Source organism: Magnolia sinica, chromosome 10, assembly GCF_029962835.1.
Source record: "Magnolia sinica isolate HGM2019 chromosome 10, MsV1, whole genome shotgun sequence".
Taxonomy (NCBI): domain Eukaryota; kingdom Viridiplantae; phylum Streptophyta; class Magnoliopsida; order Magnoliales; family Magnoliaceae; genus Magnolia; species Magnolia sinica.
In genome coordinates, this window is record NC_080582.1 from 42,973,383 (window position 1) to 43,045,471 (window position 72,089).

Here is a 72,089-nt window from a genome sequence, read left to right on the forward strand (position 1 = left end):
ATAGGACCTTTTGAGATCACCTGGCGGTTGACGTCGTGGCCTATCAGCTTGCCTTGCCATCTCAGTTGTCTGGCGTCTACAACATTTTTCATGTCTCTATGTTGAGGAATTATGGGTCAGACATCATTCCTGTTATTGATTAGCAGCTGTTGGAGGTTCGTGAAGACGCTTTTTACATTGAGCAACCAGTTCGTATCCTTGATCGGAAGGAGCAAGTCTTCCGGACCAAGGTCATTCCCTTGGTGAAGGTGCAGTGGGGCCATCATAGTGTGGATGAGGCATCTTGGGAGTGCGAGGCATAGATTTAAGAGCGTTATCCCCATCTTTTCAATGTTTGATTGTATGTTGTATTATGTTTTGATTATATATGATGTTATATTTTCTATTCCCTTATGAGTTTTGTTAGCTACAATGATAGTATAAATTTTGAGGATGAAATTTTTATTAGGTGAGGAGAGCTGTAAGGCCCGCATCCTAATCCGTACCATTTCATAGACTTCCGCGATCCTTCCCAATGAATTTCAACAACCTGCGACCTATAATCGACGTTTATGCGCGACCCTAAGTCATATCTCATAGATCTGAGTCGGCTTAATCCGAGACTTGTACTATTGCGACTATACCATTGTCATGGTTCGAACATCGCATCTTGCACACCGATTCGATACCTTGGCCAGGAGTTGTGGGCCCGCGTTTATTTTGAAGAAACGCCGTAGATTTGTGAACCTAAGAGAATCTCTACAACCCATCCCATCAATCAATCAATCAATCAAAGTACACAACCCATGCTTTCTTTCTCCCCAAGACAAGCAACCTACCCTAAGTCAACTCTCAAGTCAAGTACACCTATCACTCACACCCATCACCTCTCTCTTACAACCACCCTTTCTCTCTCTCTTTCTCTTCACAAATTCCAAGCAACAAAGAAGTGCATGTCTAAGCTCTTCCAAGGAGAGAAAAGTGTGTGTGTGTGGCCCACTTCCCATCCTAAGATCCATCATCCTAGCCCTTCAATTCTCATCACCTTCCATCAAAGTGAGACACAAGAAGATTGGCGTTCCATCAGACCAAGAAGATCAAACGGTGGGTGCTTTATAGGCCTAGATTTAATGCTTTGATGATGGGCCAAGTGAGGCCTATCGATTGGTGGTATGGATCTCACTTTGGACCCTAGATGTGGTTGATGGCCCACCTTGATTCTCATGATCATTCTTTGATGGGCCATTCTCCATGGACCCCATCATGATGTTTATTTTCCTTACATGGATAGGGTCATCTAGACCTTGCATTTTGGTGGAGAAAGGATCTCCATCATTGATTTTGATCGGTGGGCCCACATGTAATGTGACCCAGTTGATGTATGTTGTGATGTATGGAAGGGAGGGCCCATAGTGCCAGGGTCCCTCCATCACTCGGTCTCTCTCTCGCTCTCTCTCTTTCCTTGTTGATAGCCCATGATGTATGCAATTTATCCATGTCTTCCACCTTCGTGGAACCCACTTGACGGACGTGTTGGATCTACACCATCCAGGCCATGTGGTCCCTATCTTAATGGTGATGGAAAACACGAATATTAGATTGATCCAAATCAAGTGTGTCGTCCATGTGGGACCCACCTTGATGAAATAACGCTGGACATGCTTCAGTGAAGAATGAACTGACAGTGGGATGTACTACTAGCGTTTGCACGTGAAAAATAAAATAAAAATATCAGCTTGATTTAAGCTCTTTTAGTGGACCGCTCATGCAGGCCCCACCTTGATGTATGAGTCTAATCCACGCCATCCATCCCATTCTCCAGTTCATTTTAGGCATTGAGCCGAAATATGAGGTCAATCCGATTATCTGGCGAGCCATATCATAGAAAACAGTGGTTTTTACCGTTAAAATCTATTAGGGCCCACTCTGATATTTCTAATACACCAAAAAACATCGAATATTTGGCTTATTTAGACTGTCTTGAGCCATAGGATCCAATGGGTGGAGTGGATTGTCTTGATGCGAGCCCCACCTAGGAAAAATCATAGGAAAATAATAAAAATATATATACATGCAACAGGCGCTGCTACTGCTGATGTCCAGAGGACGCGCAACAACGTCCTGCTGCACTGTGGTGTGAATGGGCAGGGACCGTGGGTCCCAGCCGCTAGCCCCACCATGCAGTATATGTTTTATCTGTGCCTGCCCCCCTGCACATGTGCTGCGTCCATGCAGTGTGGGACTCACATGATGTATTTGTTTTATCTACACCATCCACTGTTTGGATGGTGGGGTCCATCTTGATGGATACCATCCAACCATTTTGAGATATCGTTTTATGGTATGAGGTAAAGAATGAGTCAGATCTAAAGTTCAAGTGGACCTCACCATTGAAATAGTGAACAGTGACATCCACCGTTCAAACTTCTAAGGGCCATAGTAGTTTTCAATTAAGCTGATATTTGTCTTCACTTCATCTATCACTATGTTAACTTATGAATAGGTTGGATCTCAAATACATCACGACGGGCCACTCTGTGATGTGTCTAGCCATTGATCAGGTGGACCACACTATAGAGAATAGTGGAGGATTGAACGTCTATCATTGAAACCCATTAGGGTCACAGAAGTTCTGGATCAATAGGGAATTTGTTTTCCCTCTTAATCCAGGTCTTTAAGACCTTATGATTAGATTGGGTGGAAAATAAACTTTATGGTGGGCCCTGTGATTTGTTTAACAGTGAGAATTATTATCTCCACTACTATTTGTGGTATGGTCCAAATGATCATTTGATCCTTCAATATGATTCCTTTTTTTTGGATGTATGAGGCCATCCTTAATATATATATAAGGCCCATGTGATGAGGCCCATGGGTCGAGGCCTAATGGGATGTACATAAGGTCCATTTAATGTGTAATTCCTCCATAGTTTATGTAATGATGTTTATGGCGGGCTATGCCTTGGGAGCAATGATGGTTTGACGTCCACATTATAAGAATAATGTTGGTTAAATGTCTGCATTGTAACTTTCCCTAAGGCCCATTGATAGGCTCATACTTGTTGTGTGTAGGCTGTCTAGGCCCATCTTCGTTGTGAGGATAGTTCATCACTTTATAAGATGCTTAGTATAATTCCATGACTTAAGCCATACGCATCATGTTTATGCTTGATATGAATAGTGACTAATCATAGCATATACCATTGGGTAGATTATTTATCGGGACTCACTGATAGGAGTTACCCACATGAGCACGTTGTACGCGTAGGATTGCTGCATCACTGGATAACGTGATTCATGTATCTCGCATTTGTGTGTCGTGATCATTGTATGCCCTAGCAACATTAGGGCCGTGGCCATCACAGGCACATTGTGGATGGCCGTATCGGATACCGAAAATACTCGGTTCTAGCACTATGGGTGTAAGTACTATGGTTGAAAGCCCCTTTATGTTGTCAAATTTGTGGTGCCAAAAACACTACTTATACTTTGTGAAATTATATAAATACAAATGTTTGAGACACAGTATGGATGAAGCATGTATGGATGAAGCGAGTCTCAGTGTATGGATATTGACTACATTAGTGAAGCACAATGCTCAACTCAAGATATGTCAAGCCACAACATTATCTCACAAGATTGACTTCGAAGGACAAGACATGTTTACAAGTCAAGACTCGAGAATGTTCAACTGAATTTATAAGTTACAAGTCAAGATTCAAGATTGCGTAATTGAAGCTTTTAAGGAAAAGCTACATCAAGATTTCAAGCTTCACTTTCTTTAAAGGTTACATATCTTAAGGGTTCAATGTCCTTACTTCACTATTAAGGTATGTTTGACCTTAGGTTGACCTTTAGAGTAGGTCATTTCGGATACATACTGCAAATATTTTATATTTGGGAATCGGGTCTACTCTAAGACTAGTACTGGATCTTTCTCGACTAGTCCTAGCATTGCTTCGACCTGTCTAAGATTTTCCTGGACCAGTCGTAAGTTTGTTACAAAAATTCAGAATTTTTTTGTTAAGCTTCGACTAGTCCTGGGGTCTGTTCGACCATTCGTATGAATAGTGTCGACTGTTCCATCGACCAGTCGTGAACCTACGACTCAAACTACAGCGATATATTTTGCTTGGCTTCGACTAGTCTTGATCAATCTAAGACTAGTCGAAGGTGTCCTTCAACCAGTCGTAGACTACTTACGACCAGTCGTGAAACTGCCTTATTTTATCGCGCTCAAATTTTCAAATATCCGTTGGTTCTAAGACCAGTCGTAGCGACTTCTAGACCAGTCGAAGATGCAATTTGCTTACATATAAATAGAGCACGAATCTCATAATATTGATAACTACTAGAGCAATTTTAATCCGGCCTTTTGAGAGATAAGTCTGTGCTCCATTTTAAGCTAAGTGTGCATATTTAATATTCTCTTTCTATAGCTTTTTAAATTGATTTTGTTTCTTGTATTCCAATTTGATCTGAAAAGAGGAAGTGTTATTTTCCTTTTTTTGAAATCAAAATGAATTAAAGCTACCTTATTTTGGTTTAATTTAAAATCTATTAGAACCTAGAACCATTATAAAGTGAGTATTGGACATTGAACTTTGACATTCGAATCTCTACTCTGACTTGGTTCTTCCGGGCTGCTACAAAGGCGAAATCCAGGTATTTTACATTATTGTAATTTACATTCTATTTTTGGTTTCTTTTGAGATTAAGCCAGAAAAATCTCATTTTGTTTAGTTATCTGAGGAGAGCCAGAAAACTCAGAAAGTGTGGGTTTTTGGATTGTGTAAGCTCAAGTTAAAAAGACACAATTGTGAAGGTTTTAAGTGAACCTATGAAACCTATTTTGATAGTGAACGCTAATATCCCCTGTGTGAGGATATTAGGGTGGAGTAGCATTCTGTGTGGCTGTTGTTTAACAGTTGGTGAACACACAGGTGAACCACTATAACTCCTTGTGTATTGCGGTTTGAATGTTTGCTTAATTTCCTATCTTTTATCATTCAAGTTGTGGAATGTATGTGTGGATGTGAATGTTGTAATTTTTACATTTCAAGCACAATGGGGAATGTTGTAATAACTTAGATTTAAATTCCAGCAATTTATTTTGATTCCTTGCTATTTATTTATTCCTCTTTAGTTTGAGTTTTTAATACAAAGAATGTTCGAGAAATAAGATTGTCCTGCCATAAACTCTTGGTTTTTATGGTGTAAGGTTGTCCTTAGAACTGCATTTGTTTCAATTTTTCAATACTTGATAATTGAGGTTGCTTTTCTTTTTAAGCATTGTTAATTGATTTATTTTATTTGGTTATCATTTTTCCGTTGTTAAAGTTTTATTTGGCATAGTCCTATTCCCCCCTCCCCGCCAGGACATATAGCTTGCCCTTTTTAAGTGGTATCAAAGCCAAATAGCTCATTTTTAATTCTTTTTTCTTAGATTCATTTCCTGAGCTAATGATCTAAGCTATATATAAGATGTCAAATTTTGATACCCTTTCAGTCACTAGGCCTCCACCATTTGAGGGCTCCAACTATGCTTATTGGAAAGCCATGATGAGGATTTTTCTCAAATCAATGGATGAGAGTGTGTGGCAAGCCACAGTAACTGAATGGAACCCATCTAGCACTGAAGTGACTGGGATCGATGGTTCAAAATCAATGAGAGTAACACCATATTTCTCATGGACTACTCTTCAGAAAAATGAGAGTAGTGCCAATACAAAAGCACTGAATGCAATCACTTGCGCACTATCATCAGATGAGTTCAAAAGAATTATATCCTGTGATACTGCAAAGCAAGCTTGGGATATTTTAGAAATGACACATGAGGGTACTTCAATTGTCAAGAAATTTAAAGTCCAACTCCTCACAACCAAATTTGAAGAAATTCATATGGAGGAAAATGAAATGTTTATGGACTTTTATACAAGATTAAATGACATTGTAAACTCTATGTGGGTCTTGGCGATAAAATCCCAGAAAGTAAAGTGTGTGCAAAGATACTACGCTCACTTCATGAGACCCGTATCCTATTTCATACCGTTCCGTATGCATCTGCGGTCCTCCCGGTCGAATTTTGGTGACCCGAGATCTATTATCGACATTTGCATGTAATCCTGAGTCGTGTCCTGTATATCAGAGTTGACTCGACCTGATACTTGTATCCCTACGACCGCACCGTCGCCACGGTTCCAATGCTATATCTCGCGTGCTGAGCGATACTCGGGCCAGGAGATGTGGGCCCGCGTTTAGTTCGAGGAAAATGCTACTTGTTGTGAATTCCAAGGGAATCTCTATGACACGTCACATCAATCCATCAATCAATCAAGTCAAATAAACCCATACCCTACCCATCCCTCTCTCACCCAAAATCAACAACACCCATACTCATCTCATTCCTTTCTTACCAACAAGTCAACAAGCACCATACCCTCTATTTATTACATCACCTCTCTCTCTCTTTTTCAAACCAATTCTCAAGCAAACCATAAAAGCCAAAAATGTCCAAGCTCCAAGTTCCATGGATAAAGCTTGTATGGCCCATCTTCCTACCTCCCATCTCCACCATCTAAAGTCCATCTTAACCGTTGGAATTGTTCCTTTGGAGCTCTAGCATGCATTGGTGGAAGAAAGAAGAACAGATCTAAGGTGGGTGATTTTATTTGTTGATTTTGATGATTAGAGGGCCCACTTATGGTGGGACCCATCTTGATGTATGATTTTTATAAGGGGCCCATAGTGGTGGGGTCCCTCCGCTACCCCGTTCCTTCTCTCTCTCTCTCTCTTGATGTGTGACCCACCTATGGTGTATGTATTATATCCATACTGTCCACTTTGGGATGTATGGACCCCACTATGATGAATGGATTAGACCCACACTATCCATCGGCGGGCCACGTGTATATGGGGCCACCATGTGGATCCACCTTGATGTATTACCCAAGCCATCTGTCCAGCAGGTGGGGCCCACCTTACTGTTGAATAGATTGTCCAGCGGGCAGGCCCCCCTGCCTGGATCGGCCTGTCATTAACACGGGGAAATTGTAAATATTAGCTTGGTCCCAAAATAGGTGGGCCACACTGACCTGGCACCACACTAATGTATGTGTTTTGCCTCACCATATATCAGGGACGGTGGGACCACCCCCTACAATGAACATGGACATCCAGCTGTCCGTCCAGATCTGCACACTGGACGCTGGTGTACTTCAAAAAAAATAAAGAAGTAATAATAATAATAATAATAATAATATATTATATAGTATATATGGTGGGCCCCACGTAGGACCCACCTGCCATAGAAGCCGATTGGCTGGAGTACATTCACCAGCTATATAGCTGTATTGACATTAGGGATCTGATCTTGCGGTATGAGTTATATCCATACCATCCCTTTTTCTAACGGGTGGGACCCACTCACATGTTTAGCACGTGTGGGGTGGGGTCCACCTTTGATATATGTATTTTATATCCCTGCCGTCCGTCTACATAAGAGATAGATGCGGATTGGCTGGTGCGTCTCGCACCAGCTACTTAGCTGATTGATGTCAGCAAATGCTGTGGGACCCATCTTGATAGTGTGTTTGGTCTAGCCGTCCACCTGGATTGGATGGTGATGGGTGGGGTCCTCTTGATGTATGTATTCTATACACACCATACACCCATCCATCCATCTGATTTTGTGGGGACCACCGTGATGTAATTGTTTCATCCACACCGTCCAGACTATCTGGACAGTGCTGGACTACTTGGATGATACTGTGGACCCCACACATGATCTATGTATTTTATCTATGTTGTTCAGCAGCGCGGGCCCCACATGTGTGTGGACCCCACCATATGATGTGTGTGTTAGTTTTCATGCCGTCCATCAGACAGGCTATGTGGGGTGCATTGTGATACATTTGTAATCCAAATCGTCCAGTCAGTGCTAGACGATGCTGGACAATGTTTGGATGATGTTGATTTACATAGGAAATGTTTGGATGATGCTGATTTACATAGACAATGTTTGGATAGTGTTGAACATCATTAGTGGGCCATGTGTCGCATGAAATGATAGTGTACAATGATACACATGTTATACCTACAACTATTGAAGTGATTTTTGTGGTCTAAGCCCATTTGAGGCCCATTGGTGCGGCCCATCCATGAGGCCCATCATGATGTATTTTTGGCCCATGTGCAAGGCCTACCTATTTGTATTTTTGACTCATGTGATGGGGCCCACCTACCATATATTTAAGGCCCATATGATGGGGCTCACCTGCTTGAATTTAAGGCCGATAGGCAAGGCCCATTGTGATGTATTCATAGCTTATGGGCAAGGCCCATTATGATATGTACTAGGCCCATGACGCGTGGCCTTTTTTTATGTATACGAGGCCCAGATACATGGCCCATTTGATGCATATGAGACCTATATGTAGGGCCCACATGTTTTGTATTTAAGGCCCATGAGCAGAGCCCACATGTTGTGTATATGAGGCCCATTGGTGCGGCCCGCAGATGCGGTCCACTTAATGTATATGATGCCCACTGGTGCGACCCATGTGATGTGGTCGACTCGATATATATGAGGCCAATTGGTGCGGCCCGTGGATGCGATCCTCTTAATGTATTTGATGGTCCATGGGTTAAGGCCCAATGTGATGTATATAAGGGCCACAAGTGAGGCCCAATGAGACATATGTGGGGCATTTATATGGGGCTGAATGTGATGTATATGAGGTTCATTGTGATGTGCGATTACTTTATGATGTATGTAATGATGATTATGCGGGCCGCTTATTGGGAGCAATGTTGGTTGAATGTCCACTTTGATGGGCAATGATGGTTGGATGTCCACATTGTGACCTTCCCTTAGGCCGATTCTAATTGCCTATTACCGATTCCGATTATCGGGATCGAGGCCGATTCCAATTGCCGATTACTGATTTCAATTATCCGGGTCGAGGCCGATTTCGATTATCGATTACCGATTTCAATTATTGGGGTCGAAGCCGATTCCGAATGCCGATTACCGATTCCAATTATCGAGGTCGAGGCCGATTCTGATTGCCGATTACCGATTTCGATTATCGAGGTAGAGGCCGATTTCAATTACTGATTACTGATTTTGATTATCGGGGTTGAGGCTGATTTCGATTAACGATTATCGATTTTAATTATCGGGGTCGAGGCCGATTCCGATTGCCGATTACCGATTTTGATTATCGAGGTCGAGGCCGATTTCAATTATCGATTACCGATTTTGATTATCGGGGTCGAGGCCAATTTCAGTTGCCGATTATCCATTTCGATTATCGAGGTCGAGGCCGATTTCGATTACCGATTATCGGGGTCGAGGCCGATTTTGATTACCGATTGCCGATTTCGATTATCGAGGTCGAGGCCGATTTTGATTACCGATTACCGATTCTGATTATCAGGGTCTAGGCCGATTCCGATTATCGAGGGTCGAGGCTGATTACCGATTTCGATTGTCGGGGTCGAGGCCGTTTCCAATTGTCGATTACTAAGGCCGATTCTGATTGTCGAGGCCGACTCCGATTGTCGAGGCCGATTGCCGAAGCCCATTGTGATGCATGTGCGACCTATAATTGAGGCCCATTCTGATGAATGTTTGGCCTCAGCTTGATGCATTTGAGGCCTATGTAATGTATGTGAGGCCTATGTGATGAGGCCCATTGTGGTGCATTTGAGGGCCAGGCAATAAAGCCCATTGTAATGTATGTTAGGCCCATGTGAAAGGCCCATCATGATGTGTATTAAGTGCTTGAGTGAGGCCAATGGTGTTATATATTTAGCCCTTATTTGAGGCCATGGGTCCACTGTATGTTAGGCTCTATATGGGCCATTCCTTGGGGGCAATGTTGATTAAATGTCCACATTATCGAGGTCGATTGTCGATGATGGTTATTGATACTGATTATGAGTATGTGACAACATAGCATCAAGATACATGCCCATACGCATCATTTACATGTTTGCGCCAGTTGTTATGACTCCCTGATAGGCGGAGATTGTCTCACATGAACGCACGGTATGCGCAGGATTGATGCATGACTGGATTGTATGACTCATGCATCTTGCATTGTGTGTTGTGATTACTATACGCCCTAACAACATCAAGGTCGTAGCCTCCATAGGCATGTCGTGGAAGGCTAGATGGGACACCAAAAATGGTTGGTTTGAGCATCTGGGTAGTTGGGATGTTCGTGAGTGAAACTCCCTAAACCTCCGAGGCCAGGAGACGCCCCAACATCGAGACCGAGTGGATAAATGAGTGCCCGAGTGCCGAATACCAGGAGGCCTCATCTCCCACTGTGTCCTGGTTGGTTGGGAAGGGGTGTGGCCTTACCCACTAGAGAGTAAGGGGCATAGCTAAGCTGAGTTTGACCAGCTCGTAAATGGGTCCGCTATCGACGTGCCGGATAGGTATTGACAGACTATTGGCCAAGCGAATAGTGAGGTTTCTTACGCTCACTTGGACTGTGCTGCTAGGAGAGAGGCAGTGTCATTTGGAGTGTACTAGACCCCGGTGATGATTCAAAAGAGGAATCGTACTGATATGTGGACTTATTGAGCAGGAGTTGCATACTCATTCATTCATTCATTCACTATCCACTCAGGCTGGTGGTGCGTAACTATTTATTACACGTACCTTCGCAATGGCCAGGATTTCGGTTGAAGCGCGTGACTAACCTGAGATCATGAGTTTACCACATTGGGTCTGACTATCCAAATTTAGGTATGGGATTGGTTTGGATAGAAGTCCCTTGTAATGGACCCCATTGCCTGTGATACTACGTACTATCATCCCGACTTCACACTCCAATAGGGTCATTACATTCGCACCACATATCGCATTATATCCGCAGCATATGACATTTTGGGTTGCTATGTTTCTGCATTTATACGGCCTAGATACGACTGACGGTATTTGTAGACTCATCAGGATTTACATATTACATTTGCATCATCGGCATCTGATATTTGGCTTGCTGTCTCTGCATTGCATAGCTGATCTACATTACTTCATCAGTATATGATATTATTTTTATTATACTTCTGCATCGCATAGCCTGGATAAAGCTGATGGTATTTATGGGCCTATCAGTATGTTTTCGCATTACTCTGATATCGTATGATTCATGATCTTGTTAATATTTCTGTTTACTCTGATATTGTATGATTCATGATCTTGTCAGTATTTCTGCTATTTCCGACATTGTATGATTATGGCATTGCATTGAATACTTGACACTTATCTTGTGCACACACTTACACCACCCTCTAAGCTTTCTATAAGCTAATGCATGATAGATGCGTGCAGGTGGCATTAGGTTGCTGTAGTGTCGAGCTTGGAGCATGCAGCGGACCTCTGGAGCTTTGATTTTTGATATATGTATTTCCCTTTTAGCATTGTATTCAAATGATTATATTAGTGGATATGTGATGATGATGTTGCCTTTATGATTTGGGTGTACTTGTGGTTATGCTTATTACGAGATAAATGTACAAAAAAAATCCTCCTTGTAGGATCCCAAGATTGGAATCTAGCGTATGGACGCTAGGAGCCGAGAATGGGGTACTATGAAGGCTGTCGGCACCAGATCGGCGATCGGGATTCCTATGAATCCGATCTCCGGGTTTAAGGTGTGACACACTTCTTGAACGATTCAACTCTAAGGTAACCACGATCCAGGAACTTCGTGATACGGACAATATGAGTGTACAAGAACTAGTTAGTTCTTTACAAACCTATGAGTTAAACTTTCAAGCTCCTAAAAGTAAATCTATTACCCTTAAATCTTCTAAATGTATTTCTCAAGATTCTGATTTAGAAAATTCTGAAGATGATATGACTCTTCTTACTAAAAAGTTTTACAAGATTTTCAAAAGTAAAAAGCGGGTTGATTTTCAAAAATCTAATGATAAGAGATCGAAATCTAAGCCTCGAAAATCATTAAAAGATAGTCAATGTTACAACTGCCAAGAATATGGTTATTTAGTAAACAAGTGTCCTAAAAAAGGCAAACCTAAAAAGAAAGGAATGATGGCTACTTGTGATGAATCTTCTGACTCTAAAGCTACTTCTGAATCAGAAGATTCTGAAACCGAGTCAGGAAATGATAAGGCTCTTATGACTTTAGCCAAGTTCACTTTTTCAGATCATGATGATTCAATTAGTGAAGAAAATCTGATTAGTGATCGTGAAATGAAGAAGATCTTCAAGATGCTTACAATGCCCTATACAAGGAAAGTTATAAAATTGGAGTAAAATTAAAACTTCAGAAAGAAAAGTTCTCGAAGCTTAAGGAAAATTTCAATTATCTTATTTTAGAAAAATCCCTCATTTCAGATAGTTTTGAAAAATTAAAATGCGATTTAGATTTCAAAATTTCCCTGATTGAAAACCTACAAGCTGAAAATGAGAAACTTAAATTTGAAGTCTCTTCACTTTTGATTTGAAGGATACATGGAGGTATGCCCAAGGTGATTCAAAATTAGAAAAGCTTCTATCTGGATCAAGAAAATGTGGTGATTGATCCAGTCTAGGATACGATAGAAATATTCCTCCTAAACAAAAGAATACTCCTCCTAAATTTGTGAAAGGGGAGTCTTCAAACTCAAAAGAAAAGAGTGCAAATCATAATTTTTCTAAAGATTCCAAAACTTTTCAATCTTTTAGAAATAACCATATCAGCTATAAGAATCAGAACCGAAATCCTTTAGCCGAAAAGATAGTTGATTTGCTTAATGAGCTCTTAAAATCTAACTTAGTGGGTCATTACAAAAACAAGAAGACCAACTATACTTCTAAACCCAAATCAGTTATGAAATGGGTTCCTAAGGTTACTTGCTTGGTTGCCCACACCGCTTTCAAAGCTACAAGTCATTCGAAGTGGTACCTTGATAGTGGATGCTTCAGGCATATGACAGGCGACAAGGCTTTATTCACCGATCTTAAAGATATGACTGATGGATTAGTCACATTTGGTAATAGTAGCAACTGCAAGATTATTGGTCAAGGTACGGTTCAACTCTATAACCTCCCCTTATTTAAAAATGTTTTATATGTTGAGGGACTAAAGCACAACCTGTTACGCATATCTCAAATATGTGATAACAATCATAGTGTGAAATTTTCTAATAAAGGTTGTGAAATTTTAAATAAAAAGGGTTCTGTAATATTAATGGTCGTAGGACTTCTGGAAACTACTATATTGTAAGCGATGGTAGCTCATCTAAACAATTGTGTTACATGGTCCATACTGATGAGACTGAATTATGGCATAAACGCCTTGGACATGTACACTACCATAATTTATACAGATTGTGCAAGAGAGAACTAATAAGAGGTCTACCAAAATTACAAAAAGTAGACAAAATATATGGTGAATGCCAGTATGACAAGCAAACAAGGAGCTCTCACAAAAAGGTGAACTCCAATGCCACATCAAGACCACTCTAGCTACTCCATATGGACTTTATAAGACCTACCAGGACGGAGAGTCAAGGAGACAAAAAATACATACTAGTAATTGTGGATGATTTTACCATATTTACTTGGGTAGCCTTCTTAAGGGATTAATCAAAAACCCTTGATGAAGTAAAAAAGATTCTCAAACAGATCCAAACTGAAAAAGGCTCTCAAGTCTGTAAGATCCGTAGTGATTGTGGATCTGAGTTCGAGAATAGCAGTTTTGAGAAATTCTGTAACGATTAGGGAATATCGCATGAATTCTCTGTGCCCAAAACACCATAACAAAATGGAATTGTGGAAAGAAAAAATAGAGTGCTTCAAGAAATGGGAAACGTAATATTGAGTAGTATGAATCTCCCTAGAAATCTTTGGGCTGAAGCCACAAATACTACATGCTATATTATCAACCGAGTGTATACATGTAAGTTTTATAATAAAACTGCTTATGAACTTTGGTTTGATAAGAAGCCTACTGTTAAATACTTTCGAGTTTTTGGCAGCAAGTGTTATATTTTACGTGACCGTGAAAATCTGAAAAAGTTTGATACAAAGAGTGATGAAGGGATCTTCTTAGGATACTCTTTAAACAGTCGGGCATATCATGTTCTGAACAACAGGACTGGTGTGATTCAAGAGTCCATCAATGTAGTCATTTATGATCACTTGAATACACCTGCCCTAAGTTCATATAATGATGAAGTTCTTTTGATTGACAAACCAGATACTTCATCAAATCAAGTTATTCTGAACTAAGGACTGTCAAAGATCATCCAACCAATCAGATACTTGAAAACCCTCTCACTGGTGTGCGCACTCGTAGACAATTAGAAGACATCTGTAACTACATGTGTTTTACATCCCAATTTGAACCGGTAAATGTAAAAGAAGCGCTTTCTGATGAAAACTGGATAATAGCTATGTAGGAAGAACTTAATCAATTTGTTCAAAATGATGTTTGGTATCTTGTTCCTAAACCTAAAGATAAACATATTATTAGAACAAAGTGGATTTTCAAAAATAAGTCTGACGAACTTGGTAATATTATTCGAAATAAGGCAAGACTGGTAGTTCAAGGGTACACTCAAATAGAAGGCATTGATTACGATGAAACCTTTGCCCCAGTTGCTCGTCTTGAATCAATCAAACTTTTCATATCCATTGCATGCTTTAAAAAATTTAAAATTTATCAAATGGATGTAAAGAGTGCCTTTTTGAATGACGATTTACATGGAAAAGTATATGTTGAACAACCTACAGGGTTTGAAGACCCTAAGCTTACTAATCATGTATATCATCTTAAAAAGGCTCTATATGGTCTAAAACAAGCTCCCAGGGCATGGTACGAAAAATTGATCAAGTTTTTACTAAGTCATAATTTTCAAATGGGTAGTGTCGATAAGACACTCTTTATTAAGAAACATAATGATGATATCTTAATGATTCAAATCTATGTTGATGATTTATTTATAGATCAACATGTACTAACATGACTGGTGAGTTTGCAGATTTAATGAAATCAAAATTTAAAATGAGCATGGTTGGGGAATTAAATTATTTCCTAGGGTTGCAAGTAAAACAACAATCTGATGGTATTTTTATTTCTCAAACCAAGTATGCCTTGAACCTGATTAAAAGGTTTGGATTTGAGAATGGTAAGAATTTTGATACTCCTATGAGTACAACTTTGAAACTCTCAAAAGATTCTGCAGGTAAAAATGTGAATTCAAAATTATATCGGAGTATGATTGGTAGTTTACTGTATTTAATTGCTAGTAGACCTGATATCGCTCTAAGTGTTCGTATTTGCGCTAAATATCAGTCTCATCCTAAAGAATCACACTTGATTGCTATCAAGCGAATTATAAGATATGTCTCAATTACTGTTAATCTCGGTCTTTGTAATCCACTCGAGACTAGTGTTCAATTAGCTGGGTACTCGGATGTTGACTGGGCTGGTAATCTTGATGATAGAAAATCAACTAGTGGTGGTTACTTTTATATCAGAAATTGTTTAGTTTCTTGGTTTAGCAAGAAACAAAGCTAAATATATCGCAGCTGGTAATGCATGTACGCAGCTTGTTTGGATGAAACGTATGTTAAGTGATTATGGAATTAAACAGGATTCTATGTTATTATATTGTGATAATTCCAGTGCCATAAATATTTCAAAAAATCCTATTCAGCATTCTCGTACTAAGCACATTGACATTAGATTTCATTATATTCGTGAATTAGTAGAAGAAAAGGTTATATCTTTGGAATATATCCCTACCAAGAATCAACGTGTTGACATTTTCACTAAACCGCTTGAGAAAAGCAGGTTTAACAAAATGAAATTTGATCTTGGTATGTGCATTCTAAAATGATTATTTATGACTACCTTGTATCATATTGTATATATTTGCTAGTTTAGATTTCAATTTTTATGAAAAATGTAGGAAATCAGATTTTTATAGTGGTACTCGACCGGTCGAGGATTTCCTCAACCTGTCTTATTACAACCGGTCGTAGAAAACCCACGACCAGTCGTAAATTGCACTGATTGACTTAATTTTGGGGAAAATATCATTTCTTCCTTATTTCGAATTCCCTCTTCGACAGGTTGTCGCCCGACCAGTCGAACCCATCTTCCAAATCCGTCAAGGTTAGTGTTCCATTTGCTTATTTCTTGTGGATTTGTGTTAAGTATACTTCTATTTCTCTCTTGAAGTTGTCTTTTTCTTATTTTGTTGAGATTTGGAGAATTTTCTTCACCCATATCTGATTTGAGAATACCCATTTCTCAATCCATTGCAACTCTTTGTTTCTTTCAAATCTTTGTTGCATATGACATCTAGAGGAAGAAAGACAACATCCCGCGGTCCATCTTCTTCCAAATCTACTCCTATTACCAAGCGTCATCTTCGGTTCTACGAAGAAGATCCATCTTATATATAAGACATTAGATTGAGGAATGTTATTATAGAACGTCCTGTTTCTGTAGATCATGTTGCACCATATGATATTCTTCCTATTCTTCAAACTATAGGTTGGGATAACTTATTTCATTGGGGTGGGTAGTCCATGTTCACTTGCTTAAGTGAGTTTTCATTGGAAAATTTAACTTTTAAAATAGCCACAAGAGAAGGAACATTTGACGTTGATCGTCATTTGATTTTAGCTCTTATGAAAATTCCAGTGAATGATGAGGGCATTCCCATCCATATCTTATCTGAAAAACCCTCAGAAACTGAAAAACGTATGCGCACTAGACCTTTATGCAATTTGGACATGCATTGAATGCATAAAGGGAATGTGCTCCCCTCAAAGTTTTTGTTACCCAAATACAGAGTTCTTCACAAAATCTTTGTGTCTAACTTGTATCCTCAATCGGGTAATAAATCTGAATTAACGTCCTTCATGGTTCGTATTCTTCATTCTATTACTAGAGGTGTTCATGTTTGTTTACCATCCTTGATTTGTCACTCCATTATTCAGTTTAGACTCCATCCAGGTCACAGTGACATCCCTTTTGCTTACTTGGTGACTGTGTTGGCTACACATATATTAGTCGACATGCTTGTTGGAGAAGCCCCGATCCATCATCTAATATTTAACAATTCTAACCTTAATAAGATGAAGCTAGATTTACTTCCTGGCAAGGTGATGGTAATGGTGGTGCTAAAGCTGGAAATGAGGAGGATGCCGATGATCTTCCTCATGATGACATTAACATGGATGATATTTTTTGAAGAACTTGAATCTGAATTTGCAAATTATCCAGATTATGAGCCTTCTGTGTTTGATGCACATTTACTGCTTTGGAGGAGAAGGTTGAGAATATGCATGTTACTAATGTCACGCAGTTCAAATATATGCGTAAATATCTTAAGCATTTGAACAAGGCCATGCATCAACTTGATCCTTCCATCCTTGCTCCTTCATCTGGCTCAGATTAGTTCTTTTTATTTTACTAGACTGTAATAACATTATTACTCTTCTGCTCTCTCTGTTTGTGAGATTGTTACTGCTTTTAACTTATCTCTATTTATAGATTGTTTTTTTTACTCTCTCTTTCATTTTATCTCCTCCGCCATTTGATCAATATTGCTTCCTTTATCCTATTGTGACAGAAAGGGGGAGAATGGATATATATTGGATGTCTATGGTATTTGATTTATGTGATGTATGTTACTCAGGGGGAGTATGTCCAGGTAGTATGTTACTCAGGGGGAGTATGTGCAAGTATGTGCAGAGGTGGACTATATGTTGCATTGATTATGAATGTGGGCCAGTTAATAATAACTGGTGCATGACTCTTTAACCATATATTCTGCTTTATGTAATATATATTGAAAGTATGTTTTGTCACTAATTTGACAAAGGGTGAGATTGTAAGCGCTATGGCTAAAAGCCCCTTTATGTTGTCAAATTTGTGGTGCCAAAAACACTGCTTGTACTTTGTGAAATTACGTAAATGCAAATGTTCAAGACACAGTATGGATGAAGCGAGTCTTAGTGTATGGATGTTGACTACATTAGTGAAGCACAATACTCAACTCAAGATGCGTTAAGCCACGACATTATCTCGCAAGATCGACTTCGAAGGACAAGACATGTTTACAAGTCAAGACTCGAGAATGTTCAACTGAATTTACAAGTTACAAGTCAAGATTCAAGATTGCATAATTGAAGCTTTTAAGGAAAAGTTACATCAAGATTTCAAGCTTCACTTTCTTTAAAGGTTACATATCTTAAGGGTTCAATGTCCTTACTTCACTATTAAGGTATGTTTGACCTTAGGTTGACCTTTAGAGTAGGTCATTTCGGATACATAATACAAATATTTTATATTTGGGAATCGGGTCTGCTTTAAGACTAGCCCTGGATCTTTCTCGACTAGCCCTAGCACTGCTTCGACCTGTCTAAGATTTTCCTGGACTAGTCCTAAGTTTGTTGCAAAAATTCAAATTTTTTTGGTTAAGCTTCGACCAGTCCTGGGGTCTGTTCGACCAGTCTATGAACAGTGTCGACTGTTCCTTCGACCAGTCGTGAACCTACGACTCAAACTATAGTGATGTATTTTGCTTGGCTTCGACTAGTCATAATCAACCTAAGACTAGTCGAAGGTATCCTTCAACCAGTCGTAGACTACCTACGACCAGTCGTGAAATTGCCTTATCTTATCGCACTCAAATTTTCAAATATCCGTTGGTTTTAAGACCAGTCGTAGTGACTTTTGGACCAGTCGAAGATGTGATTTGCATACCTATAAATAGAGCACGAATCTCAGAATATTATAACTACTCAAGCAATTTTAATCCAGCCTTCTGAGAGATAATTGTGTGCTTCATTTTAAGCTAAGTGTGCATATTTAATATTCTCTTTCTTTAGCTTTTTAAATTGATTTTGTTTCTTGTATTCCAATTTGATTTGAAAAGAGGAAGTGTTATTTTCCTTTTTCTGGAATCAAAATCAATTAAAGCTAGCCTATTTTGGTTTAATTTAAAATCTATTAGAACATAGAACCATTATAAAGTGAGTATTGGACATTGAACTTTGACATTCGAATCTCTACTCCAACTTGGTTCTTTTGGGCTGCTACAAAGGAGAAATCTAGGTATTTTACATTCTATTTTTGGTTTCTTTTAATATTAAGCCAAAAAAATCTCATTTTGTTTGGTTATCTGAGGAGAGCCAGATAACTCAAAAAGTTTGGGTTTTTGGATTGTATAAGCCCAAGTTAAAAAGACACAATTGTGAAGGTTTTAGGTGAACTTGTGAAACCTATTTTGATAGTGAACACTAATATCCCCTGTGTGAGGATATTAGGAGTGGAGTAGTATTCTGTATCGCTGTTGTTTAACAGTTGGTGAACACACAGGCGAACCACTATAACTCCTTGTGTATTGTGGTTTGAATGTTTGCTTAATTTCCTATCTTTTATCATTCAAGTTGTGGAATGTATGTGTGGATGTGAATGTTGTAATTTTTACATTTCAAGCACAATGGGGAATGTTGTAATAACTTAGATTTAAATTCTTACAATTTATTTTGATTCCCTGCTATTTATTTATTCCTCTTTAGTTTGAGTTTTTGATACAAAGAATGTTCTAGAAATAGGGTTGTCTTGTCATAAACCCTTGGTTTTTATGGTGTAAGGTTGTCCTTAGAACTGCATTTGTTTCAATATCTCAATACTTGATTATTGAGGCTGCTTTTCATTTTAAGCATTGTGAATTAATTTATTTTATTTCATTATCATTTTTCCACTGTTAAAGTTTTATTTGGCATAGTCCTATTCACCCCCCCTCTAGGATATATAGCTTGGCCTTTTTAGTGGGTATTTAGGATGTCCTTGGGTGAAAGTCCTAGAACCTTTTTGGTACCAGGAGATGCTCCAACATCTATGCCAAGTGGATACACAAGCGCAGGAGTGCCGAATACCAGTAGGCCACGTCTCCCACTATGTCGTGGTCGGTTGGAAGGGGTGTGGCCTTATCCGCCCGAGTGAGAGGGTTGTAAGTTAGGCTGAGTTTGACTAGCTCGGAAATGAGTCCGCTATCGACGAGCTGGGTAGGTATTGGCAGACTACTGGTCAGGCAGATAGTGTAGTCTATTCCACTTACTAGGCTGTGCGGCTAGGGAGGCGACAATAAGTATGAAGTGTATTAGACCCTGGTGATATCCCAGAGGGAAACTGTACTGATATGTCACGTCCCAAACCTGAAAATCGGCTCATAAAATTCCTGATTGCCGAATCTGGTGCCGACAGCCTCCGTAGTACCCCATTCTCGGCTCCCAGTGTCCATTCGCCAGGTTCCGATCCTGGGATCCTACAAGGAGGATTTTTCAACGTACATTTGTCTCATAAGAAGCATAATCACAAGTATACCTAAATCATAAAGGCAACATCATCATCACATATCCACTAATATAAACATTTGAATACAACACTTAAAGGAAAATACATAAGTCAGAATGAGATCAAAGCTCCGGAAGACAGCTACATGCTCCAAGTTTCACGCTGCTGCAACCTAACATCACCTGCACGCATCTATCGTGCATAAGCTTATAGAAAGCTTAGAGGGTGGTGTAAGTATGTGCACAAGATAAGTGCCAAGCATATAAATATTAGAGTAATGTGGAAATATGCGGTAAGTCCATGAATGCTATCAGCTGTTCCAAAGCTATGTGATGTAAGGCATGAATGCTATCGGTCATACTAAGGCCATGCGATGCGAGACCTACGTAGCCAAATGTCATATGCGAGATGTAAAACAAACATGCCAGCACTCATCAAGTACACATATCAGTACAATTTCTCTCTAGGATAACACCAGGGTCTAGTACACTCCACACTGACTGTCGCCTCCCTAGCCGCACAGCCCAACGAGCGGAATAGACCTCACTATCCACCTGACCAGTAGTCTACCAATGCCTACCTGGCTCATTGATAGTAGACTCATTTGCGAGCTGGTCAAACTCAGCCTAGCTTATAGCCCCCTCACTTGAGCGGATAAGGCCACACCCCCTTCCAACTGACCACGACACAGTAGGAGATGCGACCTACTGATATTCGGCACTCCTACGCTCATGTATCCACTTGGTCTAGACGTTGGAGCATCTCCTGGTACCCAAAAAGTTCTGAGATTTTCACCCAAGGACATCCTAAGTGCCCACAGTGCTAAAACCAAGTATTTCTGGTATCCGATACGGCCATCCACGATGTACTTATGGAGCCACAGCCCTGATGTCACCAGGGCATACAATGATCAAGTCACACATATGTGGGATGCATGAGTCACACCGTCAAATCATGCAGCAATTCCTGCGCGTACTGCGCGCTCATGTGGGGGCACTCTGTCTCATAAGGAGTCCCGTAAATGTCTCAGCCCAACAGCTTATGCTATGATCAAACATTCCTCATATTAAGCATACATATGATGCGTATGGGCATGAATCATGGAGCTATACTAAGCATGTTATAAAGTGATGAACTGTCCTTACAATGAAGATGGGCCTTGATGGCCTACACACAACAAGTACGGGCCTATCAATGGGCCCTAGGGAGAGTTATAATGTGGACATTTAACCAACATTATTCTTACAATGTGGACATCAAACCAACATTGCTCCCAAGGCATGGCTTGCCATAAATATCATTACACAAACCATGGTGGAATCACACATTGCAATAGACCCTAAGGACATCCCGTTGGGCCTCGACCCATGGGCCCTAGATACATAAAATGGGCTGCATCACATGGGCCTTATATTGATCAAGTGGGCCACACCAATGGGCCACACCAATGGGCCTTATGTACATTGCAATGGGCCATAACCCATGGGCCTTGAATACATCACAATGGGCCTCATATCATGGGCCTTACATTCATATTAAGGTGGGCCTCAACAACAGCCATAAATATGACAACTGGGCCACATTGCATGGGCCATATGTATATCAAATGGGCCACACCAATTGGGCCCCATGCCTATCAATTGGGCCATACCCAAAGAAAAGTGGTGATAATGATTTCCACCATTACAATTCCCAAGGCCCATGATAACATTTATTTCCCATCCAATCTGATCATAAGGTCACACTGGCTTGAAAGGTGTTTTAATGGTGGACGGTCAAACCCACTGATTTCTATAGTGTGGTCCACCTAATCCTAGATCTACCTTATTTTTAGTCTCAAGCCCTAAAATAAGCTTTCAAAATGGTTGGATGGATTGGATGCAACACATGCATCATAGTGGGTCCCACTGTCCACACCACTAGACGGTGGTGTGAATGAAACACATACATCATTGGGGGTCCCACCGTCCACACCATTGGACAGTGGTGTGAATAAAACACATATATCATTGGGGGTCCCACCATCCATACCACTGGACGGTGGTGTGAATAAAACACCTACATCATTGGTGGTCCCACATGGGGCCCACCATAAAGTTTATATGCCATCCAATCCTTTGATAAGGTCATGTAGACCCAGATGAAGAGGGAAAACAAATTTCATGCTGATCCAAAACTTCAGGGACACCTAAAAGGGTTGCAATGGTAAATGTTCAATCCCACTATTTCCTGTGATGTGGGCTACCTGAGTCCCATATGCTTAGTGTACTTGATGAGGACTGGCATGCTTGCTTTGCATCTCGCATATGACATTTGGCTACGTAGGCCTCACATCGCATGGCCTTAGTATGGCCGATAGCATTCATGCCTTGCATCACATAGCTTTGGTATGGCTAATAGCATTCATGGACTTACCCGCATACTACTGTATTACTCTGATACTGCATACTTGACACTCGCCTTGCGCACACACTTACACCACCCTCTAAGCTTTTGTAAGCTTATGCACGACCATTGCGTGCCGGTGACGTTGGATCGCAACAGCACTGAGGCAGGAGCGCGCATCAGTTTATTTTGGAGCCTTTTGATCACCTTGTATTTTCCTTTCCACTTTGTACATAAATTTTTTGATATGGTGGATATGTGGTGATGTTGTTTTGTGACTTGATTATGCTTGTGGTTATGCTCCATTACAAAAAAAAATCATACTGAAAATCCTCCTTGCAGGATCCCAGGATCAGAATCTGACATATGGGTGTCGGAAGCCGAGAATGGGGCACTACGGAGGCTCTCAGCGCTGGATTTGGTGATCGTGAATTTTGTGAGCCCGTTTTCCGAGTTTGGGGCATGACACTCGGTCTCGATGTTAGAGAAACCTCCTGGTACCATAAGGGTTTAGGAACTTTCACCTGAGGACACCCTTGTGCCCTAGTGCCAAAATATTTCTAGTATCCTATCTTGCTATCCACGATATGCCTGCGGAGGCCACAACCCTAATGTCGCTAGGGTGTACAACAATTGAATCATACAATACAAAGTGCATGAATCACACTATCCGATCATACATCAATCCTGCGTATACTGCGCGCTCATGTAGGTAACTCCTCCTATTAGGGAGTCCCATAATAATCCGCCCAATGGCATATGCTATAATTAATCACTCCTCATATCAAGCATACAAATGATGCACATGGGCATGAAGCATGAAGTTATATTAAGCATGTTATACGATGATGATGAACTTTCATCATAACAAGGATGAGCCTAAGAACAAGGGAATGGGCTTCATTAGTTGTTCCATCATGTAGTAAACTGGGCTTACTATGGGCCCAATAAGCACAAGGTGGGCTAAATGACCTTGGACTAATCTACAAGGCATGGTGAGAGCATCAACAATAATGGGGGCCCAACGGTTTGGGTTTTCCCACTAAGGGAGATGAGAATGGGCCTAACAATAGGCCTTAGGGAGGCTTATGATGTGGACATTTAGCCACTGTTGCTCCCTAGAGCTGCCCATTAAGAAATCTAATATACAATGGATCTCATGGCCCAAATACTACTTAAGGACAAGAATGGGCATCACACATAACATTTCATGCATCATGATTGGCCTCAAGAAACGGCCGATGGGCTATATATATAGGTAGCCCATGGCCTAGAAATATCATGGACAAAGGAAACATACACTAAGATGGGATCACATATCACAATTGGGCCTCATCACATTGTCCTCATATGCACCAAAATGAGCCTCATCACAAGGGCCTCATACACATCACAATGGGCCCCACACAAGGGTCTCACATACATCACAATGGGCCTCAAATATGTCACAATGGGCCTCATCACCTAGGCTTCAAATGCACCACAATGTGCCTCATCACTTGGGCCCCAAATACATCACAATGGGCCTTATTGCCTGGGCCGCATATACATCACAATGGGCCTCACATACACCAAGTGGCCCTGCACCTACAGTAGGTGGGCCCTGCTTACAGCAGGTGGGCCCTGTACACTATGGGTGGTTCCACGTGGGTGGGGTCCACGGCTAAATGGTGTGAATAAAGCACATACATCAAATGGGGTTCATGGACAGACGACTGGATGAAAAGCATGCATCAGGAGGGGGGTACACATCCTGCTGGATGGACGACACAAAGTACATACAACACGTGTGGGCCCCACAGATGGACGATGTGTATATAACACATACATCAGGGTAGGGCCCACCGTCTATAGATGGATGACTTGGATAAAACACGTACGTCATGGTGGATCTCACCGTCAGATGGACAGTGAGGATAGAACACATAAACCACGGTGGGTCCCACCATCCCAGCTGGACGGTGTGGACACCACGCGTGTAGAGGGTGGGTCCCACCGTACCAACTGGACAGTGTGGACAGTACACGCATCTTGGTGATCCAAAGATTTTAACGGTGGACATCAATCCTCGCTGTCCACTATGGTGTGATCCATTTGAGCCTTGGGACCTTCCTCTACTAGATAAAGAATGGACGGTGTATGGTTTTCACACGTGCAGGGTGGGACCTGCATATGGATTGTGTAGATATAAATTATATACATAAGGTGGGTCCCATCGTCCCTACTGGATGGTGTGGACACCACACGTGCAGCACTTGGCCCCACCGTCCCTGCTGGACGATGGTGAATACAGCACATTCATCAAGGTGGGTCCACGTGGTGGCCCACCAGTGTAAGATTAGGTTGATATTTGTGATTTCCTTTATCCAGGCCTATCCAAACGGACAGGCAACAAGCCCATCCGCTGGACAGTCGAGTAAGGTGGGCCTATCTCATGGACCGCGTGGATAAAATTCATGCATCATGGTGGGCTGCAAACTAGGAAGAGAGAGAGAGAAAGACGTGTGATGGAGGGCTCCGCCACTATGAGCTCTCCCTTTCATGCATTATAAAATATACATCAAGTGGCTCCTATTACATGTGGGCCCACCAATCAAAATCAACGATGAAGATCCTTTTTCCACCAAAAATGCAAGGTCCAGATGACCTTCTCACAATGGGAAAAATAAACATCATGATGGGGTCTATGGAGAATGGTCCCATCATGGGATGAACATATGAATCAAGGTGGGTCATCGAACAAACCTAGGGTCCAAAGTGAGATCCAAACCATCAATCATTAGGCCCCACTTGGCCATCATTAAAATCACTACTCTAGTCCTATAAACACCCACCGGTTACACTTCTTCTTGGCTCCTAGGGATGCTAAGCTCCTTGGCATCTACTTTAATGGAGGATGATGAAGATTGAAGGGCTAGGATACGAGGTTTGGGGGTAGGAAGTGGGCCACACTTAGCTCTCCTTGGGAATTGCTTGGACATCCACCCTCTCTTGGTTGCTTGGAAATGGTAGAGAGAATGAGAGAGGAGAGGAAGGGTGTTGTAAGAGGAAGTGACATGGAGGGTATGGGCTTTGTTAACTTTTGGGGGCATACGGTGGCATGGGGTATAGATTGCCTTGACTTGGTGGTAAGAAAGGGATGGGATAGGTATGGGTTCATTTTACTTGGTAAAAAGAGAGGTATGGGTAAGTGATGGGTTGTACTTGATTGATTGATGTGATGGATTTGGCAGAGATTCTCTCGGGATTCACAATGTGCGGCATTTTTCTTGAAATAAATGCAAGCCCACAACTCCTGGCTTGGGTATTGCATCGGTGCGTAAGATGCGACGTTGGAACCGCAGCAATGGCACCGTCGCAATGGTACAAGTCTTGGGCTGAGTCAACTTAGATCTATAGGATGCGACTTAGGGTCACGCACAATCGCCGATTACAGGTCGTGGGTTGCCGAAATTCGACAGGAAGGATCGCAGGAGTCTAAAGAATGGAACGGTCTAGGATACAGGCCTTACAGGTTAGCCAAGAAAGTTAGGCTGGCTAAATTCCAAAGCAAAAACATTGTTAAAACCCATGTTTAATGGCTTTTTAAAAGATCCTAACCTAGGGTCTTTCTAAGGTTATACCACCTATGTTTTAGCAAATATATGGGACAACTTGTCTTGAACTTTGACTCAATCTTATATTGAAATCGGGTGTCGACTTCTTGAGAAGATGTGCTAATCTTGAGTTAAGTCGATCTTGAGTTGATCATAAGCTGATCTTGAGCTAATCTTCAGGCATGTAAAGTAGTTGTGATTTCATACTTGTGATCTGACCTTGAAGCACTTTTGCCTTACGAAATTTGACAATCCATATGTGTTAAACATAAAAGCACTTACAAGTTCTTATGTGCTCCACTTCTAACTTCCTTCTGTTGGGTTGCCTTCTTTCTATCGTTCGTAGAGCCGATTTAGGGTTTTTCTTGTTCATGTGCATCTCTTAGTTGGCTTTCTTGGTAAATCCCATTCATTTTTTAGATTGCACTATGGAAAAAGACAAAGGCAAAACCATTGCACAAGGAAAGTCCTCCAGGGCAAAGAAAACAAAGTTGTGCGATGATAATCATATCTCCGCCATTTCCCCTCCTTTGAAAGCCTTATATAATATATTTAGGGGGAAGGAAATGATTTTCGAACGTTTTATGGATCGCACATGCATACGGCCTTATGGGATTGAGTCCTTATTAGACACCATTGGTTGGGATAACATACTTAATCTTGACAATACACCTCAATATAAACAAGTATATCAATTTCTAGCATATTGCCACTCGGTCACTCTCAAACCCCCATCCATAGCCATCACAATAGGTAAAAACACCACCTGGATCACCCCTACGATGATTGCTTGACTTATTGGGGTACTGGTATCCTCTATCAGCATAACTGAACATGATTTGAATTCTCTAGGAGTTTGGGGTGAGGTCACCGGATTCTTTTGCAGTGGCATGACAATTCCTAGGCGTAAAGGGAACCGTTTACACTCTAGCATTTAGAATTAAAATTCAAAGTTCTTCATGATATTTTCATTACAAATGTGTAACCCTATGAAGCCAATGGGACTGACATCACTCCTTTTTTGCTCAACATTCTATATGGTGTCGGCCAAGGGACTTAACTGTGTTTGTCAACGATAATACTTCATCAGTTAGCCCTCATTATGCAGGAAAGTCGCCTCACATTTCTTCCATTCCCAAATCTCACATGTATGTTATCTCGATTTTTCGAGCTGTTACCCTCATTTGATCAACCATGTCCAGTTGCTTGTTTTAATCATGAAAATATTCTGAACTTGAACTTAAATGCCAACCAATCCCTTGAAAGTGACTTAGAAGAACAAGATGAGAGCAAGAAGGAAACCGACATTGAAAACATGGAGATGTCGACAGCTGTTGAGGGTCAAATATTGCATATTATCCCCCACTTTTATCTTGGTTTTATGAACATGATAATGCTTAATGTTCTATTTTACTCATGTTTGTGTTAGAAGGTGAATTTAAGAGCTTAAATTGAAAAGGGTGCTAAAAGCATTGATTTAATACTCAAGAATCACCAAGGCAAGGGATAGATCTTAGGTGACCGGGATTGATGAATTCACATGCCAAAGATCCAAGGAAACCAAGTGATGAAGTAAGAGAATCGAAGATTTGAAGTGAAGAAAAGAAATCCTGAAAATTGTCCTAAAAATAGATTCCAAGGCCAGAAGAGTCTTGTTTCGAATAACTGCTAGAATGGCCTTCGATATATCGAAGATCTATAGATAATATCGAAGGACATATCGAAGACCCTTTGATTAATCAAGAAATTCAGGATTTCAGGCCAAACTTGCTGGACAATTTTGGATTGATCTTTGATATATCGAGGACCCTTCGATATATCGAAGCACATATCAAAAGACATATCAAAGATACTTCGATATATCGAAGCTGCATAAATATGAGGCGGTTTCTCAATTTTTCCTAGTCGGTGCTGCAAAAGTATAAATAGGAGTCTCCAGGGCACTCCTGGGCATCATCTAGGGTTTAAGGAGTGGAGCAAAAGCGTGGAGAAGCCATTGCAAGAGTTTTCTTCCCTTTTCCTTAGTAGTTTTTATGCATTTATTAAAAGATTCTAGTTCAATCATGTCTATGGTTGGCTAAAGCTCTTAGCTAGGGCTAAGAGGTGAAGCTTAAAGTGTGATGGGATGTTTCTCTTGCCTTAATTCATGTTTATATTGAACTCTCTTTAATTCTAGTTTGATTATAAGGAATACTTTTAGTTTTTAATGCTTTGTTGTGACTCAAATTATGATAGATCTGTGATAGCTTTAAGTACGTTCTTTTCATGTTTTGAGATTGTGAATTTAAGAAATCCTTTTGTTCACCATCGTCCCTTGGGCATGGCTGGGTGATGGAATCCTCCCTAACTTTCATAATTCTCTTAGATTGAGTGTGGGATTGGTAAATCCTGTTATGCGCCATTGTCTCCTGGGCATGGTTTTGTGATGGAATCACTTCCAGCTCTCACACCTCTCATCCATTAAGAATTAGGTCGAAGGAAGTTTAGATTTGGTTTTACTGAGATATCTTCCAATTGGATAATGTTGAGGGTTAAATATTGCGTATTAGACCCCATTTATTACTTGTTTTTATGAACATGATAATGCTTAATGTTCTATTTAAATCATGTTTGTGTTGCAAGGTGAATTTAAGAGCTTACATTGAAAAGGATGTTAAAAGCATGGATTTAATGCTCAAGAATCATAAAAACCAAGAATGGATCTGATGAAACCAAGAATGAAGAATGCACATACTAAAGATCCAAGAAAACCAAGTCTATAATGAAGAAAATCAGAGTTTTGAAGTGAAATTAGGAGATCCTCGACTAGTCTTGGCTTCGGCTCGACCAATCCTGGACTTTGCTCGACCGGTCGAAGCTCATCTAGTCGAAGGTGTCTCCACTCGAACTCCAGCAACTAAATACTCAAAAATCCCGTTATCCTCGATCAGTCGAAGGTGACCCTCTACCAGTCGAGGGACGTCCTCGACCAGTCCTGGGTTATGCAACTAACACACAAAGAGCAAAAATTTGAAGCAGTTTACGAAAATTTCCAACCTGGTGCAAAAGTCTAAGGCCTAAAACTATAAATAGGGGTCCCTAAGGCATCCCTAAGCATCTTCTAGGGTTGGAGGAGTGGAACAAAAGGGTGGAGTTGGCGTCCGGGAGTTCTTCTTCTTCCTCTTTAGTTGATCTTTTTGTCTTGTTTAAGAGTTTTTAGTTCAATCATGTCTATGATTGGCTAAACCTCTTAGCTAGGGCTAAGAGGTGAAGCTTGTAGCATGATTGGGATGTTTGCTTTGTTTTGATTCATGTTTTGTTGAACTCTCTTGGATTCTAGTTTGATTATGAAGGAATATTTTTAGTTTTTAATGGTTTGTTGTGACTCAAATTACAATAGATCTGCAATAACTTGAGATTTCTTCTTTTGCTAAATTGAGATTGTGAAATTAGGAAATCCTGTTGTTCACCATCATCCCATGGGCATGGTAGGATGATGGAATCCTTCCTAGCTTTCACAATTCTCCCAGATTGGTTATGGGATTAGAAAATTGTTGTTGTTTACCTTGTCTCCTGGGCATGGTTAGGTGACAAAATCACTTCTAAAACCTCACCACTCTCATCCATTGATGATTAGATCCATGAGAAGTTTCGAGATCTGACAAATCTCTTCTTACTAATTGGATATGATAGGACTCTGATTCCAGTTGTGTCCTTGAATCAAGCAAAGTAGCATCTTGAGAACCTACAAGTGAATCCTTAGAAATCCTAGTTTTTCACCTTTGAATTTATTAAGTTTTTCATTAAATCTCTCACAATTACTCTCTATATTCCAGATTTAGATTTTCATCTTCTTCTAGTTTTAGTTCAAGTTTCTTTTAGAAGACACATGAGATTAGTCCCTGTGGATTCGACCTCGGTCTCACCGAGATTATTACTACATTGTGACCCTACACTTGGGGTTGTGAACAGGTTTTTGGTGTCATTGCAGGAGATTGACAGTTGATTATCTAGTTTTGAAATTAGGTTAGGATTAGGATTTTTCTATATTTTCTATTTTTAGGATTAGGTTTTTCTGAATTATTTTAGAAACTAACTTACTTTCTAATTTTAGATTTAGAACTTTCCTAATCAATTTTTATAAACTTTCTGTTTTCTATTTTTAGAAACTTTCCTTTTTAGAAACTAGTTAACTTTCCTAATTTATTTTAGAAATTTTTAATTTTAGAATTTTTTCTGTATTTTTTTTTAGACGCTAACATTGTTTTTCTGTTTTGTAGGATCTTAACATAGAACTCTCCAATCCGGTAACTTCTTTCTAGCTTCTTCCCTCTACTTACTTTCCATATTGCTGTAGGATTTCTTTTTCTTTTTGGATTAGATTCAGAGTTAGGGCTTCACCATGTAAGAGTGGGAATGTCAGTATGCTGAGATAGTTAAGAGATCTTGGGAAGGGATATATGATGATTATGATAGGAAACAACCTATGTCTCAAATTTTTTCTAAAACCATCATTGAGAACCGACTGGAATATAATGCTCCACCAGTTAAAAAGTCTTTACATGACCATATGAGGGAGAACAATTACACCCCACAGATTAAGAGAACAGTACGTGAGTGTTGGAGTTATCATAACTATGGCAGTGAGAATTATTATCACCCATCAGACAAGAAGAAAACAATACGTGATTATATTATGGGTGATAATGTGTATCAACAACCATCAGATTCTCCCACCTATGATCTGTATAACTATGATCGGTGGAAACATCAAAATTGGAAAGATGAACTAACAACTTATTATAATGATTATTCTCTTGGATCTCCTACCTTTGAGATCTAACCAAAAATGATCCAAGAGGATTCACATCAGAGTTACATAAACTGTCATGCAGAAATTAGAAAAACATTAGAAGCGCTTGATTTATGCATTGATAATATAGTGGAGGCTAGTTCACCCCACCCTCAACCCAATCTAATTCTTCTTTCGCAACTCCCTACCTATGATCAATGGAACCATCAAGATTGGGAAGTTGAGTCAACAATGCATCATAGTGATAATTCTCTTGGGTCCTCTACCTTTGAGATCCAACAAGAAACAATCCAAGAGAATTCAATTCAAAATTTTATTACAAACTCTAGAGTTCATCTAGGAAAATACACTCCAAAGACTGCAAGAACTTAGAAAAGATATTCAACAGTGGAGTTCACGTGATGCAATTGTGGAGAACTCTGAAATTTGACATAAGGAGTTAGATTTTGTTAATGAGCATACGGTTCAATTTCTCGAAGAGTCGATCTCGATGACGTCTAAAGGAATGATTAAGAGACATGGGTATCTTTCAAATATAATGACATTGATACACTTCACTCACATGACACACTCGACTTCAATGAAGAGGAAGAGGCTAGTTTATTCTAGCCTCAACCCAAACTAGAAAAATAATGTGAGGTAAGTTCTCTCATCCCACTTGTGAATTACACTGAATTGGATGATGATAAATATTGGGATGAGATTCATGAGAGCACAACCTAAGATTCACTAGAATTAACTTTAAGTTTGGCACATATCAATGATCATGAGGTTCACGAAGTGATCAGTCATAATGATCTACTCCACTCATCTGACATGTTTGATTTAAATGTGGAGGATGAGCCCCTTTCAACTGACCCTTCTAACTCTTGTGAGATATGTTTGGTCCACTCCCCTGATTTAGATTATAATATGATTAGGGAGATGGATGAGTTGCCCGATATGACTTTGAAATTTGAAACCATCCAGTTGAGGCCACCATATGAGCTATACACTTTTGGCGATTCAATACCTTTACTGAGAAGCTTCAATGAACAGAGTCTTCATGCTTCACTTGATTTTCAATCTATCTGTGCAGGGCAAGAGAAAGAGAGCATGTGTCCATCGAGTTCCAAAGATGATGGAATCCTTGGGTAGATCATCACAAACTTCAATGTGGAAAATAAGTCACTCTCAGCTGAATTTTCCAACTCTTTGGACGATTACTTGTCACACTTTGCATATTCAAATGATCCTATGATACAAGACATAGTGAATGGCTTACAAGAAAACAACTCGGTAGTTGTCACTAACCAAGAGAACCCTTATTCTGAAACCCTTTCCTCCATAGATCCTGAATGTTTACTATCACTTGAAGGAGAGCTGACAATTGAACCGAAGTCTGACACTTCGGAATGTGTTGAGACTACATCATCTACTGAGAATTTTTCTGAATTCTATCTAGCTGCAGTTTCTGATTCACCATGGAGTACTAACACTGAAACTTTTTCTGTCGCAGGTGAATCATATATACTTTTGATACCTCAGGCAATTCAACGACAATTTTTTGCTGAGGTCTATAAATTTCTCTGGAAATTCATGCTCCAGGGTGTCCAAGCCTATTGCAAAAAGGGCTTTTGGATGATCTTATTAAGAAACCTACTGAGAAATTTATCAAGATATTTGCCGGAGGAGGAACCTTGCGGCATGACTGAGTAGTTTTTCCTTACTTTCTTAGTTTAGGATTAGTTTATTGCTTTCATGTTATGTCTAGGATAGTCAGCTTTATGCTGTTTAGGATAGTTTGCTTATCAACTATAGAGTCCTCCTACTAACCCATCTTCACTCTGAGATCATTGGAAAAACTTCAAAAATTCATTCTTCAGGTACTACCTTTCCATGACTTCTCCTTTACTTTTGTTGTCTCATGTGCATTATATGCTTATATCTTTTACATTGAGGACAATGTAAATTTTAGGTTGGGGGTGTGGATTAGGCAAGCTAATCAGTGTTTTCTTAGTCTTTGAGCAAATTTTGTGAAAACTTTTCTAAATATTTTGTGAAGTCGATTGATTTTAAAGTTCATCCATGATTTAGAAGTATAAGATACTTCATGTTGATGATTTATGACTCTTGGATTTAGTTACTTGTTAGACTTCACAGTTAAGTTCGAATTATTAATCCATGATTAGAAGTTTTAAACATTGATGGAGTCATGATTTCACATGTTAAATATAACTTACACATTAAGGTTTTAATTTTATATTGAATTAATAACTTGATGATTATTAAACATGCAAGGAACCAACCTAGGGAATTTGTCCATCATGTTCAAATTGAAAAAAAAAACTATGATTGAACTAAAAACTCTTGTACAAGACAAAAAGATCAACTAAAGAGGAAGAAGAAGAACTCTCGGATGGCAGCTCCACCCTTTTTCTCCACTCCTCCAACCCTAAAAGATACATAGGAATGCCCTAGGGACCCCTATTTATAGTTTTAGGCCTTAGACTTTCACACAGAATTGGAAATTTTCGGAAACCTCTTCAAATTTCCACACTTTGTGTGCTGGCTGCATAACTCAGGATTGGTCGAGGACATCCCTCGACTGGTTAAGGGTCACCTTCGACCAGTTGAGGGCTTCCTTCGACTAGTCGAGGATAATGGGATTTTTTGAGTATTTAGTCGCTGGAGTTCGAGTCGAGACACCTTCTACTAGTCGATCTTCGACTGGTTGAGCAGAGTCCAGGACTGGTCGAGCAGGAGCCAGGACTAGTCAAGGATCTCTAAATTTCACTTTAAAACTTCAATTTTCTTCATTTTAGACTTGGTTTTCTAAGATCTTTAGTATGTGCAGTCTTCATTCTTGGTTTCATCAGATCCATTCATGGCTTTGGTGATTCTTAAGCATTAAATCCATGCTTTTTAACATCCTTTTCAATCCATGCACTTAAATTCACCTTGCAACACATACATGATTAAAATAGAACATTAAGCATTATCATGTTCATAAAATCAAGTAATAAATGGGGTCTAATATGCAATATTTGACCCTCTACACAATCCCCAACCAGCATTTTGTTAGTCCTGAGCAAAGTATGCGAGAAATATTTTTAGAACCACAAGACAATTTCTATAAGCTCAAGTGGTTTTTTTTTTTTTGAAAAAAAATCCAGATAATAGAATTCTAAGATACATCAATGTTATGCATCACCTTTTCCTCAACTCCAGCACTAAGTAAATTTCACAATCTAGGTCAAAGTATTAATCCTCCAATTAGAACAATTCTAAACATCGAGTTTCATAGGTGCATAGCGAAGTCTAAGCTTGTTATAATCAAAGATCCAGTTCTCAATTTTCATGATAACATTGATAATCAAAAGAGCATTCAGAATAACCAAAACCTAAACCAAAACTTGTGTTACAATTCAGCCTTTTTTTTCTTCCAGCTTTTGATGTTTCCATCGATGACTTTCACGCTATGTCAACCTTTTTAAAGATCTTTGATAGGTAGTCATTTTCGATGACAACTATCATGTCTATGGTTAGTTAAACCTCTTAGCTAGGGATAAGAGGTGAAGCTTATAACATGATTGAGATGTTTACTTTATTTTGATTCATGTTTTTTTGAACTTTCTTGGATTCTAGTTTGATTATGAAGGAATATTTTTAGTTTTTAATGGTTTGTTGTGACTCAAATTACAATATATTTGCGATAGCTTGAGATATCTTCTTTTCTTGAATTGAAATTGTGAAATTAGGAAATCCTGTTGTTCACCATCGTCCTATGGGCATGGTAGGGTGATGGAATCCTTCCTAGCTTTCACGATTCTCCCAGATTGGTTATGGGATTGGTAAATTACTGTTGTTTACCTTGTCTCCTGGGTATGGTTAGGTGACGAAATCACTTCCAAAACCTCACCATTCTCATCCATTGATGATTGGATTCATGAGCAGTTCAAAGATCTGACAAATCTCTTCTTACCAATTGAATAAGATAGGACTCTGATTCCAGTTATGTGCTTGAATTAAGCAAAGTAGCATCCTGTGAACCTACAAGTGGATCCTCAGAAACCCTAGTTTTTCACCTTTGAATTTATTAAGTTTTTCATTAAATCTCTCGCAATTACTCTCTATACTTTCAGATTTAGATTTTCATCTTCTTCTACTTCTAGTTCTAGTTGCTTTCAGAAGATGAAAAGGCCTAGATATATGTCCTAGATGGGGGGGGGGGATGAATAGGACTATGCCAAATTAAAACTTTAACAGTGGAATATAAATGAATAAAGTAAAGATAGCTCTTTAAACAAATCACAATACGGAAATGTAAAACAACCTCAAATAGAGAGATTGATACCAATGTTATTATAAGGACAACCTTGCACCAGAAAAACCAAGGGTTTACGGTAAGACAGCCTTATTAGAACAATTTGAATATTAAAAACTCAAACTGAAAGGAAATATGTAAGACCAGTATCCTAGTCCGTACTGTTCCTTCGACTCCCGCAATCCTTCCCATCGAATTTCGACAACTTGCGACCTATAATCGACGTTTGCACACGACCCTAAGTCGTATCCTGTAGATTTGAATCAGCTTAATTCGAGACTTGTACCATTGCGACCACACCGTCGCCGGAGTTCCGACGCCACGTCTTGCATACCGATCCGATACCCTAGCAGGGAGATGTGGGCTCACATTCAGTTCGAGGAAAAACACCACGTGTTTGCAATCCCAAGAGAATCTCTATAAAATGTCCCATCAATCAATCACTCGAATCAATCAATGCTTTCTTTCTCCTCAAGTCAAGCAACCCCAAGTCAACTCTCTCTCACTCTCTCTCTTACACACCCATACATGTCAAGTACACCATCACCTCACCCATCACTCACATCCATCACCCATCTCTCACTCTCTCTCCTTACAACCCTCTCTCTCTCATTTCTCAACACATCCCAAGAGCAAAAAAAAAGTGGACGTCCAAGCCTTCCCATGGTGAGAAAAGTGCATGTGTGTGGCCCACTTCCCACCCCAAAAACCATCATCCTAGCCATTCAAACCTCATCACCCTCCATTAAAGTGAGACACATAGAGATCGGCTTTCCAACAGACCAAGAAGATCGAATGGTGGGTGCTTATTAGGCTAGATTTTTCATGTTTTGATGATGGGCCAAGTGAGGCCTACCGATTGATGGTATGGATCTCACTTTGGACCCTAGGTGTGGCCGATGGCCCACCTTGATCCTCATGATCATTCCATGATGGGGCCATTCTCCATGGACCCCATCAGGATGTTTATTTTCCTTGCATAAAAAGAGGTCATCTACACCATCCATTTTGGGTGGAGGAGGAACCTCCACTGTTGATCTTTGATTTGGTGCGCCCACATGTATTGGGACCCACTTGATGTATGATTAAATGCAAGAGAGGGTTCATAATGGTGGAGCCCTCCATCACATGTGTCCGGTCTCTCTCTCCCTCTCCTCTCTCTCCTTTTCCCTTTTTTTGTGATGATGTAGTTGTGTGGCCCACTTGGATGGACCCCACTTTGATGTATGTATTACCCATGCCATCCAACCCTTTCTTTTGGTGGGATATGTCTATAGGTGGGGCCCACCTCAAATGTATGTATCATGCCCAAACCGCCTAGCGTCTAGGGACGCTGGACGTGAACTGGGAAAACACAAATATTAGCTTGATTCATAAGCTTTTGGATGGGCCACTTGTCTAGGCCCCACATTGATGTATGGATACAATCCAAGCCATCTATCCTTTTTCCCAACTCATTTTAGGCGTTGAGCCGAAAAATGAAGCTGATCCGACCTTCTGGCGGGCCACCATTGAAAAATCACCTGATGTTTCTATGATCCAAAACACCTTGAATATTGGGCTTGTTTAGCTTGTCTTGAGTTATGGGAAGTAGTGGACGAGGTGGATGCTTCCGATGTGGGCTCTACATATGAAAAACTGAGGAAAATTGTGTTTTTAAAAAATATATATATAGATAAGCAGGCAGCGCCTGCTACTGCTGACATAGCAGCAGAACGCTGCTGCGTTTTGGTGGATGTATAACAGGGACAACTATCCCAGCCATGGGCCCCACCATGATGGGTGTAGAACATCTACACCGTGCATTTTGTAGGCCCCTTCCTGAAGGGGGCCCCCTTTAAAAATCAGCCACATACAGGACTCAGGTGGCCCACATCATAGGAAACAGTGGGATTGAACGTCTGCCAATGTAACCCTTTGGGTGTCCCAAAAGTTTTGGATCCTCATGAAATTTGTTTTCCCTCTTCATCAGGTTCTGTGTAACCTTATCAATGGTTTGGATGAAGAATAAACCGTTATGATGGGCCCCACGTGGGACCAAAGGATGTATGTGTTATATACCACACCGTCCACGAACGGTGGAACCCACCACGGTGTATGTGTTGTATACATGCCGTCCACCCATTCTCTGTAGGGACGGTGGGTCCCATTGTTGTTGACTTCAGCAAGGTTTATGGGACCTACGTATGATGTATGTATACCACACTGTCCATATCACTGGATGGTGGGACCCACCATGATGCATGTGCTGCATTTAAATTGTCCAACCATTTTGCCAAATAAATTTAAAGCTTGAGTAAAAAAAGAATGAGACAAATCCTGTATCAAGTGGACCACACAGCAAAAGCAGTGGGGATTGAGTGTCTGCCATTGAAACCTTTGCTGTCACCAAAAGTTGTGAATCATTAGGAAATTTATTTTCCTCTTAATCCATGGTGGTGTAACCTTATAATCAGATTGGATAGAAAATGAAGGTTATGGTGGGCCTTGAGGATTTAATGGTGGAAATCATTCTCACCACTGTTATTTGGAGTGCAGTCCAGTTGATCTTTTGATATGATTCATTTATATGTATATATACATATATATATATATATATATATATATATATATATATATATATATTATACATATGGATGTACTTGTGGCCGTTGTTGAGGCCCACTTTGATATGAATGTAAGGCCCATGTTATGAGGCCTATTGTGATGTATTCGAGGCCCATGGGTTATGGCCCATTGCAATGTACATAAGGCCCATTGGTGCGGTCCATTGGTGTGGCCCACTTGATCAATATAAGGCCCATGTGATGTAACGCCCTGAAATTCGGGGGCCGAGCATAACTCAGCTCCCGAGTTTCAAAACATCACTTATGCAACATATGTAATGATGGATGTATGTTGTCTGTATGAGTGCATAAAACATGGAGTAGATTAAGCCAAACTGTAAACATAATCCAGGGATAGGTGAAATCTGCAAGTGGAAGACTTAAAGAAATATATATGTATATCTATATAAGTCCCTGAGATATGTATGTTCTGTCAGGTCATAATTACAAGTGTTTGTTTTCAAAATATAAGTATCAAAATGAAATCATCTATTATAAGGAAAACCTAGAATCCCCGTAGATCAGGACACGACTCACATGAACCCGCCTAAGAACTGCATAAAAGAAAACACGTCCTCGTCATCCTCATACTCTTGCTCTGCCTCAGGGGTCGCATCATCGTCTGCATCTAACACAGTCTAGTTGGTGTTGAAACACCGTCCCAGAATGTCGGAGTGAGTGATCAACTCAGTGGAACTATATAGTAAAAGTTAACATGTTATCAAATTAATCAAGCAGTAATGATAAGGTAATATAATCAAACGCGTCCTAATTACTCTTATTAATGCGAGGATGTATGTAGAAGCTCTCGCCTGCACTCCCTCAGCGTCTTCATCTTACGGTACATATGACAACCTCCCGCAGTGCCCACGACGCCAAAGCACATGCAATGCGGTGCATGAATATGATTACCAAGTTGTTATTAGTCTTTTTCATACAGCAGGATTGGGAAGCTAAGGTACCTTCCTCATATAAATTTCCAAACGGTGATCCATTCTAGGGTCGTCAGTCCTAGACAATCTCATACGATCATATGGTTTTAGGTCGCTGCAAAGGGCTCGTTACCAATCAATGCATGCCTATCATACCTTAGTTACTACCATAAGGCTCGTCGCCTCAATGCAGTATCAAGGTATGCTCGAGGTCACTACAAAGGGCTCGTCACCAATCAATGTAGGTCGACAGGGCGAATATAGTGTCCCATACCACCATAATCAGCTCACGAGTCTAGTGTGCTCACTGGTCACTACGGGGGGACTCGTCACCCCAGCGTAGGCCGAAAGCTCGACCACAGTGTCCAATACCACCATGCCCGGCTCATGAGTCTTAGCAGATCAAGGTACAATGGTTAACGGAATTGCATTGGTAAGTTTGGTACCCTAGATTCAAACAATAGCGTCCATATATGGTGCACATCCACCGGGACAATCGGGTAACTTGACGAACTCGACTAGCACGAGCGCACGTTGAGTTGAACGACATAGAGTGCGTAAACACTCCGTGTGGCCAAACCACTGCCGACAACCCTAATACGACTCGGGTTCGTCAAACACGTCCTACGTGGTGAAAAATAACCTCGGCCATGAACTCAAGGTTTATTACCGATTTCCTGGATTATTTTATAGTCCCAAACACATTCAAGTATAACAGATATTCATACCAGCAATTCAAATCAGTAATGGATCAACCATTCTAATTATATAGTATGTGAGCATTTGATGAATATCAACTTAACATGGATTTTAGACAACAAAGAATGTAAATTGCAGGTAGGAAATCATACACATCAATAAGATAGTTGAGAATCTCTTCTCAACGCCCATAAATAGGATAATATATTACACACTTGATCATTCAGACATTTCTACAAACACTTACACTACATATTCGTATGTTGGTGATAACACACATTTGGACAATTCCTTTCTCCAAGGAGTTGATACACATACAACTAGCATAAATACACGGCAACTAATCATGGCAAACACATGTTCATATTTCATGTATACGATACTTTCTACATATACAAGGAATACACAAATCTCAATATAGCTCATATATATCAGGAACGCAATATAAACATCGCATTTGGCATTTGAAATTGCACCCACAATAATAATAAACCATTAACCGACATTAAAAGCCTTGAAAACCATAACCTATATGAATATAGTCTGCACCTTAAACCAGAAAGTGCGCAACAGATCTGATTCAGATGATAAGTCTTCATCAACGGCGACTAGATAACCTAAGGCATGAATAAAATGAGCTACATCAACACTTAGACTATTCTAAGCTCCAAAATAGGCTAGGGTTTGATTGACTTACCCAAGAATGAACTTAGGATTGTCGGAATAACGATTCAGAAGTGATGGTTTAGGGACGAAGAATAACAGAGAAGAATCTCAAGATGATTCACCAACTTCTCTCTCACTTTCTCTCTCTTTTCCTCTCTCTCTCTCTCTCTCTTAGCTAGGGTTTAGAAAATTCGTATGGAATTTGAGAGTGAGGGTTTAAGGTCTTTATATAGGCCTAAAATTGATGAAAATAGCCCCAGGGCCAAGGTATACTTAGGTTATAACCAAATCGGGTCTATTTCAGTCCAACGGAACACTTCTGGTGGTCCCTTTTCCACGTGCGGTCAGACTTAAGCTCACTAACCCTGGATCTAGGCCAGGCTGAGTTTTTGTACCGATCGGATTTACAAATCGCTCAAGGCGGACCAATCTCAATTGAACGATCACTGAAACTCGATCAGGTCCACCGGCACTATGACATGCCTGGGCCATCTTCCCTGATCCGAGGGTAATTTTGGGTCAGGATCCAATGGTCATATTGCTTAAAATCGGCGCGCAAGCGACACGACTCAGATTTCATAAATTCATATTTAATTTCTCACCTTTCTCACACTCTTCACTCCGGACTCAAGCAAATCGACTCAGGACATCATCTGGACTTGATTTTTGAGGTGATTGTCAAGCCCAACAAGAAGATCATAATTGTCTAAGATCATCGCTATCGGACTTTCGACGCGCGGTCCAGGTCCGATACAAAGTTTCCAAGTACTCCCGAGAGCAACTGGATTTAGCGTTGAATCCTAGATTTCAGTGTGACATAATGCTAACGATTCTACAGGTTTTGAGTCTTGCAGATCAAATTTAAAGTGATTGGTGCTAATTTCACAAGCAATCGAGTTTAGCGCTAATTAACCCACATATAACTTTTAAAGAATTTGAGGTAGTACTCGGGTCTTTGCATGAAATTTTCAGGGTCATTACAATCTACCCCCTTAAAGAAAAATTTTGTCCTCGAAATTCGTACCTTCTCATACTCCTCAAGGATCTAAGGGTAGTTCTTTCTGACCTCAGCTTCAGTCTCCTAAGTAGCCTCTTCTTCACTGTGATGCATCCACAGTACTTTCACAAGAGGGATGACCTTGCTATGCAATACCTGCTCCTTCCTGTCTAGGATACGCGTCGGTCACAGTACATATGTGGCATCCTCGCTCAACTGCACCTGCTCCCAACTGATAATATGCGAAGGATCAGGAACGTACTTCTTCAGCATAGAAACATGAAATACGTTATGCACGCCCACAAGTGGTGTGGGTAAAGCAAGGCGGTACACTACCACTCCCACTCGATCCAGTATTTGAAATGGACCAATAAATCTCGGCATGAGCTTCCCCTTCTTACCAAACCGCAGGACTCCTTTCATAGGGGAAACCTTAAGAAATACATGGTCTCCAACCTCAAACTCAAGCGATCGCTGCCTCGTATCAGTGTAACTCTTTTGCCTGATCTGGGCTGTTAGAAGTCGACGTTGAATATTGTCAATTTTCTTTGAAGTCGCCTGAACCAACTCTGGGCCAATCAACCTACGCTCGCCAACTTCCACCCAGCAATGCGGTGCTCTACACGGGCGACCATACAATGCCTCGTAGGGAGCCATGCCGATACTCGCCTGGAAGCTGTTGTTATACGCGAACTCTGCATAAGGGAGACAGTCATCCCAACTGTCCTTGAAATCCAAAACACAAGCTCGTAACATGTCTTCCAGAACCTGATTCACACGTTCCGTCTGCCCGTCTGTCTGCGGATGAAACGCGGTGCTGAACTTCAATTTTACACCCATCGCTTCCTAGATACAAGTCCAAAAGATAGATGTGAATCGCGTGTCTCTGTCAAACACAATCTCCAAGAGAACTCCATGCAGACGTACAATCTCCTTGATGTACAACCTAGCCAACTCGTCTACAGAGTTTGTGACTCTGATCGGTAAGAAATGAGCCGACTTCGTTAATCGGTCGACGATCACCCAAATAAAGTCATGTCCCTTCCTCGTTCTCGGTAGCCCTGAAATAAAATCCATAGAGATGAAGTCCCACTTCCATTCTGCTATGGGCATGGGCTGAAGCAGTCCAGGAAGTCAGCGATGCTCTGCCTTGACCTGCTGGCACGTGAGACAACGAGATACAAACTCAGCAATGTGAACCTTCATGTTGTCCCACCAATAGGATCTTCTCATAACATGATACATCTTCGTGCTACCTGGATGCATCGCAAGCTTAAAATTATGGGCTGACTCGAGAACCTCCCGTCTCAAGTCAGAAATGTCTGGGACACATAGCCAGCCACGATATCGTAGGCCCCCATCTGAACCAACACCCCACTCGGAGTCCTCATCTGTACTAACCCGCTCTCTCATCTTCACTAATAGCTCATCATCTGCCTGAGCTGCAATGATCCTCTTGTCAATGAGGGGTTGTACTCGAATGTGTGCGATAACCTCATACGGGTCTTTCACTATGAGTTTCTGGTCAAAGTCTCGCACAAACTCCATCATGTCCCATTCTTCTATCATTAGCGAAGCCGCAAACTCTACAGCCTTCTTGCGACTCAACGCGTCTGCCACAAGGTTTGCCTTGCCCGGATGGTAAGAGACATCGAACTTAAAGTCTTTCAATGTTTCCATCCATCGGCGTTGCCTCAAATTTAAGTCACGTTGTGTGAAGATATACTTAAGGCTCTTGTGGTCGCAAAAGAGCTCGAACTCCTCTCCGTAGAGGTAATGTCTCTAGAGCTTTAATGCGAAAATGACAGCTGCCAACTCCGGGTCATGTGTAGGGTAATTCTCTTCGTGTTTCCTCAACTGTCTCGAGGTATATGCAATCACCCTGTCCTTCTGCATAAGGACACAACCCAGACCAATGCGAGAGGCGTCAGTATATATCGTATACTTAACCCTTTTCTCTGGCAATACTAGCATAGGGGCGGACGTCAACTTGTCCTTCAGCTCCTGAAAAGCTATTTCTGCCTTTTCATTCCAAGCAAACTTCAAGTCTTTCCGTGTCAACTGAGACAACCGTTTGACTATCTTCAAGAAGTCTCGTATGAAGCGTCGATAATAGCCTGCTTGACCCAGAAAGCTTCTCACCTCAGTAACCGAACCATGCTGCTTCCAGTCCTGAACTACAGCTACCTTAGTGAGACCGACAGCTATCCCTTCCTTAGACACCACATGTCCTAGGAACTTGACTTCCTCCTTCCAGAAGTCACATTTCTTGTACTGCACAAAAAGCTGATTCTTCCTGAGAGTATCCAAGACCACTCTTAAGTGCTCCTCATGCTCTTCCCGACTCGTAGAGTATATCAAAATGTCATCAATAAAGACAATGACGAATTGGAACAAAAATGGCCGAAACACCCTGTTCATCTGATCATTGAACACGGCCGGTGCGTTCGTAAGACCGAACAACATCACAAGGAACTCATAATGGCTGAAACTAGTCCTGAATGCGGTCGTTTACACGTCCTCATCCTTGACGTGCAACTGATGATACCCTGACTGCAGATCAATCTTCGAAAAGTACCGTGCCCCCTTCAACTGATCAAATAGATCATCGATCCTAGGCAAAGGATACTTATTCTTCACTGTCACCTAATTTAACCTGCGATAATCTATATATAGTCGCAAGGAACCATCCTTCTTCTTGGCAAACAGAACAGGTGCTCCCCAAGGGGACACACTAGGTCGAATAAAGCCCAACTTCAACAAGCCATCTATTTGCTTCCTCAATTCCTCCATTTCACTCAGAGGCATGCGATAGGTGGGCAATGAAATAGGTGTAGCACCAGGCATGAGATCGATAGTAAAATCAATCTCGCACCGAGGGGGTAATCTAGGAATCGACTCAAATACATCTTCAAAATCCCGAACTACTGGCGTGCTTTCAAGCACCGAACTAGCAATACTCTCCAACAAAGAAGTATAATAACCAAAACGGAAAGGGTAACTGACCTAAATAGGGAAAGTAAATGTCTTGCCCTTAGGTCCATGGACTGTCACCAGCCTAGCTTCACAATCAATCTCTGCTCGCATACGGGATGACCTGTCCCCGTCCTGCTCAGCTCGCAGGGACATGCTCACCAACTCAGTATAAGAAGATATGCTAGCACAACACATCTTTGATCGAATCTCATGCCTCAACCCCTCAGAAAAATGCCGTATCCACATCCGCTGGTCACCCAGAAGCAATGGAGCATATCGACCTAGCTCAGTAAACCGGTTCTCATACTCAGTCACCGACATCCCTCCCTGACGGAGGCGAAGGAACTCACTCTCCTTCTCGTATCAGTAAGTGACCGGGAAATACTTCTCGTGGAAGTGTGCCTCAAACGCCTGCCACATCCACTCAAAACCCTTCGCAAATGTGCGGAGAACATTGTCCCACCATAAACTAGCCTCCTTCTCAAACATGAAGGAGGCAAGCTCGACCTGCTCAGCCTCAGAACAGTGAAGCGGCCTCAGCATCTTAGAGATGCGATCAATCCAGTACTCGGCCTCCTCGGGTCTATGAAAACTCGTAAATGTGGGAGGTCATAAGCGTTGGAATCGCACAAATGTGTCGCTAGCACTAGTGTTCCCAGATGGGTGCATAGGTGAAGCAGGTGGAGTCACCACCATCGACTAAGCAAAGATGCCAGCCATGGAAGATAAAAACTGCTGCTGCTGCTGCTACTATTGGATATACTGCTGCTTCATCAACAGCATCATCTGCTCAAACCTATCAGGAGGCGGAGCGGACGAAGATGCATAAGGCATCGACGCAGATGCACGGTTCGGCTCAAGAATCGAAGGCGTGACTAGTGGTGCCATGGGTGGTATCACAGGAGTTGACCCAGCAGCGGGGCCAGTAATTGGCTGAGAGTCCGACCCAGCACCAAAATGAGACGGGCCCGACTGTGGATCCGTCTGGCTATCACCTAGGGGGAAAACCCTGGCAAGCGACTCGCCCAAAGAGAGACGGGCTGAAGTCTTCGAGCCCTTAGGAGGCATACCCTACATTCAATAGAGGATGCAACCTGTGAGATTCAACATCCACATAATCCACCCACACAACATTTAGATCACAACTCGTGGAAAAATAACATGCATTTCATTTAACAAAATTGTCGCAATATAAGAAGTGCAGCATTACATGGATCACAATAGAGAAAGCATGCGAGCTAATACATATTAAGCTTCAAACCACAAGATAACTTTCAAACTACTACGCCTATAACGGCTATACACAACAGCAAGCAACAAAACAGAGTAAGGGGCGACTACATCTGTAGCTACTCATCAGAATCAGGAGATGGAGGAGGGGCACCCGTATCCTACGGACAACACAGGATAGACTTCAGAGTTCAAGACATCTTCTTGAACTTATGTTTCACGAGGCCTCGAAGATCCATAATATCCTGACATAGGACAACCTGACCCTCCTCAAGCCGAGCTATATGGGCATCCCTGGTGGCCTGATCTACGCCCTGCTTCCGTGACTCGTGTCCTGGGCCTCCACTTCTTCCTCGTCTTGCTCTTCTTCTTCTTCTATCTCAACTCCACCTTCTTTATTACTCTCTTCCTCATCGCTCTTAGTCTCATCCTCACTTTCTTCAATTAAAGGCTTGTCGTCGACGAGGCCCGATATCCATCTGATTAAGAGTCATCACATTAATGTAACAGACAGGTATTGGCTTTTTCGCCCCGAGTCTGTAGCCAAACTCATGTGTAAGCTTATAGATGAGTCGGCCAAATGGGAGCGATTCGGTCCTCCTATTCGAACGAGCGATAAAGACAATCTGTCGCAAGATGTATGTTGGCACACACAGCTTCTCTCCTTACCCCACCTGATACAAGAAATCTACCATTAGGCGCGTACACTCGCTGCGGTTACTCCACCTTGGATAAACATTGAATGTGCAAATGTGGTGAAGTAAGCGGAAGTCGTCCGTCATGTTGGTTGCTAAAAGGCTTCTGTTAGGCTGTCATGCGACCAGACGACCATACAGGAACCACGTGCGATGATCTCTCTCATGTGCACTACTCAGATTCTCCTTACTTGCATGAACCTCGCCAAGCGGCATGTTCAGAAGTCGGGATATCAAAGCGACGTTGATCGTGGCCTCCCGATCTCTTCCGCAAGGGATCTTGAACTGCAATGGCTCCAGCAAAGGTTCCTGAATGTGGGCATAGAAAGCTCAAACAGTACCCACATTGGCGCGGTATTCACCCTCGAACAGCGGACACCAACCTGCCCCTTCCAGGCGCTTCAATAAGAGATATTCTCCAAATAGCCGCGGATTTACATGAGCTTCAAAAAGGACCCTACGGCCCTCATAAACTCCATGAGATAACTCTGCCAACAAGGTTATTCCAACGGGAGACTGAGGATCGAGATCCCGCTTTGTCTGAAACTCTCGAGTGGCAATCGTGCTCGCGGTGGCACCTCTCGGCCTCCGTGCAAGGGTTGGGCGGCTAGGCCCAGCTTCATCAACGGGAGCTCTCTTCTTCCCCATGAAAGAGAGAATGGAGGAAATAGAAAATATGGCCGTAACAAGCTCGAATAGGCTCATGAAAAATGAGAGAAAAGAGGAAAGTGGAAAGAATGGTGGGGCTCCCACGAATTTGAGACTCAAAGGAAGGATTTGAGTACTCAAATGGAAAGAAAAGAGAGGGAAAACAACAATGGAGATGGGTTTTGAGATGGGTAGAATGAGGATGCATGAAAATGGAAGAAGAAAGGGTTTGGGGAGGGATTTTTGTGGGGTTTTGAGAAAAATTTCAAGAAAAGGGAAGCTTGGAGGGTGGCTTTGTGAAGGAAGGAGGGTTTTGGGGGAGTTAAAACCATGCAACCATGGAGGAGTGGGCCACACTAGTACCCACATGCGTCGGCCCGAGTCGGCCTGCCCGGCCTGGCCTGCTGGGTGGCGAGGGCTCGCCGAACCGGCAAGGTCATTGCCGGTCTCTGGACAGTCTGGCGATGACTTGCCATTTGGGCGAGGTCCTCCTGCCCCCTAAGCTTAAAAATGATGTGGGTCCCACCCTGGGTCCCCTTGGAATTGCCCCGATTGAGCCCCTAGTCCGATTTGACGCTTATCAGGCCACTATGAATAGAATTTGATACATATACACTATTACCAGCTTTCTAATGGTTGGAAAGGGATGATACACCATCTAAACCTATCAATGGATGGTCTTGAAGAGATTTAGGGTTGCTATGTGTGATTAGGAGTGTGCACGGACTCGATCTCAACGATCGTTTTTAGTAAAATTTCACCGATAGGAGCAACGGGAAAACTTACACAAATTCTAGATTAATCATGCACCCTCCTACACTAAGGTGGTGTCAACATGCGTTGTGTGACCATAACCTAGGTCTAGTTTAATCAAAATCATGCTCTGATACCAACTTGTAATGCCCTAAAATTTGGGGGTCGAGCATAACTCAGCTCCCGAGTTTCAAAACATCACTTATGCAACATATGTAATGATGGATGTATGTTGTTTGTATGAGTGCATAAAACATGGAGTAGATTAAGCCAAACTGCAAACATAATCCAGGGTTAGGTGAAATCTGCAAGTGGAAGACTTAAAGAAATATATATGTATATCTATATAAGTCCCTGAGATATGTATACTCTGCCAGGTCGTAATTACAAGTGTTTGTTTTCAAAATATAAGTATCAAAATGAAATCATCTATTATAAGGAAAACCTAGAATCCCCGTAGATCAGGACACGGCTCACATGAACCCGCTTGAGAACTGCATAAAAGAAAACGCATCCTCGTCATCCTCATACTCTTGCTCTGCCTCAGGGGTCGCATCATCATCTGCATCTAAGACAGTCTGGTTGGTGTTGAAACACCGTCCCAGAATGTGGGAGTGAGTGATCAACTCAGTGGAACTATACAGTAAAAGTTAACATGTTATCAAATCAATCAAGCAGTAATGATAAGGTAATATAATCAAACACATCCTAATTATTCTTATTAATGCGAGGATGTATGTAGAAAATGATGCATGCTCTCGCCTGCACTCCCTCAGCATCTTCATCTTACGGTATGCATGACAACCTCACGCAGTGCCCATGACGCCAAAGCACATGCAATGCGGTGCATGAACATAATTACCAAGTTGTTATTAGTCTTTTTCATATAGTAAGATTGGGAAGCTAAGGTACCTTCCTCATATAAATTTCTAAACGGTGATCCATTCTAGGGTCGTCAGTCTTAGACAATCTCATACGATCATATGGTTCTAGGTCGCTACAAAGGGCTCGTCATCAATCAATGCATGTCTATCATACCTTAGTTACTATCCCAAGGCTCGTCGCCTCAATGTAGTATCAAGGTATGCTCGAGGTCACTATAAAGGGCTTGTCACCAATCAATGTAGGTCAACAACGCGAATATAGTATCCCATACCACCATAACGGCTCACGAGTCTGGTGTGCTCACTGGTTACTACGGGGAGGCTCGTCACCCCAGCGTAGGTCGACAGCTCGACCACGGTGTCCCATACCACCATGCCCGGCTCTTGAGCCTTAGCGGATCAACGCACTGGTTAACGGGATTGCATTGGTAAGTTTGGTACCCTAGATTCAAATAATACGTCCATACATGGTGCACATCCATCGGGAAAATCGGGTTACTTGACAAACTCAACTAGCACGAGCACACGTTAAGTTGAATGACATAGAGTGCGCAAACACTCCGTATGGCCAAACCTCTGCCGCCAACCCTAATACGACTCGGGTTAGTCAAACACGTCCTACGTGGCGAAAAACAACCTCGGCCACGAACTCAAGGTTTATTACCGATTTCCTGGACTATTTCATAGTCCCAAACACATTCAAGTATAACAGATATTCATCCCAGCAATTCCGATCAGTAATGGATCAACAATTCTAATCATACAGTATGTGAGCATTTGATGAATATCAACTTAACATGGATTTTAGACAACAAAGAATGTAAATTGTAAGTAGGAAATCATACACATCAATAAGATAGTTGAGAATCTCTTCTCAACGCCCATAAATAGGATAATATATTACACACTTGATCATTCAGACATTTCTACAAACACTTAGACTACATATTCCAACATACATGACGTATGTTGGTGATAACACACATTTGGACAATTCCTTTTGCAAGGAGTTGATACACATACAACTAGCACAAATGCACGATAATTAATCATGGCAAACATATGTTCGTATTTCATACGTATACGATACTTTCTATATATACAAGGAGTACATAAATCTCAATATAGCTCATATATATCAGGAACACAATATAAACATAGCATTTGGCATGTGAAATTGCACCCACAACAATAATAAACCATTAACCGACATTGAAAGCCTTGAAAACCATAACCTATACGAATATAGTCCGCACCTTAAACCAGAAAGTGCGCAACAGATCTGATTCAGATGATAAGTCTTCGTCAACAGCGACTAGATAACCTAAGGCATGAATAAAATGAGCTACATCAACACTTAGACTATTCTAAGCTCCAAAACAGGCTAGGGTTTGATTGACTTACCCAAGAATGAACTTAGAATCGTCGGAATAATGATTCAGAAGTGATGGTTTAGGGACATAGAATAACAGAGAAGAATCTCAAGATGATTCACCAACTTCTCTCTCACTCTCTCTCTTTTCCTCTCTCTCTCTTAGCTAGGGTTTAGAAAATTCGTATGAAATTTGAGAGTGAGGGTTTAAGGTCTCTATATAGGCCTAAAATTGATGAAAATAGCTCCAGGGCCAAGGTATACTTAGGTTATAACCAAATCGGGTCTATTTCAGTCCAACGGAACACTTCTGGTGGTCCCTTTTCCACGTGCGGTCGGACTTAAGCTCACTGACCATGGATCTAGGTCAAACTGAGTTTTTGTACCGATCGGATTTACAGATCGCTCATGGCGGACCAATCTCAATTGAACAGTCACCGAAACTCGGTCAGGTCCACCGACACTATGACATACCTGGGCCATCTTCCCTAATCCGAGGGTAAATTTGGGATCATATTTATAAATTTCTCACCTTTCTCACACTCTTCACTCAGACTCAAGCAAATCGACTCCGGACATCATCTGGACTTGATTTTTGAGGTGATTGTCAAGCCCAACAAGAAGATCATAATTGTCTAAGATCATCGCTATCGGACTTTCGACGGGCGGTCCAGGTCTAATATAAAGTTTCCAAGTACTCCCGAGAGCAACTGGATTTAGAGTTGAATCCTAGATTTCAGGGTGACATAGCGCTAACGATTCTACAGGTTTTGAGTCTTGCAGATTAAATTTAAAGTGGTTAGTGCTAATTTCATAAGCAATTGAGTTTAGCGCTAATTTACCCACATATAACTTCTAAAGAATTTGAGGTAGTACTCGGGTCTTTGCACAAAATTTTTCAGGTCATTACATGTTATGTGGCCCATTTAATGTATCTAAGGCCTATGGGTCGAGGCCCAACAAGATGTCCTTAGGGTCCATTACAATGTGTGATTCTCTCATGGTTTGTGTAATGATTTTTATAGCGGGCCATGCCTTGGGAGCAATGTTGGTTTGACGTCTACATTGTAAGGTTAATGTTGGTTAAATGTCCACATTAGAACTCTCCCTAGGGCCCACTGATAGGCCCATACTTGTTACGTGTAGGCCGTCTAGGCCCATCTGCGTTGTTAGGATAGTTCATTACTTTATAACATGCGTAGTATAATTTCATGCCTCATGCCATACACATCATATGTATACCTGATATGAGTAGTGACTGATCATAGCATATGCCATTGGGCAGATTACTTATGGGATTCATTGATAGGACTTACCCACATGAGCGCATGATACGTGCGAGATTGCTGCATGACTGACGGTGTGACTCATGCATTTCGCATTGTGTGTCGTGATCACTGCACGCCCTAGCAATATCAGGGTCGTGGCCTCCACAGGCACATCATGGATGGTTGTATCAAATACCGAAAATATTTGATACAACCACTGTGGGCACTTAGGATGTCCTTGGGTGAAAATCTCAAAACCTTTTTGGTACCAGGAGATGTTTCAACGTCTAGACCGAGTGGATATATGAGCGCCCGAGTGCCAAATACCAGTAGGCCGCGTCTCTCACTGTGTCGTGGTCGGTTGGAAGGGGGTGTGGCTTTATCTGCCCTAGTGAGGGGGCTATAAACTATGCTAAGTTTAACCAGCTCACAAATGAGTCCGCTCTCGATGAGCCGGGTAGGCATTGACAGACTATGGTCAGGTGGATAGTGTGGTCTCTTCCACTTACTTGGCTGTGTAGCTAGGGAGGAGGCAGTCAGTGTGAAGTCTATTAGACCTCGGTGATATCCAAAGAGGAACTATATTGATATATGTACTTGATGAGGACTGGCATGCTTGCTTTGCATCTCACATATGACATTTGGCTACATAGGACTCGCATCGTATGGCCTTGGTATGGCCGATAGCATTCATGTCTTGCATCACATAACTTTGGTATAGCTGATAGCATTCATGGACTTAACGCATATTTCCGCATTACTCAGATATTGTTCACTTGGCGCTTGCCTTGCGCACACACTTACACCATCCTCTAAGCTTTTGTAAGCTTATGTACGATAGATGCGTGCAGGTGACGATAGGACGTAGTCGAGCTGGGGCAAGAGCGTGCGACAGAGCTTCTGGAGATTTTATTATATGCATGTATTTCATTTTCAGTATTGTACTCAAATAATTATATTAGTGGATATGTGGTGATGATGTTGTTCTTGTGACTTGGTTATGCTTGTGGTTATACTCTATTACAAAAAAAAATTCATATTGAAAATCCTCCTTGTAGGATCCCAGGATCGAAATCTGGCATGTGAGTGCCAGGATCCAAGAATGGGGCACTATGGAGGCTATCGGTGCCAGATTCAGCAATCGGGAAATTTGCGAGCCCGTTTTCTGAGTTTGGGGCATGACAGAACTTGGTATTAGAGCATAACTTGGGAATACCTAAGGATAACATCACATATCTGCTGATAACTACCTTATACTGTATGATTGTTGCGAACTTAGAATGATTAGATCCCCGAGTTCAAATAATTTAGAGATTTTCTGATATAGCTCCCTACCATTGAGATTGTGAGGCTGCATAGTATCCCTATTTCGACATTTCTGGTCCAAGATCCAATGTTCAGTGAGGTCATCGTAGTGTTGATGAGGTGTCTTGGGAGCAAGAGGCTGAGATTCGTGGGCGTTGTCCCCATCTCTTAGGTGTTTGATTATGTTAGGATGTTGTGTTCTGATAGGATTTTCCTCCCTTGGTGAGCTCTGTATTGGTTGTGTCCTGGTTTAAATTTCAAGGATGAAATTTTTATTAGGTGGGGAGAGCTGTAAGACCCGTATCCTAGTCCGTACTGTTCCGTCGACTCCCGCAATCCTTCCCATCGAATTCCAGCAACATGCGACCTATAATCGAAGTTTGCACATGACCCTAAGCCATATCCTGTAGATTTGAGTTGGCTTAATCTGAGACTTGTGCCATTGTGACCGCACTGTCGCCGCGATTCCAACGCCGCGTCTTACATACCAATCCAATACCCTGGCAGGGAGATGTGAGCTCGCGTTCAGTTCGAGGAAAAACACCACGTGTTTGCAATTCTAAGAGAATCTCTATAAAATGTTCCATCAATCAATCACTCAAATCAATCAATCAATCAATGCTTTCTTTCTCCTCAAGTCAAGTAAACCCAAGTCAACTCTCTCTCACTCTTTCTCTTACACACCCATTCATGTCAAGTACACCATCACCTCACCCATCACTCACTTCCATCACCCATCTCTCACTCCCTCTCCTTACCACCCTCTCTGCCTCTCTCATTTCTCAACACATTCTAAGAGCAAAAAAAAAAGTGGACATCCTAGCCTTCCCATGGAGAGAAAAGTGCATGTGTGTAGCCCACTTCACACCCCAAAACCATCATCCTAGCCATTCAAACCTTATCACCCTTCACCAAAGTGACACATAAGGAGATTGGCTTTCCAATGGACCAAGAAGATCGAATGGTGGATGCTTATTAGGCTAGATTTTTCATGTTTTGATGATGGGCCAAGTGAGGCCTACCGATGGCTGATGGCCCACCTTGATCCTCATGATCATTCCATGATGGGGCCATTCTCCATGGACCCCATCATGATGTTTATTTTCCTTGCATAAAAAGAGGTCATCTAAACCGTCCATTTTAGGTGGAGATGGAACCTCCACCATTGATCATTGATTTGGTGGGCCCACATATATTGGGACCCACTTGATGTATGATTGAATGCAAGGGAGGGTTCATAGTGGCGGAGCCCTCCATCACACGTGTCCTGTCTCTCTCTCTCCCTCTCTCTCTCTCTCTTTCCCTTTTTTTGTGATGATGTGTTGTGTGGCCCACTTGGATGGACCCCACTTTGATGTATGTATTACCCATGCCATCCAACCCTTTCTTTTGGTGGCCCACGTCCATAAGTGGGGCCCACCTCAAATGTATGTATCATGCCCAAACCGTCCGGCGTCCAAGGACGCTAGACATGAACTGGGAAAACATAAATATTAGCTTGATTCATAAGCTTTTGGATGGGCCACTTGTGTAGGCCGCACATTGATGTATGGATACAATCCAAGCCGTCCATCCTTTTCCCCAAATCATTTTAGGCGTTGAGCTGAAAAATGAAGCTGATCCGACATTCTGGCGGGCCACAGCACCGGAAAATGGGATTTTTTACCTTTGAAAAACCACCTGATGTTTCTATGCTCTAAAACACCTCGAATATTGGGCTTGTTTGGCTTGTCTTGAGCTACGGGAAGTAATGGACTGGGTGGATGCTTCCAATGTGGGCCCCACATACAAAAAACTGAGGAAAATCGTGTTTTCAATATATATATATATATATATATATATATATATATATATATATATATATATAGATAAGCAGGCAGCGCCAACTACTGCTGACGTAGTAGTAGAACGCTGCTGCATTTTGGCGGACGGACAATAGGGACAACGGTCCCAGCCATGGGCCCCACCATGATGGGTGTAGAACATCTACACCGTGCATTTTGTAGGCCCCTTCCTGAAGGGGCCCCCCTTTAAAAATCAGCCACATACGGGACTCAGGTGGCCCACATCATAGGAAACAGTGGGATTGAACGTCTGCCATTGTAACCCTTTGTGTGTCCTAGAAGTTTTGGATCCTCATGAAATTTGTTTTCCCTCTTCATCAGGTTCTATGTAACCTTATCAACGGTTTGGATGAAGAATAAACCGTTATGATGGGCCCCACGTGGGACCCAAGGATGTATGTGTTATATACCACACCGTTCACGGACAGTGGAACCCACCACGGTGTATGTGTTGTATACATCTCGTCCACCCATTCTCTGTAGGGACAGTGGGTCCCACTGCTGTTGACTTCAGTAAGGTCTTTGGGACCCACGTATCATGTATGTATCCCACACCGTCCATATCACTGGATGGTGGGACCCACCATGATGCATGTGCTGCATTCAAACCGTCCAACCATTTTGCCAAATAAATTTAAAGCTTGAGTTTAAAAAAATGAGACAGATCCTGTCCAATACTCACTTTGAAATGGTTCTAGGTTCTAATTGATTTTAAATTAAATCAAGTTGGGCTAGCTTTATTTAATTTTGATTCCAAGAAGTGGAATATCCCAATTCATCTTTCAAATTAGATTTGAATGCAGAAACAAAATCAAATAAGAAAAGCTAATAAAAGAGAATATTAAATATGCACAATGTAGCTTAAAAAGAACACAAACTTATCTCTTAGAGTGATGCTTTGATTTTACTTGAATTGGATATCAAACTCTGAAATTCGTGCTCTATTTATAGTTGTAGAAATCACATCTACGACTGGTCCTATGGACACTACGACTGGTCGTAGGACGAACTGCATTTTGAAATTTTGAGCGCGATCAGATAAAACCGTTCCACGATTGGTCGTGACCATCCTACGACTGGTCGTGAGGCACCAGGTTTGTTCGCTGTAGTTTGAGTCGTAGATCCTGGACTGGTCATAGGACAAGTCGTGCACTGTTCACACGACTGGTCAAATAGAGTCCAAGACTGGTCGTAGCTCAACCAAAAAATTTTGAAAATTTGTAACAAACTAAGGACTGGTCTTGAAATTTCTTGGACTGGTCGAGGCAGTTATAGGACTAGTCTTAGAATAGACCAAACACTTATAAAATGATTCAATTGACTTATGTATACAAAATGACCTACCCTGAGGTCAATCTAAGGTCACTCATACCTTAAATGTGAAGTATGGACATTGAATCTTCATTTCTTCAAATGATGGTTGACCTTTGAAGATTATGAAGCTTTGAGATCTCTACATGATGTAGCTTGAACTTGAGATCTTCTAAAGCTTGGATTTGTCGTTTTTGAGTTGTACTTGATCTTGAGTTGAACATTATCTTGAGTCTTGAACAAGCACTCGTCTTTTCGATATAGCTTTAAAAACTCTGAACATTGAAGCATACAGAAGTGGACAAAGTACTTGACCTTACATTTCTTGAAGTATATCACCGTTCTTAACTTGAAGCATTATGATGCAGTGTCTTGAACATATAAATCAACATGCTACACAAGACACGGATTGTATTTTTGTCACTACAAAATTTGACAACTAGAGTAGGAAACCATAGCACTTACAGAAGACACACGAGATTAGTCCCTGTGGATTCGACCTCGGTCTCACCAAGATTATTACTACATCGCGACCCTACACTTGGGGTTGTGAACAAGTTTTTAGCACCGTTCTCGGGGATTAACGATTGTGTTTTTCTGAGATTAGCTAGTTCTGAAATTAGGTTAAGATTAGAATTTTTTTATTTTCTATTTTTAGGATTAGGGTTTTTCTAAATTATTTTAGAAACTAACTTACTTTCTAATTCTAGGTTTAGAACTTTCCTAATCAGTTTTTAGAAACTTTTTATTTTCTATTTTTAAATACTTTCCTTTTTAGAAACTAGTTTACTTTCCTAATTTATTTTTAGAACTTTCTAATTTTAGAATTTTATTTTTAGGATTTTTTCTTTATTTTTTATAGACACTAACATTATTTTTCTATTTTGTAAGATCCTAACATAGAACTCTCCAATCCGGTAACTTCTTTCTAACTTATTCCCTCTGCTTACTTTCCATATTGTTTTAGGATTTCTTTCTCTTTTAGGATTAGATTCAGAGTTAGGGCTTCACCATGTAAGAGTGGGAACGTCAGTATGCTGAGATAGCTAAGAGATCTTGGGAAGGGATGTATGATGATTATGATAGGAAACAACCTATGTCTAAAAAAAAATTTGAAACCATCATCGAGAACCGACTGGAATATAATGCTTCATTGGTTAAAAAGTCTTTACGCGATCATGTGGGACAACAATTACACCCACGGATTAAGAGAACAGTACATGAGTGTTGGGGGTTATCATAACTATGGGAGTGAGAATTATTATCACCCATCAGATAAGAAGAAAACAATGCGTGATTATATTATGGGTGATAATATGTATTAACAACCATCAAATTCTCCTACTTATGATCTGTATGACTATGATCGATGGAAACATCAAAATTGGAAAGATGAACCAACACCTTGTTATAATGATTATTCTCTTGGATCTCTTACCTTTGAGATCCAACCAAAAACGATCCAAGAGAATTCACATCAGAGTTACATAGACTATCTTGCAGAAATTAGAAAAACATTAAAAGCACTTGATTTATGCATTGATAAAATAGTGGAGGCTAGTTCACCCCAACCTCAACCCTATTTCGAACAAGAAACAAATGCATTCAATTTGGGAAATTATCTTATCTAAACATAACAGAGAGAGAGAGTATGAAAGACAATCATCATATTTTATTAGTACCGAGTTCATTTGCATCTTCAAACATCCCTTGATTATAAGATAAATCATTTTCAATGTACAAATTGACAAAGTTTAAATATTCGAGTCAGAATATCAAATTTGGCAGCATTTCGTCTCTTTATTTGATCATCTCTTTAAGAGGAATATGACTCGAATATCTCTTCTACTAGTTTCTTGCTCTTGAAGCTTTTAGACAGAGGAAATCTTGAGATTTAGCCATTCCAGCAACATGTTGGCCCCTTAACTTCATAGACTGCAGGGCAGTCTGGTTGCGCGGACCTGCGCAACGGATATCGGTTGTGCAGACCCGCGCAAACCACTGAAACTTCTTCTCCTACCTTCTGTCTTCCTCCTCGCTCTGCTTACTCTCCAAAATCTTCAATTAAATCCAAATGAAGGATGAGAGGGGGTATTTATAGGCCCTCGCATGTGTGGAACCTCGATTTTGGCTCCATAGGACCCACCTTTCAATACTTTAGATCTTTTTACAAAAAAACCACTTCTATACTTCGTTGTGCAAACCTATGCAACTATTATTTTGGTTGCGCAATCCTGCTCAACGGACATTGGTTGCGCAGACCCGCGCAAACCCCCCTTAAGTTACTTCACTCTTCTTCTTTTTTCAAATTTTTTCTATCTCTCAATCTTCTTTTACTTCAATCCTTTCTTCATAATCATTTTTTTATGCCTCAATAGATGCCCCCTTGCTCCTTTCTTTGTTTCCCTAAAATCAAAGAAAAAGGATCAAAACAATCACCCTGAAAGGGTTTGTGCGGGTCCACGCAACGGAAACCCACATACCGCACTCGACCGTAAGTCCTATAAATACTCCAGCCTTCCCTTACTCTGTACTTCTTTTCAGCCTGTAGCAAACCCTTTGCTCTCCTATGATTTTTCTCCATACAACCAATATCGATTACGTGGTCCCACACAACAACTTTGTTGTTCGCGCAAAGTTTCTAGGAGTTGCATTGTTCCATGCAACTTCCGTTGCGCAGTCCCGCGCAACCAGTACTTAGACGATTTCTCTTGCACCTGGTCTTTTTTTTCCAACACTTAGCCAATTTCTCAACTTCCTTTGAACCTTTTCTTCAATTTCCTTCAAGCCCTTAACTCCCTGTCCATCCTGGCTCGTATTAAGCGAACCTATCGTCTTATAGATCCTCCTACTGACCAACCTTCTCACCCTAATTTGCCTGATCAATCTTCTTACCACCCTTCCCCTTCTTCCGATCAACCGCCAACCAAATGAACCAAAACCACTGCCAGCAACCCTGTATATTTCAAAGAACCCGTACTTCCAACTTTTAACTTCATCGATCGCATTGAATCACTGCCATCTCCCATTCATCAAGCAATTGCACTGGGGGACCTAAAATGTCCTCCAAAGCATGGTAGAGAGTATGACTAGGATGAATGGTTGAAAACAACCACTCATATCCTCACAGATAGTCAAAGACCCCCTCTACGAGAAGACACTCCTCTCGCTTCTCGCTCAAAGAAGACTCGTCTAAACAAGGTGAAGGAGTTTGAGGAGAAGATTAAGGAGCACAATAAGAAGAGGATCCAGAATTCATGGGAATTAGTCCAGGTCATTGAGGGTATCATGAAGTTTGACAACCCTCATTCAGAAGGTATGACGATGATTCCCATCAATGTTCATCACCACTAATCCATGCTCGACTGTGAGCCAAAGGATTACATAGATGGGGAAAAGCTGATATATACTGCTTCATGGGCAACAAGAGAACTTCGCATCTTTGAGGGGATATTACAAGAGCACAAGTTGTGGTAAAGCATTGGGGAAGTCTACCCCATGATCTTTTTGACGCCTTTTCACAGCCTGCACAACCTTTTCCCTATATATTTCCATGAAACTATCAGGTAGCGCTTCAAAGATCGCGAGCAACTTTGGGGACCGGAAGATTTTCGAACAAGGGGTCTGTTAACTTCCCGACACTATTATTCAGATTGGACAGAAGCCATCTTGCTAAAGCACGCAAGTACACTTGCCAAGATCGGCCTGTACGATGCTATAGAAGTTACATCTAAGTACTTCCATAAGGAGCCACCATGCTAAAAGGTTTCATTGAGTATTGGTCGCCCACTACCAACTCTTTCCACCTACCTTTTGGTGAGATGAGTATCACACTTTGGGATCTTCATCGAATAGCGGGTCTTTCATTAATAGGCAAGTTCTATGATGAATTCGTTCCATCCAACAGAGAGCTGGCTTTCATCTCGTCTCTTAATCATAAGCCTTCCATTTCTGAGACCACTATTGAGCTCTTTAGGGAGATGGGAAAATTTCCAAACATCCACAAGCTTTCCCCTCTGCAATGGTTGGCAAATTTCTCTAGAACTCTAAGGTATTTCCAAGTCTAGGAATCAACTTACCCCCCGCCCCCCTTTTTCTTTCTTTCCTTTTATTATAGGTTTCTTCATACCAATCTTTTACCTTTTCCTTACAAATCTGTGATTGTCGTTCTAAGGAACTAATAAAGCTTCGTGATGAGATGAGGGAGAGAGCAGATTATAGTTCATTCAGGGAACTTACAGCCTTTCTAGCTTATTGGCTGAGTCTCGTGGTACTTCCCAACTCCAAGTGGGCAGATGCTATTCGCCCTACGGTCTTTGTCATTGTCGGCGCTTTAGCAGAAGGACACAAGTATTCTCTCGTGCCCCTAGTGCTGTGTTCCATTTATAGAGCCCTTGGAGAAATAGCCACCTATGTTAAGAACCCTACCATTGGATCTTCATCAGCGTATACTTCATGACACTATATCACAGGCTGGCTGGGAGTTTACTTTCCCTGGACTTTCGAAGCACTAGAAAAGGTGTATGTTCATACTGCGCATCTCCCACTTTGGTTCTTCCAATAAAGGACCATGGCCAAAAGGGCATACGACTGGGTGGCCAACAAAATCTGGGATACTGACCAAGTGGACTTCTTCCAATTTCATCTCCATTGTTATATCAAAGATACCGACATGGTGGACCAGGGAACACTTACTGTAGTAGAAAGAGCTTTCTTTCTCTCTATTCACTCCTGTAATTTACCTCTTCAAGAAGGAACAGAGTTCTGGCGAGAGCCCTATTATCCCAGCTGCTTTGCTCGTCAATTTGGCTACGACCAAGCCGTGCCGGAAGACTGTGGATTGGTCACCAAGAGAATGCATTGCTATGGAACTAGCCCTATTAACTGGGCCATGATATGGAAGTAATTGCTAGGCGTCGTGTCAATTCTTTCTTCATAATCCCTAGTTGTGACCACATAGTTCGTACTTCCTATAGCTGGATGCGGTGGTGGGATCACCAGTCATTCTTGATTAATAAGTGTTTACCCGTGGATTCTCCCATCTTTCTTTATCCGCCTAGGCTGAGGGGCAGAAAACTTGAAAGCGAAATTGGTTATATCCCAGAGAAGAGCCACGCATCCCATCACGGTGAAATTTGTAGAAAAATATCACTAGAAGACCCAATTCGTGAAACGAAGCCCATTAATACTTTGGATGGCTGGTTTGCTCATGGGGTCTTGATGGAATTTGAACAAATCCCTGTTACTTTGGTGGTCGAGTCACAAATGATGTTGAAGGCACATCTTCTCTTATCCCCACAGAGACTATGGTAGCTCAAGATGAACCATCTCCTCCTTCACAACCTACTCTTCCTAATTCATCATCTCCTATGACCAGATATAGATCGCGCTTACAAGCGTCACCGCCTGTTCCTTAGGAAGGAGATAGACAAACATCTACATCCCCTTCAATCCCGGCTTGTCATGCTCCAAACTCGGAAATCGGATTCACAGGAATCACAATTGCCGAATCCGGTGCCGACAGCCTCCATAGTACCCCATTCTCGGCTCCTAGCGTCCATACGCCAGATTCCGATCCTGGGATCCTACAAGGAGGATTTTTTTTAACTCGTAATAAGCATAACCACAAGTATACCCAAATCACAAAGGCAACATCATCATCACATATCCATTAATGTAATCATTTAAATACAATGCTGAAAGGGAAATACATAAATCGAAAATCAATCTCCAGAAGACCGCTGCATGCTCCAAGCTTAACACTGCTGCAACCTAACATCACCTGCACGCATCTATCGTGCATAAGCTTATAGAAAGCTTAGAGGGTGGTGTAAGTGTGTGCACAAAGTAAGTGTCAAGTATTCAATACAATGCCATCATCATATAATACCAAAATTACTGGTAATCCATAAATCGTACATTATCGGAATAAGCAGAGATACTGACAAGATCATAAATCATACGATGACAGAGTAAGCGGAAGTATGGACAAGTCCATAAGTCAATCAATATCAGGATACATAATATAGAACAGCTATGCAATAAGGAGTCATAAAGAGTCAAATATCAGATGTCGAGGATGCAATGCAATATACAAATCCTGCTAAGTCTGTCTAGGCCATATAAATGCAGAAACATAGCAACCCAAAATGTCATATGCCTATGGATATAATGCAATATGCGATGCGAATGAAATAACCAAGCTGAAGGGTGAAGTCGGGATGATAGTACATAGTATTGCAGGCTACGGGATCCACCACAAGAGACTTCTATCCAAACCAGTCCCATACCTAAATTTGGATAGTCAGACTCAACGTGGTAAACCCCTGATCTCAGGTTAGTCGCGCGCCCAACCGAAATCCTTGCCATAATGAAGTTACACAACAATTAGTTGCGCACCACCAACCCGAATGGATAGTGAATGAATGAATGAGCATGCAACTCCTACTCAATAAGTCCACATATTAGTACGGTTCCTCTCTGGGAAAATCACCGGGGTCTATTACACTCCAAACCAGATTGCTGCCCCATCACGCGCAACAAGGTGAGTGGAAGAGACCTCACTATCCGCCTACCAATATCGGGCCGGGCTCGTCGATAGCGGACCCATTCCTTGAGCTGGTCAGACTCAGCCTAGCATTGTCCCCTCCTCTCAGGCAGGTAAGGCCGTACCCCCTTCCAACCGACCACGATACAATGAGAGACGCAGCCTAATGATATGCGGCCCTCATGCGCTCATGCATCCACTTGGTCTAGACGTTGGAGCAACCTCTGGAACCAAGAGAGTTTAGGGACTTTCACCCAGGGATATCTGTAACACCCCATATAGAACAGATTTCTGGTGTCCCATCTGGCCATCCATGAAATACATGTGAAGGTTACAGCCCTGATGTCGCTAGGGCGTACAGTAATCATAATGCAAGATGCATGAGTCATACAATCCAGTCATGCATCAATCCTGTGAATACCATGCGCTCATGTGAGATAACCTCCGCCTATCAGGGAGTCTCATAACAACATGCTCAATGACATATGCAATGATCAACCTCATCTTATAACAAACATGCAGATGATGCGTATGGGTATGTATCATGATACTATGCTATAACATACTCATATTCGGTATCAATAACTGGCATCGACAATCGATCTCGACAATGTGGACATTTAACCAGCATTGCCCTCAAGGAATGACCCACATAGAGTCAAACATATAATGGGCCCACAGTCTCACATAAGGGCCTAATATACAACATAATGGGCCTTACACAAGGGCTACATATACACAATAGGTGGGCCCTGCTCATGGGCCTTAAATACATGGCATGTGGGCCCTGCACATGGGACTCGAATACATCAAATGGGCCATGCATCATGGGCCTAATAATACATATCATAATGGGCTTTGCCCATAGGCCACGAATACATCACAGTGAGCCTCGACTACGGGTCACATATACATCATTTGGGACTCGACAATCGGCCTTGACAATTGAAATTGGCCTCGACAATTGAAATCGGCCTCAACAATCGAAATCGGTCCATACAATCGGCCTCGATAAATCGGAATCGGTCTCGATACTTGGCCTTGACAATCGAAATCGATCGATAGTCGGAATCGGTAACCGGCCACAATAATCAGGATCGATCGATAATCAGAATTGGCAAATCGGTCACGTCAATTGGAATCGGCAGTCGGTCATGACAATCAAAATCGATTGACAATCAAAATTGGCAAAGCGGTCATGTCAATTAGAATTGGCAATTGGTCATGACAATCGGGATCGATCGGTAATCAGAATTGGTAAATCGGTCACATAAATCGAAATCGGCAATCAGTCATGTCGATTAGAATCAACAATTGGTCACGATAATCGGGATCGATCGATTATCGACAATCGGCCACAACAAATAAGAATCGGTAATCGGCCTCGATCGATAATCAGCAATCGGCCGATCAAGGCCTAAGGGAAGGTCACAATGTGGACATCTAACCGTCATTGCTCAATAATGTGGACATCTAACCAACATTGCTCCCAACGAGTGACCCACATAAGGCCAAACATATAGTGGGCCCATGGCCTCACACAATGGTCTCATAAATCAAGCGGGTCGCATCACATGGGCCTAATGCACATCGCTATGGGCCGCATCACATGGGCCGAAAATACATCTCAATGGTCCTCATCATATGAGCAGGAATATATCACAATGGCCTCACTAAATGGGTCGGAAACACATCTCAATGGGCCACAACGTATGGGCCGAGTATACATCTCAATGGGCCATGACCCATGGGCCCCATTACATCAAAATGGGCCACAACCCGTGGGCCTCAAATACAATAAGTGGGCCACATCAATGGGCCTCATACACATCAAGTGGGTTGCATCATATGTGCTGCACTAATGGGCCTCGCCCATTGGCCTCGGATATATCACAGTGGGCCACGTCTCATGGACCTAACAAGATAAACAGATGGCCCACACATGGGCCAAACACATCATGATGGGCCACATATGTCACAATGGGCCGCACTAATATATCAAGGTGGGCCTCAGGGATGGGCCACAAATATATCAAGGTGGGTCATAAAACATCATATTGGGCCTCGACAGAGGCCATATATATACATAATAGGTGGGCCACACAAGTGGACGGTATGGACAAAGCACGCACAGCATGGTGGGCTTGTACAGTGTAGGTGGGCTCAACACATACGGCAAGTGGGCCCTGCGCCATCAAGACGGGTAGACAGTACGGATATAAAATACATACATCGGGGTGAGTCCCACCATCCAGCAGGCTAAATGGTGCGGATATACAATACATTTATCATGGCGGAATCACACATTAAAATAGGCTTTATATACATCACATTAGGCCTTGACCCATGAGCCCCAAATACATCTAATGGCTGCATCACAGGGACCTCACATATATCAAGGTGTGCCTTAACAATGGGCCATAAATATGGTAAGTGGGCCACAACACATGGGCCACATGTATATCAAATGGGCCACACTCAAATATAAGTGGTGATAATGATCCACTATTAAAATTTCCAAGGCCCGCTATAACATTTATTTCCCATCCAATCTAATCATAAGATCTCAAGGATTTCAATAGTAGCCGTCTAATCCTCACCGTGCACTGTGGTCCACTTGATAAATAAATTTGTCTTAAGCCTTAAAATTATTTTCAAAAAATGGTTGGACGGTTTGGATACAACACATGCATCATGGTGGGTCCCATAAGAATGGAAAAGGATGGACGACATAGAGGAAGTATGTACCTCCTGGTGGGGCCCACACTAACGAAAGGTGTGGATTACAGTACATACATCAGTGGGTCCCATGTGGGGCCCACCATAATGTTTACTTTTCATCTGACCCATGGATAAGGTCACTTAGACCTGGGGGTCCACCATACGGTTTATATGACATCAAACTGTTGATAAGGTCACTCAGACCTAGGGCCCACTGTACTATTTATTTTCCACCCAAACCTAGGCCCACTGAAATGTTTATTTTCCACCCAAACCTGGGCCCAACATAATGTTTACTTTCCATCCAAACTGGGGGCCCAACATGATGATTATTTTCCATCCAAACTGTTCATAGGGTCACATGGGCCCAGGGCCCACTGGAATGTTTATTGCCATCTAAACGGTTCATAAGGTCACACGGTCAGGGAGGGGGCCCACCGTAACATTTATTTTCCACGCAATCTGTTGATTGGGTCACGTGGGCAGGGAGCCCACCGTGATATTTATCTGTCATCCAACCTGTTTATAAGGTCACTTGGACCTGGGGGTGGGCGTGGGGCCCACTGAAATGTGGTTCGCAAATCCAGCCCACCCATTATGTGTGTCCCACCTGGCTGAGGGTCCAGACCAAGTTTCAGCCATATCCAAATTTCAGGTAGGCCCCCACCAAGTGTTTTTATATGTTTTAAGCTTGTCTTCACAGGATTTTAAATGTTGTGGCCCACCTGAGTTCCGTATACGGCTGATTTTTGGGTTAACCTATAATTTAAAGGGGACGCGCCAAATGCACGATGTTGACGTCCGAAACGCATCATAGTGGGGCCCACAGCTGGGGCCATGAGGCCCAGCCTGTCCACCCACCCGTCAAGAGCAGGCGCTGCTTGCGTCTAAAGAAGCAGCGCTGTACCCTTCTTTCTTTTCCTTTTTCTTTTTGAAAATCAAGAATTCTTTAGGAATTCCCTAGGTAGGGCCCGCATTAGGTGAATCTGACCCAACCATTGGTCCCTGTGGCTTGACACACACCTATCGAGTCCAATATTGGATAGTTTTTTTGGTGTATAGAAATAACAGGATGAAATTCAATGGTGTAAACACTGTTTCCTATACTAAGGCCCGCCAGGAAATCAGATCAGCCTCATTTTTCAGCTCAACACCTAAAATGATCTGAGGAAGAGGATGGATGGCTTGGATTAAGTACATACATCAAGGTGGGGCCTGCATGAGTGGCCCACCATTTCTCTCTTCTTTTTTTATCTTGGTTAGCTCGTTAGTACACTCCTTGTCAGTACACGCACTCCATGTGAGTCACGCTCGTCCAGCGTCTAGAGACGCTGGATGGCATGAAGAAACATAAGACTCATGGTGGGTCCCACACAGATTGGCCCACATTTCATTAAGGTGGGTCCCACATAAACGTGGCTCACCTGATTTGAATCAATTTGATACTTGTGTGTTTCCACCACCATAAGGTAGGGGTCCACATGACTTAGACAGTTGGATAAGACATACATCAAGATGGGGTCCATCCGGGTGAGCCACACGGCCACATCATCATACAAAAATGAGAAAGAGAGAGAGAGAAGCACCCACTTCAAGATCTCAAACTCTTCCTTCCACTGATGCGATCTAAAGCTCTAATGGATAGACTTTAATGGTTGAGATTGAACTTAGATGGTAGAGATGGTAGGTAGGAAGGTGGGCCACACCTAGCTCTCTCATGGAGCATTGGACGTGAGTTGCTTGGGAGGAAAATGAGAGAGAGAGAATGGAAGAGAGAGAGATGAGAGAGGGATTGAAAGGGAGAGAGCAATGGGATGAATGATAGGGTTTGTAAGAGATGGGATGGGAAAGTTAACTTTGGGGATGGTCTTGTGTACTTGGGGATGGGATAGGGTACTTGACTTGATGAGTTGTGTACTTTGATTAATTGATGGGATTGATTTGATATTTGGTAGAGATTCTCTCGAAGTTCGCAACGTGCAGTGTTTTCCTTGAATTGAACGCAGGCTGACATCTTCTAGCCTGGGTATCAGGTTGGTGCATGAGTCACGGCGTTGGAACTACGGCGACGGCACGTCGCCAGGGTACAAGTTTCGGTTCGAGTTGATTTTGGCATGCAAGTCTCGGTTTAAGATCGCGCGCAAACATCAGATACGATTTGAGGATTGTCGAATTTTGACCGGAAGGACCGTGAAAACCAACAGAATGGTACAGTCTAAGATACGGGTCTTACACGGCTAGCAGAGAACCTCCACCAAAAAGTAGCCGAGGTACTTTTTCTAAAGGAAAGTAAGTCGTGATTGAAGAAGTAGACGAAGAAAGCTTAGGAGATGAAAGCTCGGCTTCTTCATTAGAAGGTACTTCTTCTACGAAATATGAAGATGATGAGGACGGCGAAAGCAGCGAGGATAAAGATGATGACTTTGAAGAAGGAGAAGTTGATGTGGGAGGAGAGGAGGTAGTTGCGAAAGATGTTGGAACGGAACATCCTCCCGTGGCTTCTGAGACTCTTCTTAGTGCCAAGATTCCTGCAAAGTCTCCTGCGGCAATAGAGGAGGAAGAAGAACCTTTAGATTACGAAGAATATAAATATTCACCGAGTAAGGGAAATTTAACTTCATATGTGTTTGTATGTGTATTTAGTGATAGTTATATATTTATCATTGTCATGTCTCTATTTCAGGTGCTCATGTTGCTAATATCGAGACAGGTGATACTCCTCTAAATCCTCCTGCAACTGTATCAGTAATTTCGCCAAGAGCTCCTCCAGTTCCATTGGCGGCACCGAAAGTGGTAGCTCGTGAAATTATATTTCCAGTAGAGACCACCGACTTGCCCACTCTGACCACTAGAGACTCCAGTACAAAGGCCAGGGCACCTTCCTTCACCCACATAGCAGGGGTTGGCCCTTCTGTAGTTCAAGAAATTCCTCTTCCTGTTAGTCTTACTTCTGCGGTAGGTGCGTATATATATTAATTACTTTATCAAGAGTTGCATATCTTATAACTTTCTATCACTATCTCTGAATTCTTTCTTTCTTTATACTATAGGAACCCCTCCTCGCAGTAGAGCGGCAAGTTCTGAATCCGTGGCCACTGTATCTGAACTGTCATCCTTCGCAAGGGTCCTTGCCCACAAGATGCTCTTGATGAAGAATTCTTTGTTAATGATAGTCCACATCTTCAAAGACCCTGGACAATGGTCGGACCTGGATATCGCTATCGAAATTTTAGAAAGTTCTACGAGAATGGCGAAGATCAACATCTCCACTTTGCGTGATTCCCTTATCAAATTCCGTGATTCAATAATCTCTTTCGCATTAGTGGAGAATGTTGCAATCGCACCTGAAATCCTGGAATATGGGAAGCAGTTGACTCTGTCCAAAGAACAAGCTACTCTTATTGCTTGCATTATCTCTAAATTTGACCAAGAACAATTAGTTCTTCAGGAACAATTGAAGGCCTATACTGATGACAGAGTGATCATTCAAGATTGCATTGCCGCTCTGAAAGAAGAGATCTCGCAGCTGGAGTTGAAGAACCGCGAGAAGGAATCATTCATAAAGGAGATCGAGGAAAGGATACAGGTTAATATTCAGTCTGCTAATGCTGAGAAGTCTGAGCTGCTCAAAAGCAAAGAGACGATCACATCGTTGGAAGGTAAGCTTGCTGACATTCCTTATCAAGCAAGGATCATTCTCGAGGAAAAGTCAAAGCATTTTGCGACTCAGATGCAATTAACAGAGGACTTGTAAAAGTACATGGGGATAGTAAGAATTGTAGAAGAACTTTAAGCATATAATTTCTCTTGTGCATATGCTTTTTTTGAACAAGTAATTTCTTTTGACTCTCCATGTATGAATTTATGATAATATTTTGAGATATTCTATTATTCCATGCATTTCTATATCACATATCATTTCAACCATATTTATCTATGCAGTAGTCTCGACATAATATTTAATGAGGAACTAATTATAAAGCATCAACGTTTTATGTTTATTAGTGTGGGATTTCCTATATGATTGATTTTTTAAAATTAGTGGCGTTAAGTTTCAATTTAGTCAGTTACACACAGTTTAAGCTCTTGAGTAGTGAAGCCCATGCAGGTTTTTAGACTCTTGGGTAGTGAAGTTGGGTCTCATGTGATAGTCTTTGTAACTCTTAGGAGTTCACTGGACTTCTCACAGCTTGGGGAGTTCACAAACCACAATCCATCAAAGGGGCCCAGTGAAGTTATTGGGGCCGTGAACTTAGTTGGAATTACGCATAGGGTTGGCTGCGGTAACTCTCTAGAGTTCACAGAGCTCGCAAGGCGACCTTTGGGGTACCAAATCTAGGGCCGTCAGTCCGTCAATGAGTAGGTTTAAGCACTTCCTCATGAGTTAGTACTGAAATCAAACTAAAGGTCTGGGGGGTCTTACGCATGGTTGGCCTATCTATGGACATGGCCAAAGAGCTCACACTGCGGCCCGCTTTTCCTTCGTCTGCAAGGTCGAGCCCATTCACGGGAGGGCATTTTCCTCCGTTCCCCGTGACGCTGCCGGAAAGCTATACAGACGGCATTGGTCTCACGCGTGACAGACCATTGAGGACTTTTTAGCCTTTTAGGCTTCTAGTTACTAGCTCCGTCAGCTGCCTGCATGGGTATGCATATGATGGCCTTCACGAGCTTTATAGGGCCACTGGCTTCTCATTGCTGCCCCAATGGCAAAAATGATAGGTCTTATGCGTAGCTGGCCCTTTTAGGGCTTAGTTAGACTGCCCTAAAATGCCTTATAAAGACAATAATAAGTGTGATCAACATTGTTGTGAGAATGATAAACATCACTGGCTGAGATTGATATGTCACCACTTCTAATAATATCTTCAAGAGGATCCGTCTATGTTGTTCATAATATATCAACTTTGGTGACGATACCAATTTTAGCAGAATTTTACAGAGCTCGCTTGATGATGATGATGATGATCACTTTCTTTTCACCATACTTGTTGATACATAGTCTTGATATGCTCGCAAATTTCTTCTTCATACATTCAGCTGATGATATATAGACATGGTCTTGTTCGTTCTTGCCCCCTTTTGATATAGAATCATTATGCTAATAATATTCTGGATCAAAATCAGTAGCACCTTCAGGGACGATATTTTTTGATGAAGCGAACATTAGAGTATGTTGATACCTTGTCTATCTTGATTGACAATTCTGTATGCGCCCTTAGAATACACTTCTTTTTTTATATAAGGCCCATCTCATTTAGGATTAAATTTACCCCCTGTTCGATGGGTGACCACTAAGGTCTTTTGACACCAACAATATATTCCCTCTCTCTCTTTTTTTTGTTCATCATCTGCAATAGCCTGATATACAATCACTCTGAGTGACTCTACTTGTATTTCGCTCAAGATTCCATATGCCCACTTAGCTGTTCCGTACCTGAGAATGCTTGACTATTTGAGGATTCTCTTCTGACGATCGCTCAGTTGTAACCATATTCGCCAATGATTCTACCCCTAGTCCTTGAAATTTTCTCCACTTTTCCTGGTCGACCCCGATGAGAATTTGAATTCCTTTTCCATGATTCAGGCCGATGGGTTCTTCGTAGTCAAAACCCATGTTTCTTATGATCTTCTTTCTTGCGAGACTATACTTTGTGAGATCTTGCAGCTTCAGCTTACCGTAGTACACATTATCCTAGGTCTCTTCTCCTATCTTTACTTCCGTTGTGGCGTAAAATTCTATTGGGTTTGGGTGTTTTGCGTTAGCCGTAACCTAAAATCTTCCTGGGGTGGCCGAAAATGGCTTGTTTCTTTCAACATATGGTAGTGGTACTATATAATTGGACTACAGAACCTTCAACTGTTCTAGTGACAATAGGGTTAATGGAGGCTATCCTAGTTGTCTCAGATGCTTTGGTACAAAATAGAATTTCTTCTTGACTTCGGCGGTCCTAGATGATTCGACCTTCTCGGTTTCATTATTTACTTGAATGTCCTTTAGGACTTTACCTTCATCATTCTTCCTTTCTTCTTTAGCAAACCCTTTATAGTAACTGACGTCCGCAAAGAAGGACTCGGCCTCTGTATATGGCTTTACATCGGCCATTACTTTATATTGTATTCTGTCTTTACAGCATTTGAAACATTGATGCAGAGTAGAGGGTACAATGCTGTATTGATGGATCCATGGCCTTCCTAGGAGAAGATTGTATGTCATCACTGTGTTTATAACATGGCACACAACATCAGTAGTTAGTTCTCCTACTTCCAGTGTTACTGTAATTTTACCCAGTGTGCGTTGCCCATCTTGATTAAAGCCTTGTATCATCATTCCACTAGGGCATAGATCTGAACGACGGTAACCCAGCTTACTCAACATTGAGAGTGGCAAGAGGTTCACTACTGACCCATTATCTATCATAATCCACTTAACCTTCTTCCCACGGATATGGCCTTCTATCATTAACGGCCTGTTATGCTCTACCTCACAGATCGAATCATCATTAGAGAAGGAAATGACTGGTAGGCAATTCTCTTGCTCATCATGCTCTTCACGTCCCATCTCTGCCAACAAGGTTTCTCTGACATTATAATTAGACGATGCTTGGACTAAGCTCTGTCGAAATTCCTCTAATAACTTAAGCGGATCATAGACACTTAACCGAGCCGTTACGCTCTTCAAATGATTTACTGAATCATAAGTCACATTTGCCGTCTCACTCTTCTTTTCAATCTCTCTCTCTGGTTCTTGTGACATCTTTAGGGCGTTTATGTTCTGATAACTCTAATGTGCCAGCCTTTAACAGTTGGTTCATCATAGGAACGACATCCTCCTTGTTGAACGCGAACCCCTCATGAGAATTAAACATCCTGGGCCTCTTTCTGTTATATATATTTCTTGACTAATTCCATTCTTCTTTTCGTTCTGGCCTCCTTTCCTTAGAGTCCCTTGTATCTTTGCTTCTTTTGTCACATGCCAAATTAAATTTAAATACTATGGAATATGAAACAAAGAATAGATAACACTATACACCAATCACAGTATAGGAATGGAAAGCAACCTAAAATAGAGAAATAGAAATAAAAATTGTTCTAAGGACAACCTTACACTAAAAACCAAAGTTTATGGTAGGACAACCTTATTTCTAGAACAAATAGAGAAACTAAAGCTCAACATAATAAAGAGATAGCAAAAATATAATGCTGAAATGTAAATATAAATTATTACAACA